The sequence below is a fragment of the Pseudophryne corroboree genome, chromosome 4, assembly GCF_028390025.1.
Source record: "Pseudophryne corroboree isolate aPseCor3 chromosome 4, aPseCor3.hap2, whole genome shotgun sequence".
In the NCBI taxonomy this organism is placed as follows: Eukaryota; Metazoa; Chordata; class Amphibia; order Anura; family Myobatrachidae; genus Pseudophryne; species Pseudophryne corroboree.
The window spans coordinates 302,468,992-302,541,080 of NC_086447.1; positions in this window are offsets into that span (position 1 = coordinate 302,468,992).

Below are 72,089 nucleotides of genomic sequence, written 5' to 3' on the forward strand. Positions count from 1 at the left end.
ACATCTGTGCCCGAAATAAGACTCCTAGAGGGGTTCCTGTTGGCCCATTACATCCACTCTCTATCCCATCTAAGCCATGGACCCACATTTCAATGGATTTTGTGGTGGACTTGCCCAAATCCTCGGGGATGACAGCCATCTGGGTTGTCGTTGACAGGTTTTCGAAGATGGCGCACTTCGTTCCACTGGTTGGGCTGCCATCAGCCAGACGCCTGTCTGAATTATTTATGCTGCATGTTGTGCGTCTCCACGGGTTGCCACTTGATGTGGTCTCTGACCGCGGATCCCAGTTTGTGGCCAAATTCTGGAGGGCATTTTGTTCCGATCTCCAGATTTCTGTCAGCTTGTCGTCAGGCTACCATCCGCAGTCTAATGGGCAGACTGAAAGGGTGAACCAGTCCTTGGAGCAGTTCCTCAGGTGTTATGTCTCCAAGTGTCAGACTGACTGGGTTGCTCATCTGTCCATGGCGGAGTTTGCCTATAACAACGCGGCTCACTCTGCTACAGGGATCTCTCCCTTCCTTTGTGTGTATGGGCATCATCCTAAGGCCAATTCTTTTGACCCCCTGGACTCCACGCCTGGTGGTTCCTCTGTGGTTTCGGTCCTTAGAGGTATTTGGCGGAAAGTGAAGAAAGCCCTTGTGTCTGTGTCATTAGTGACCAAAAGGGTTTTTGATAAGCGGAAAAGACCCTGCAGCTTCAAATTAGGAGACTTCGTCTGGTTGTCTACCAAGAATTTGAAGTTGAGACAGCCATCTCATAAGTTAGGGCCCCGGTTCATCGGCCCTTATAAGATCACCAGGGTTATCAATCCGGTGGCATTTCAGTTAGATCTGCCCCGTTCTTTGGGTATCAATAAAACATTTCATTGTTCCCTTTTAAAACGGGCGATTAGTAATCCTTCTTCCAGTGGAAGACCTTCCCCTCTTCTGATACGTGGCCAGAGGGAGTTTGTTGTTGAAAGGATTCTTGACTCCAAGGTGGTTCGGGGTCGGCTGTCATTTTTGGTGCACTGGAAGGGGTATGGCCCGGAGGAGCGGTCGTGGGTGCGCAGTTGTGATCTTCATGCCCCCAGACTGATACGCTCTTTCTTCTCGCAGTTCCCCGATAAACCCGGTGGTAGGGGTTCTTTGACCCCTCGTCAGAGGGGGGGTACTGTTAGGGTCTCCTGCCCTGTGCTGCCACGTCGTCATGGCAACCGGGAGACAAGTGCTAGTGGAGTAACCTGAGCGCAGCTGATACTCCGGTTCGGGTCTTTTGCTGTGCAGTGGTTATAGGCTCTGTGCACGGCAGGGGATCCGGTGCTGGTTTTTGTGCTCACAGTCTGTGAGGTCTGAGTGGGGCGTGGACAGCACCTGCTTTATAAGGCCTCTTTTCATGGTAAGCAGATGCTGCTGAATCTCTGTTGGTTAGTCAGTTCATGAAAGTTAGCCAGTACTGTGTAGCTTTGTATTTGTTTGTTGCTTACTGCAAATAGGCCTGGGGATTTGGTATTACACTCTGCCAATCCAGACCTAGCAGTAAGACTGGAGTCAGTCGTTTAGCTTGCTGGGGTTCTGTTATTACTCTGTGGACTTAGCAAGTTTGCGGCTGTATTCTAACACTTGCCTGTCTAATCCTGTCTCACTGTGCTAGGTGTCAGGGGTCAGTTTAGTGGCAGTAAGCTTAAACCTGTGCACTGCAAGTGAGAATCAGGATTGTGGAGGCTCTCCTTGTGTCTATCATTCCATCTCTGACCAAGGAGTTTACTGCCACACCCGTTGGTAACCCTTTAGGGTTTTGCTGTTGCCCTTAGCAACAGCATTTCGGGTTCTCTACGTATTAAAACACAACATCTTGCTTTTTACATCTGAGCAGTTCTAATACAAGGGAGATACCCAGTTCCTTAGCCTCTGGGCTTCTCTGTTCACTGTGTGTGTATTTTGTTACCCTATCACCTTCTGTGTACGTTATGTCATATTCCCCAGTTTGTCTGTGAGTCCATTTGTTTTGCATAACAGTTCAAACACCAGTACATTCCTGCAGACACTGGAGTGCATAACAGTTCTGACACTAGTACTTTCCTGCAGGCACTGGTGTGCATAACACCAAGTTCATAGTATGCCACACTGCAGTGTCCTCCATTCATAGTATGCCCCACAACCGGGCCCCCCATTTATAGTATAACACACAGCAATGTCCTCCATTAAAAGAATGTCAAACAGCAGTGTTCCCCATTCATAGTATGCCACAAAACAGGGATCCCTATTCAAAGTATGCCACATAGCAGGGCCCTTCATTCATATTATGCCACATAGCAGTGATCCCCATTCTCAGTATGCCTCACAACAGGGCTCCAAATTCATAGTGTGCCACACAGCAATGTACTTCATTCATCATTTGCCACACAACAGTGCCCCATTCATATTATGCCATGCAGCAGAGTCACCCATTCCCAGAATGCTGCACTGCAGGGCTCCCCATTCATTGCATGCCCCAAAGCAGTGATCCCCATTCATAGTGTGCCACACAGCAGTGTTCCCCATTCAAAGTATGCCACACAACAGTGTTCCCCATTCACAGTAAGCCACATAACAGGGCCCCCTATTCATAGTATGCCACATAGCAGTCTTCCCAAATCATAGTGTACCACAAAACAGGGTCCCCATTCATAGTATGCCACAGAGCAGTGTCCTCCATTTATATTATGCCACACAACAATGCCCAATTCATAGTATGCCACACAGCAGTGTCCCTTATTCATAGTATAGCACACTGCAGGGCCCCCAATTTATAGTATGCCACATAGCAGTGTCTTCCATTCATATTATGTCACACAACTGGGATCCCAATTCAAAGTATGCCATACAGCATAGCTCCCATTCATGGTATGCCACACAGCAGTGTCACCCATTTATTGTATGCCACACAGCAGTGTTCCCAATTCACAGATTACCACACAACACGGCCCCCATCACACAACAGTGTCCCCAATTCATAGTATGCCACATTAGAGGGGCTACAATTCATAGTATGCCACACAGCAGTGTCCTCCATTCATAGTATGCCACACAGAAGGTCTCCCAATTCATAGTGTGCCACTCAGCAGTGTCCTCCATTCATAGTATGCCGCACAGCAGTCCCCCATTCATAGTATGTCACACAGCAGTGTTCCCCATTCACAGTATGCCACGCTGCAGGGCTCCCAATTCATAATATGCCCCACAGCATTTTCCCCCATTCATAGTATGCCACACAACAGTGATCCAAATTCAAATTTTGTCACACAGCAAGACCCCAAATTCAAAGTATGCCACACAGCAGTGTCTTCCATTCAATGTATGCCACACAACAGGGCCCCTAATTCATAGTAAGCCACACTGCACACCCCTCAAAATTTTGAAGCTAATGACAAGAATCTGCCTAGATAATAGTGTAAGCCTGGGTACACTCCAGACATATATGTTTATGGACCCATTGTAGCAACAACTGAATGACCGATCCAGGTAAGTATACACATTTATTGACTGGCCACTCGATGTGTCAGTCCTCTCATGTAGCTGGGTGGGCATTTGAATTTGTCCCCCCAGCTGTGAAGTCAGCCCATGCAACAGGGACACTGGTGGTTGGCGGACTGCACGTATATACAGCCAGATGTGCAAATATATCTTTAGATATATAGGCCATTGACTTTCTGCACAGCCTACGCAATATGTCTATGAACGATGCAGTTCACAGCCCTATTGGTGGTAGCTCCATCCGCCCCATTGTTTATCTGGCCTTGGATATCTTCTGGTTGGTTGTGCTCCACGGTCAATCAGAAGATATCACTAATGATGCCATGCCACTAAATGGCACTTGGTATGTTACATTGTCTCTTTGCACCACTGCACCATGTATGCATGGTTTGATATGTCGGCACATTGTTCTGATGTGTACCAGGCATAAGTCCCGCATATCTACAAAAAGTCTGTCCTGTTCTATTAATGCCTACAGATATGAGCCTGCCCTTTTTTTATCCAATCAATGAGGCAGCAGGAGCAATAGGGAAAGCTGACTGAAAAAAAAGGGAGCCTTGGCTTACCAGACAGATAACACCCTGATGCCACATCCAGCAATCAGAGCTTGAGAGGGAAGTGTGGGAGAGGAACATCATGTATCCACTGCCAGTTTACCTACTGGTCAAGATCACTAAAACCTTTTCTCCATTCTGAAAATAAGGGCATGTTCTACTCCTAATTCAGAATTACTGGCTCTAAACAAAATCACCCTCTTGTCACTGACGGGCCATAATTGCACTCAACAAATTGTAATCAAAGTACAGCCACCCACTACTATATTACTTGCGAATGAGCTTATGAGGAAACGTCTAATCATTAGGCATTTACTGGGGCTGCTCTTCTTTCTCAGACCACTTAAAAGTCCAGTCGCCAGGCCTTAATAGTAATAATGATAATCTATACGGTGACCTGTACCGATTGAGCCCTGTTTTACTCTATGGCATTTTTCTTTATTGATGTATTGATTTTCCTCAGTGTTGTGATATAGAGCTCTATTTACTAAGCCTTGGATGGAGATAAAATGGATGGAGATAAAGTACCAGCTAATCAGCTCCTAACTGTCATGTCACAAACTGGGTTTGAAAAATTACACTTAAGAGCAGATTAGCTGGTACTTTATCTCTGTCTGATTTATCTTCATCCAAGGCTCAGTAAATAGACTCCTAGTCAATTAAAAGGATGCCAGTTCTCACTAGAGATGAGCGTGTTCAGTTCTCAGAGAACTGTACCCCCCCGAACTTCACTACCCGATCCCAGATCCTAGTCAGGTTTGGGTTTTCCCACCTGACTCGGAAACCAGAACGAGGCAAAACTTCATCATCCCGCTATCGGTTTCTCGCGGGGTTTGGATTCCATAGAGGGAGCCGCACGTCCCCGCAATTTTCACTCCGGCATTGGGGAGTGTAGAGAGAGGACATGTCTCCATCCTCAGTGTCCTGTATCAGTTCAGTGTTAGTGTCTTGTGCTGCATCAGTCCAGTCACAGTGGTTGTGTCCTCTGCTGCCATATGTCCAGTGCTGCTGTATAAGTCCAGTCCAGTGGTGCTGTGTTGTGCTGCATCAGTTCAGTGGTGGTGTATTGTGCTGCATCAGTCCAGTCACAGTGGTTGTGTCCTCTGCTGCCATATGTCCAGTGCTGTTGTATAATTCCAGTCCATTGCAGTGGTGCTGTATTATCCTGCATCAGTCCAGTGGTGGTGTCCCTGTGCTGCTGTATATGTCAAGTGGTACTGCTGTATATGTCCATTGATACTACTGTATATGTCCAGCTGTACTGCCGTATAATTCCAGTGATCCTGCCGTATAATTCCAGTGATCCTGCCGTATAATTCCAGTGATCCTGCCGTATAATTCCAGTGATCCTGCTGTATAATTCCAGTGGTACTGGCGTATAAGTCCAGTCCAGTGATACTGCCATATATGCCCAGTGATACTGACGTATATGTCCAGAGATACTGCCGTTTATGTCCATTGATACTGCCGTATATGTCCATTGATACTGCCGTATATGTCCAGCGGTACTGCCGTATAATTCCAGTGATCCTGCCGTATAATTCCAGTGATCCTGCAGTATAATTCCAGTGGTTCTGGCGTATAAGTCCAGTGATACTGCCATATATGTCCAGTGATACTGCCATATCTGTCCATTGATACTGCCGTATATGTCCAGCGGTACTACCGTATAATTCCAGTGATCCCGCCATATAATTCCAGTGATCCTGACGTATAATTCCAGTGGTACTGGTGTATAAATCCAGTCCAGTGATACTGCCGTATATATCCAGTGATACTACCGTATATGTCCAGCGGTTCTGCAGTATAATTCCAGTGATCCTGCCGTATAATTCCAGTGGTACTGACGTATAAGTCCAGTGATCCTGCCGTATACTTCCAGTGGTACTGGTGTATAAGTCCAGTCCAGTGATACTGCTATATATGTCTAGTGATACTGCTGTATATGTCCATTGATACTGCCGTTTATGTCCAGTGATCCTGCTGTATAATTCCAGTGATCCTGTCGTATAATTCCAGTGGTACTGGCATATAAATCCAGTCCAGTGATACTGCCGTAAATTGTCTAGTGATACTACAGTATATGTCCAGCGGTTCTGCCGTATAATTCCAGTGATCCTGATGTATAATTCCAGTGATCCTGCCATATAATTACATTGGTATTGGCATATAAGTCCAGTAATCCTGCCAAAAAATTCCAGTGATACTGCCGTATATGTCCAGTGGTACTGCCATATAATTCCAGTGATACTGCTATATATATATATATATATATATATATATATATATACAAACAAAGAACCCAGCACTCACCAAAGTAAACTCACTTATCCTCAACAATTCAATAAATAAATGATGGGGGTTTAGTTGGTGGATTGGCCAATGCACGGAAGCCTGCATACCGATTTTCAAGGTACCCCACCTTCATGCAGGTCCTACACTATCACAGAGTCTTAAAACCTGACTACTTCACTGCTGTTACACACATCATCTGCCTGCTAGATTTAATGTGTACCTGCCACAGACTTTATGGCTTTTAAAGGCACACTAGTCACCTATTGCACTGGCTCAAAGATGATTGCTAAGGAACAGCTGAGACAGGTTCAGGATAATAAAGTCCACACAGGGGTGCATGAGAAAGCTAGTGGCCACGGTTAATAAGAGCTAACCATAGATTAACCCCATCGTATACACACAGAAAAAACCACAGCACTCACCACACCAGAAGCGGGGCACAGCTATGCACTTACAACTCACAAGGTGGGGTGCATGTAACACAGCACTCTCCACCACAAAATCGGGGTACACAGCTGTACCTACCACTCACAGGGCGGGGTGCATGTAGCCCATGACCACATCGCTCTAATAAATACAAACAAAGAACCCAGCCCTCACCAAAGTAAACTCACTTATCCTCAACAATTCAATAAATAAATGATGGGGGTTTAGTTGGTGGATTGGCCAATGCACGGAAGCCTGCATACCGATTTTCAAGGTACCCCACCTTCATGCAGGTCCTACACTATCACAGAGTCTTAAAACCTGACTACTTCACTGCTGTTACACACATCATCTGCCTGCTAGATTTAATGTGTACCTGCCACAGACTTTATGGCTTTTAAAGGCACACTAGTCACCTATTGCACTTGCTCAAAGATGATTGCTAAGGAACAGCTGAGACAGGTTCAGGATAATAAAGTCCACACAGGGGTGCATGAGAAAGCTAGTGGCCACGGTTAATAAGAGCTAACCATAGATTAACCCCATCGTATACACACAGAAAAAACCACAGCACTCACCACACCAGAAGCGGGGCACAGCTATGCACTTACCACTCACAGGGTGGGGTGCATGTAACACAGCACTCTCCACCACAAAAGCGGGGTACACAGCTGTACCTACCATGGGTATACGATGGGTATACGATGGGCTTAATCTATGGTTAGCTCTTATTAACCGTGGCCACTAGCTTTCTCATGCACCCCTGTGTGGACTTTATTATCCTGAACCTGTCTCAGCTGTTCCTTAGCAATCATCTTTGAGCCAGTGCAATAGGTGACTAGTGTGCCTTTAAAAGCCATAAAGTCTGTGGCAGGTACACATTAAATCTAGCAGGCAGATGATGTGTGTAACAGCAGTGAAGTAGTCAGGTTTTAAGACTCTGTGATAGTGTAGGACCTGCATGAAGGTGGGGTACCTTGAAAATCGGTATGCAGGCTTCCGTGCATTGGCCAATCCACCAACTAAACCCCCATCATTTATTTATTGAATTGTTGAGGATAAGTGAGTTTACTTTGGTGAGTGCTGGGTTCTTTGTTTGTATTTATTAGAGCGATGTGGTCATGGGCCACATGCACCCCACCCTGTGAGTGGTAGGTACAGCTGTGTACCCCGCTTTTGTGGTGGAGAGTGCTGTGTTACATGCACCCCACCCTGTGAGTGGTAAGTGCATAGCTGTGCCCCGCTTCTGGTGTGGTGAGTGCTGTGGTTTTTTCTGTGTGTATACGATGGGGTTAATCTATGGTTAGCTCTTATTAACCGTGGCCACTAGCTTTCTCATGCACCCCTGTGTGGACTTTATTATCCTGAACCTGTCTCAGCTGTTCCTTAGCAATCATCTTTGAGCCAGTGCAATAGGTGACTAGTGTGCCTTTAAAAGCCATAAAGTCTGTGGCAGGTACACATTAAATCTAGCAGGCAGATGATGTGTGTAACAGCAGTGAAGTAGTCAGGTTTTAAGACTCTGTGATAGTGTAGGACCTGCATGAAGGTGGGGTACCTTGAAAATCGGTATGCAGGCTTCCGTGCATTGGCCAATCCACCAACTAAACCCCCATCATTTATTTATTGAATTGTTGAGGATAAGTGAGTTTACTTTGGTGAGTGCTGGGTTCTTTGTTTGTATTTATTAGAGCGATGTGGTCATGGGCTACATGCACCCCGCCCTGTGAGTGGTAGGTACAGCTGTGTACCCCGCTTTTGTGGTGGAGAGTGCTGTGTTACATGCACCCCACCCTGTGAGTGGTAAGTGCATAGCTGTGCCCCGCTTCTGGTGTGGTGAGTGCTGTGGTTTTTTCTGTGTGTATACGATGGGGTTAATCTATGGTTAGCTCTTATTAACCGTGGCCACTAGCTTTCTCATGCACCCCTGTGTGGACTTTATTATCCTGAACCCGTCTCAGCTGTTCCTTAGCAATCATCTTTGAGCCAGTGCAATAGGTGACTAGTGTGCCTTTAAAAGCCATAAAGTCTGTGGCAGGTATACATTAAATCTAGCAGGCAGATGATGTGTGTAACAGCAGTGAAGTAGTCAGGTTTTAAGACTCTGTGATAGTGTAGGACCTGCATGAAGGTGGGGTACCTTGAAAATCGGTATGCAGGCTTCCGTGCATTGGCCAATCCACCAACTAAACCCCCATCATTTATTTATTGAATTGTTGAGGATAAGTGAGTTTACTTTGGTGAGTGCTGGGTTCTTTGTTTGTATTTATTAGAGCGATGTGGTCATGGGCTACATGCACCCCACCCTGTGAGTGGTAGGTACAGCTGTGTACCCCGCTTTTGTGGTGGAGAGTGCTGTGTTACATGCACCCCACCCTGTGAGTGGTAAGTGCATAGCTGTGCCCCGCTTCTGGTGTGGTGAGTGCTGTGGTTTTTTCTGTGTGTATACGATGGGGTTAATCTATGGTTAGCTCTTATTAACCGTGGCCACTAGCTTTCTCGTGCACCCCTGTGTGGACTTTATTATCCTGAACCTGTCTCAGCTGTTCCTTAGCAATCATCTTTGAGCCAGTGCAATAGGTGACTAGTGTGCCTTTAAAAGCCATAAAGTCTGTGGCAGGTACACATTAAATCTAGCAGGCAGATGATGTGTGTAACAGCAGTGAAGTAGTCAGGTTTTAAGACTCTGTGATAGTGTAGGACCTGCATGAAGGTGGGGTACCTTGAAAATCGGTATGCAGGCTTCCGTGCATTGGCCAATCCACCAACTAAACCCCCATCATTTATTTATTGAATTGTTGAGGATAAGTGAGTTTACTTTGGTGAGTGCTGGGTTCTTTGTTTGTATTTATTAGAGCGATGTGGTCATGGGCCACATGCACCCCGCCCTGTGAGTGGTAGGTACAGCTGTGTACCCCGCTTTTGTGGTGGAGAGTGCTGTGTTACATGCACCCCACCCTGTGAGTGGTAAGTGCATAGCTGTGCCCCGCTTCTGGTGTGGTGAGTGCTGTGGTTTTTTCTGTGTGTATACGATGGGGTTAATCTATGGTTAGCTCTTATTAACCGTGGCCACTAGCTTTCTCATGCACCCCTGTGTGGACTTTATTATCCTGAACCTGTCTCAGCTGTTCCTTAGCAATCATCTTTGAGCCAGTGCAATAGGTGACTAGTGTGCCTTTAAAAGCCATAAAGTCTGTGGCAGGTACACATTAAATCTAGCAGGCAGATGATGTATGTAACAGCAGTGAAGTAGTCAGGTTTTAAGACTCTGTGATAGTGTAGGACCTGCATGAAGGTGGGGTACCTTGAAAATCGGTATGCAGGCTTCCGTGCATTGGCCAATCCACCAACTAAACCCCCATCATTTATTTATTGAATTGTTGAGGATAAGTGAGTTTACTTTGGTGAGTGCTGGGTTCTTTGTTTGTATTTATTAGAGCGATGTGGTCATGGGCCACATGCACCCCGCCCTGTGAGTGGTAGATACAGCTGTGTACCCCGCTTTTGTGGTGGAGAGTGCTGTGTTACATGCACCCCACCCTGTGAGTGGTAAGTGCATAGCTGTGCCCCGCTTCTGGTGTGGTGAGTGCTGTGGTTTTTTCTGTGTGTATACGATGGGGTTAATCTATGGTTAGCTCTTATTAACCGTGGCCACTAGCTTTCTCATGCACCCCTGTGTGGACTTTATTATCCTGAACCTGTCTCAGCTGTTCCTTAGCAATCATCTTTGAGCCAGTGCAATAGGTGACTAGTGTGCCTTTAAAAGCCATAAAGTCTGTGGCAGGTACACATTAAATCTAGCAGGCAGATGATGTGTGTAACAGCAGTGAAGTAGTCAGGTTTTAAGACTCTGTGATAGTGTAGGACCTGCATGAAGGTGGGGTACCTTGAAAATCGGTATGCAGGCTTCCGTGCATTGGCCAATCCACCAACTAAACCCCCATCATTTATTTATTGAATTGTTGAGGATAAGTGAGTTTACTTTGGTGAGTGCTGGGTTCTTTGTTTGTATTTATTAGAGCGATGTGGTCATGGGCTACATGCACCCCGCCCTGTGAGTGGTAGGTACAGCTGTGTACCCCGCTTTTGTGGTGGAGAGTGCTGTGTTACATGCACCCCACCCTGTGAGTGGTAAGTGCATAGCTGTGCCCCGCTTCTGGTGTGGTGAGTGCTGTGGTTTTTTCTGTGTGTATACGATGGGGTTAATCTATGGTTAGCTCTTATTAACCGTGGCCACTAGCTTTCTCGTGCACCCCTGTGTGGACTTTATTATCCTGAACCTGTCTCAGCTGTTCCTTAGCAATCATCTTTGAGCCAGTGCAATAGGTGACTAGTGTGCCTTTAAAAGCCATAAAGTCTGTGGCAGGTACACATTAAATCTAGCAGGCAGATGATGTGTGTAACAGCAGTGAAGTAGTCAGGTTTTAAGACTCTGTGATAGTGTAGGACCTGCATGAAGGTGGGGTACCTTGAAAATCGGTATGCAGGCTTCCGTGCATTGGCCAATCCACCAACTAAACCCCCATCATTTATTTATTGAATTGTTGAGGATAAGTGAGTTTACTTTGGTGAGTGCTGGGTTCTTTGTTTGTATTTATTAGAGCGATGTGGTCATGGGCCACATGCACCCCGCCCTGTGAGTGGTAGGTACAGCTGTGTACCCCGCTTTTGTGGTGGAGAGTGCTGTGTTACATGCACCCCACCCTGTGAGTGGTAAGTGCATAGCTGTGCCCCGCTTCTGGTGTGGTGAGTGCTGTGGTTTTTTCTGTGTGTATACGATGGGGTTAATCTATGGTTAGCTCTTATTAACCGTGGCCACTAGCTTTCTCATGCACCCCTGTGTGGACTTTATTATCCTGAACCTGTCTCAGCTGTTCCTTAGCAATCATCTTTGAGCCAGTGCAATAGGTGACTAGTGTGCCTTTAAAAGCCATAAAGTCTGTGGCAGGTACACATTAAATCTAGCAGGCAGATGATGTGTGTAACAGCAGTGAAGTAGTCAGGTTTTAAGACTCTGTGATAGTGTAGGACCTGCATGAAGGTGGGGTACCTTGAAAATCGGTATGCAGGCTTCCGTGCATTGGCCAATCCACCAACTAAACCCCCATCATTTATTTATTGAATTGTTGAGGATAAGTGAGTTTACTTTGGTGAGTGCTGGGTTCTTTGTTTGTATTTATTAGAGCGATGTGGTCATGGGCTACATGCACCCCGCCCTGTGAGTGGTAGGTACAGCTGTGTACCCCGCTTTTGTGGTGGAGAGTGCTGTGTTACATGCACCCCACCCTGTGAGTGGTAAGTGCATAGCTGTGCCCCGCTTCTGGTGTGGTGAGTGCTGTGGTTTTTTCTGTGTGTATACGATGGGGTTAATCTATGGTTAGCTCTTATTAACCGTGGCCACTAGCTTTCTCATGCACCCCTGTGTGGACTTTATTATCCTGAACCCGTCTCAGCTGTTCCTTAGCAATCATCTTTGAGCCAGTGCAATAGGTGACTAGTGTGCCTTTAAAAGCCATAAAGTCTGTGGCAGGTACACATTAAATCTAGCAGGCAGATGATGTGTGTAACAGCAGTGAAGTAGTCAGGTTTTAAGACTCTGTGATAGTGTAGGACCTGCATGAAGGTGGGGTACCTTGAAAATCGGTATGCAGGCTTCCGTGCATTGGCCAATCCACCAACTAAACCCCCATCATTTATTTATTGAATTGTTGAGGATAAGTGAGTTTACTTTGGTGAGTGCTGGGTTCTTTGTTTGTATTTATTAGAGCGATGTGGTCATGGGCTACATGCACCCCACCCTGTGAGTGGTAGGTACAGCTGTGTACCCCGCTTTTGTGGTGGAGAGTGCTGTGTTACATGCACCCCACCCTGTGAGTGGTAAGTGCATAGCTGTGCCCCGCTTCTGGTGTGGTGAGTGCTGTGGTTTTTTCTGTGTGTATACGATGGGGTTAATCTATGGTTAGCTCTTATTAACCGTGGCCACTAGCTTTCTCGTGCACCCCTGTGTGGACTTTATTATCCTGAACCTGTCTCAGCTGTTCCTTAGCAATTATCTTTGAGCCAGTGCAATAGGTGACTAGTGTGCCTTTAAAAGCCATAAAGTCTGTGGCAGGTACACATTAAATCTAGCAGGCAGATGATGTGTGTAACAGCAGTGAAGTAGTCAGGTTTTAAGACTCTGTGATAGTGTAGGACCTGCATGAAGGTGGGGTACCTTGAAAATCGGTATGCAGGCTTCCGTGCATTGGCCAATCCACCAACTAAACCCCCATCATTTATTTATTGAATTGTTGAGGATAAGTGAGTTTACTTTGGTGAGTGCTGGGTTCTTTGTATTTATTAGAGCGATGTGGTCATGGGCCACATGCACCCCGCCCTGTGAGTGGTAGGTACAGCTGTGTACCCCGCTTTTGTGGTGGAGAGTGCTGTGTTACATGCACCCCACCCTGTGAGTGGTAAGTGCATAGCTGTGCCCCGCTTCTGGTGTGGTGAGTGCTGTGGTTTTTTCTGTGTGTATACGATGGGGTTAATCTATGGTTAGCTCTTATTAACCGTGGCCACTAGCTTTCTCATGCACCCCTGTGTGGACTTTATTATCCTGAACCTGTCTCAGCTGTTCCTTAGCAATCATCTTTGAGCCAGTGCAATAGGTGACTAGTGTGCCTTTAAAAGCCATAAAGTCTGTGGCAGGTACACATTAAATCTAGCAGGCAGATGATGTATGTAACAGCAGTGAAGTAGTCAGGTTTTAAGACTCTGTGATAGTGTAGGACCTGCATGAAGGTGGGGTACCTTGAAAATCGGTATGCAGGCTTCCGTGCATTGGCCAATCCACCAACTAAACCCCCATCATTTATTTATTGAATTGTTGAGGATAAGTGAGTTTACTTTGGTGAGTGCTGGGTTCTTTGTTTGTATTTATTAGAGCGATGTGGTCATGGGCCACATGCACCCCGCCCTGTGAGTGGTAGATACAGCTGTGTACCCCGCTTTTGTGGTGGAGAGTGCTGTGTTACATGCACCCCACCCTGTGAGTGGTAAGTGCATAGCTGTGCCCCGCTTCTGGTGTGGTGAGTGCTGTGGTTTTTTCTGTGTGTATACGATGGGGTTAATCTATGGTTAGCTCTTATTAACCGTGGCCACTAGCTTTCTCATGCACCCCTGTGTGGACTTTATTATCCTGAACCTGTCTCAGCTGTTCCTTAGCAATCATCTTTGAGCCAGTGCAATAGGTGACTAGTGTGCCTTTAAAAGCCATAAAGTCTGTGGCAGGTACACATTAAATCTAGCAGGCAGATGATGTGTGTAACAGCAGTGAAGTAGTCAGGTTTTAAGACTCTGTGATAGTGTAGGACCTGCATGAAGGTGGGGTACCTTGAAAATCGGTATGCAGGCTTCCGTGCATTGGCCAATCCACCAACTAAACCCCCATCATTTATTTATTGAATTGTTGAGGATAAGTGAGTTTACTTTGGTGAGTGCTGGGTTCTTTGTTTGTATTTATTAGAGCGATGTGGTCATGGGCTACATGCACCCCGCCCTGTGAGTGGTAGGTACAGCTGTGTACCCCGCTTTTGTGGTGGAGAGTGCTGTGTTACATGCACCCCACCCTGTGAGTGGTAAGTGCATAGCTGTGCCCCGCTTCTGGTGTGGTGAGTGCTGTGGTTTTTTCTGTGTGTATACGATGGGGTTAATCTATGGTTAGCTCTTATTAACCGTGGCCACTAGCTTTCTCGTGCACCCCTGTGTGGACTTTATTATCCTGAACCTGTCTCAGCTGTTCCTTAGCAATCATCTTTGAGCCAGTGCAATAGGTGACTAGTGTGCCTTTAAAAGCCATAAAGTCTGTGGCAGGTACACATTAAATCTAGCAGGCAGATGATGTGTGTAACAGCAGTGAAGTAGTCAGGTTTTAAGACTCTGTGATAGTGTAGGACCTGCATGAAGGTGGGGTACCTTGAAAATCGGTATGCAGGCTTCCGTGCATTGGCCAATCCACCAACTAAACCCCCATCATTTATTTATTGAATTGTTGAGGATAAGTGAGTTTACTTTGGTGAGTGCTGGGTTCTTTGTTTGTATTTATTAGAGCGATGTGGTCATGGGCCACATGCACCCCGCCCTGTGAGTGGTAGGTACAGCTGTGTACCCCGCTTTTGTGGTGGAGAGTGCTGTGTTACATGCACCCCACCCTGTGAGTGGTAAGTGCATAGCTGTGCCCCGCTTCTGGTGTGGTGAGTGCTGTGGTTTTTTCTGTGTGTATACGATGGGGTTAATCTATGGTTAGCTCTTATTAACTGTGGCCACTAGCTTTCTCATGCACCCCTGTGTGGACTTTATTATCCTGAACCTGTCTCAGCTGTTCCTTAGCAATCATCTTTGAGCCAGTGCAATAGGTGACTAGTGTGCCTTTAAAAGCCATAAAGTCTGTGGCAGGTACACATTAAATCTAGCAGGCAGATGATGTATGTAACAGCAGTGAAGTAGTCAGGTTTTAAGACTCTGTGATAGTGTAGGACCTGCATGAAGGTGGGGTACCTTGAAAATCGGTATGCAGGCTTCCGTGCATTGGCCAATCCACCAACTAAACCCCCATCATTTATTTATTGAATTGTTGAGGATAAGTGAGTTTACTTTGGTGAGTGCTGGGTTCTTTGTTTGTATTTATTAGAGCGATGTGGTCATGGGCCACATGCACCCCGCCCTGTGAGTGGTAGATACAGCTGTGTACCCCGCTTTTGTGGTGGAGAGTGCTGTGTTACATGCACCCCACCCTGTGAGTGGTAAGTGCATAGCTGTGCCCCGCTTCTGGTGTGGTGAGTGCTGTGGTTTTTTCTGTGTGTATACGATGGGGTTAATCTATGGTTAGCTCTTATTAACCGTGGCCACTAGCTTTCTCATGCACCCCTGTGTGGACTTTATTATCCTGAACCTGTCTCAGCTGTTCCTTAGCAATCATCTTTGAGCCAGTGCAATAGGTGACTAGTGTGCCTTTAAAAGCCATAAAGTCTGTGGCAGGTACACATTAAATCTAGCAGGCAGATGATGTGTGTAACAGCAGTGAAGTAGTCAGGTTTTAAGACTCTGTGATAGTGTAGGACCTGCATGAAGGTGGGGTACCTTGAAAATCGGTATGCAGGCTTCCGTGCATTGGCCAATCCACCAACTAAACCCCCATCATTTATTTATTGAATTGTTGAGGATAAGTGAGTTTACTTTGGTGAGTGCTGGGTTCTTTGTTTGTATTTATTAGAGCGATGTGGTCATGGGCTACATGCACCCCGCCCTGTGAGTGGTAGGTACAGCTGTGTACCCCGCTTTTGTGGTGGAGAGTGCTGTGTTACATGCACCCCACCCTGTGAGTGGTAAGTGCATAGCTGTGCCCCGCTTCTGGTGTGGTGAGTGCTGTGGTTTTTTCTGTGTGTATACGATGGGGTTAATCTATGGTTAGCTCTTATTAACCGTGGCCACTAGCTTTCTCATGCACCCCTGTGTGGACTTTATTATCCTGAACCTGTCTCAGCTGTTCCTTAGCAATCATCTTTGAGCCAGTGCAATAGGTGACTAGTGTGCCTTTAAAAGCCATAAAGTCTGTGGCAGGTACACATTAAATCTAGCAGGCAGATGATGTGTGTAACAGCAGTGAAGTAGTCAGGTTTTAAGACTCTGTGATAGTGTAGGACCTGCATGAAGGTGGGGTACCTTGAAAATCGGTATGCAGGCTTCCGTGCATTGGCCAATCCACCAACTAAACCCCCATCATTTATTTATTGAATTGTTGAGGATAAGTGAGTTTACTTTGGTGAGTGCTGGGTTCTTTGTTTGTATTTATTAGAGCGATGTGGTCATGGGCCACATGCACCCCGCCCTGTGAGTGGTAGGTACAGCTGTGTACCCCGCTTTTGTGGTGGAGAGTGCTGTGTTACATGCACCCCACCCTGTGAGTGGTAAGTGCATAGCTGTGCCCCGCTTCTGGTGTGGTGAGTGCTGTGGTTTTTTCTGTGTGTATACGATGGGGTTAATCTATGGTTAGCTCTTATTAACCGTGGCCACTAGCTTTCTCATGCACCCCTGTGTGGACTTTATTATCCTGAACCTGTCTCAGCTGTTCCTTAGCAATCATCTTTGAGCCAGTGCAATAGGTGACTAGTGTGCCTTTAAAAGCCATAAAGTCTGTGGCAGGTACACATTAAATCTAGCAGGCAGATGATGTGTGTAACAGCAGTGAAGTAGTCAGGTTTTAAGACTCTGTGATAGTGTAGGACCTGCATGAAGGTGGGGTACCTTGAAAATCGGTATGCAGGCTTCCGTGCATTGGCCAATCCACCAACTAAACCCCCATCATTTATTTATTGAATTGTTGAGGATAAGTGAGTTTACTTTGGTGAGTGCTGGGTTCTTTGTTTGTATTTATTAGAGCGATGTGGTCATGGGCTACATGCACCCCGCCCTGTGAGTGGTAGGTACAGCTGTGTACCCCGCTTTTGTGGTGGAGAGTGCTGTGTTACATGCACCCCACCCTGTGAGTGGTAAGTGCATAGCTGTGCCCCGCTTCTGGTGTGGTGAGTGCTGTGGTTTTTTCTGTGTGTATACGATGGGGTTAATCTATGGTTAGCTCTTATTAACCGTGGCCACTAGCTTTCTCATGCACCCCTGTGTGGACTTTATTATCCTGAACCTGTCTCAGCTGTTCCTTAGCAATCATCTTTGAGCCAGTGCAATAGGTGACTAGTGTGCCTTTAAAAGCCATAAAGTCTGCGGCAGGTACACATTAAATCTAGCAGGCAGATGATGTGTGTAACAGCAGTGAAGTAGTCAGGTTTTAAGACTCTGTGATAGTGTAGGACCTGCATGAAGGTGGGGTACCTTGAAAATCGGTATGCAGGCTTCCGTGCATTGGCCAATCCACCAACTAAACCCCCATCATTTATTTATTGAATTGTTGAGGATAAGTGAGTTTACTTTGGTGAGTGCTGGGTTCTTTGTTTGTATTTATTAGAGCGATGTGGTCATGGGCTACATGCACCCCACCCTGTGAGTGGTAGGTACAGCTGTGTACCCCGCTTTTGTGGTGGAGAGTGCTGTGTTACATGCACCCCACCCTGTGAGTGGTAAGTGCATAGCTGTGCCCCGCTTCTGGTGTGTTGAGTGCTGTGGTTTTTTCTGTGTGTATACGATGGGGTTAATCTATGGTTAGCTCTTATTAACCGTGGCCACTAGCTTTCTCGTGCACCCCTGTGTGGACTTTATTATCCTGAACCTGTCTCAGCTGTTCCTTAGCAATCATCTTTGAGCCAGTGCAATAGGTGACTAGTGTGCCTTTAAAAGCCATAAAGTCTTTGGCAGGTACACATTAAATCTAGCAGGCAGATGATGTGTGTAACAGCAGTGAAGTAGTCAGGTTTTAAGACTCTGTGATAGTGTAGGACCTGCATGAAAGTGGGGTACCTTGAAAATCGGTATGCAGGCTTCCGTGCATTGGCCAATCCACCAACTAAACCCCCATCATTTATTTATTGAATTGTTGAGGATAAGTGAGTTTACTTTGGTGAGTGCTGGGTTCTTTGTTTGTATTTATTAGAGCGATGTGGTCATGGGCCACATGCACCCCGCCCTGTGAGTGGTAGGTACAGCTGTGTACCCCGCTTTTGTGGTGGAGAGTGCTGTGTTACATGCACCCCACCCTGTGAGTGGTAAGTGCATAGCTGTGCCCCGCTTCTGGTGTGGTGAGTGCTGTGGTTTTTTCTGTGTGTATACGATGGGGTTAATCTATGGTTAGCTCTTATTAACCGTGGCCACTAGCTTTCTCATGCACCCCTGTGTGGACTTTATTATCCTGAACCTGTCTCAGCTGTTCCTTAGCAATCATCTTTGAGCCAGTGCAATAGGTGACTAGTGTGCCTTTAAAAGCCATAAAGTCTGTGGCAGGTACACATTAAATCTAGCAGGCAGATGATGTATGTAACAGCAGTGAAGTAGTCAGGTTTTAAGACTCTGTGATAGTGTAGGACCTGCATGAAGGTGGGGTACCTTGAAAATCGGTATGCAGGCTTCCGTGCATTGGCCAATCCACCAACTAAACCCCCATCATTTATTTATTGAATTGTTGAGGATAAGTGAGTTTACTTTGGTGAGTGCTGGGTTCTTTGTTTGTATTTATTAGAGCGATGTGGTCATGGGCCACATGCACCCCGCCCTGTGAGTGGTAGATACAGCTGTGTACCCCGCTTTTGTGGTGGAGAGTGCTGTGTTACATGCACCCCACCCTGTGAGTGGTAAGTGCATAGCTGTGCCCCGCTTCTGGTGTGGTGAGTGCTGTGGTTTTTTCTGTGTGTATACGATGGGGTTAATCTATGGTTAGCTCTTATTAACCGTGGCCACTAGCTTTCTCATGCACCCCTGTGTGGACTTTATTATCCTGAACCTGTCTCAGCTGTTCCTTAGCAATCATCTTTGAGCCAGTGCAATAGGTGACTAGTGTGCCTTTAAAAGCCATAAAGTCTGTGGCAGGTACACATTAAATCTAGCAGGCAGATGATGTGTGTAACAGCAGTGAAGTAGTCAGGTTTTAAGACTCTGTGATAGTGTAGGACCTGCATGAAGGTGGGGTACCTTGAAAATCGGTATGCAGGCTTCCGTGCATTGGCCAATCCACCAACTAAACCCCCATCATTTATTTATTGAATTGTTGAGGATAAGTGAGTTTACTTTGGTGAGTGCTGGGTTCTTTGTTTGTATTTATTAGAGCGATGTGGTCATGGGCCACATGCACCCCGCCCTGTGAGTGGTAGATACAGCTGTGTACCCCGCTTTTGTGGTGGAGAGTGCTGTGTTACATGCACCCCACCCTGTGAGTGGTAAGTGCATAGCTGTGCCCCGCTTCTGGTGTGGTGAGTGCTGTGGTTTTTTCTGTGTGTATACGATGGGGTTAATCTATGGTTAGCTCTTATTAACCGTGGCCACTAGCTTTCTCATGCACCCCTGTGTGGACTTTATTATCCTGAACCTGTCTCAGCTGTTCCTTAGCAATCATCTTTGAGCCAGTGCAATAGGTGACTAGTGTGCCTTTAAAAGCCATAAAGTCTGTGGCAGGTACACATTAAATCTAGCAGGCAGATGATGTGTGTAACAGCAGTGAAGTAGTCAGGTTTTAAGACTCTGTGATAGTGTAGGACCTGCATGAAGGTGGGGTACCTTGAAAATCGGTATGCAGGCTTCCGTGCATTGGCCAATCCACCAACTAAACCCCATCATTTATTTATTGAATTGTTGAGGATAAGTGAGTTTACTTTGGTGAGTGCTGGGTTCTTTGTTTGTATTTATTAGAGCGATGTGGTCATGGGCTACATGCACCCCGCCCTGTGAGTGGTAGGTACAGCTGTGTACCCCGCTTTTGTGGTGGAGAGTGCTGTGTTACATGCACCCCACCCTGTGAGTGGTAAGTGCATAGCTGTGCCCCGCTTCTGGTGTGGTGAGTGCTGTGGTTTTTTCTGTGTGTATACGATGGGGTTAATCTATGGTTAGCTCTTATTAACCGTGGCCACTAGCTTTCTCATGCACCCCTGTGTGGACTTTATTATCCTGAACCTGTCTCAGCTGTTCCTTAGCAATCATCTTTGAGCCAGTGCAATAGGTGACTAGTGTGCCTTTAAAAGCCATAAAGTCTGTGGCAGGTACACATTAAATCTAGCAGGCAGATGATGTGTGTAACAGCAGTGAAGTAGTCAGGTTTTAAGACTCTGTGATAGTGTAGGACCTGCATGAAGGTAGGGTACCTTGAAAATCGGTATGCAGGCTTCCGTGCATTGGCCAATCCACCAACTAAACCCCCATCATTTATTTATTGAATTGTTGAGGATAAGTGAGTTTACTTTGGTGAGTGCTGGGTTCTTTGTTTGTATTTATTAGAGCGATGTGGTCATGGGCTACATGCACCCCGCCCTGTGAGTGGTAGGTACAGCTGTGTACCCCGCTTTTGTGGTGGAGAGTGCTGTGTTACATGCACCCCACCCTGTGAGTGGTAAGTGCATAGCTGTGCCCCGCTTCTGGTGTGGTGAGTGCTGTGGTTTTTTCTGTGTGTATACCATGGGGTTAATCTATGGTTAGCTCTTATTAACCGTGGCCACTAGCTTTCTCATGCACCCCTGTGTGGACTTTATTATCCTGAACCTGTCTCAGCTGTTCCTTAGCAATCATCTTTGAGCCAGTGCAATAGGTGACTAGTGTGCCTTTAAAAGCCATAAAGTCTGTGGCAGGTACACATTAAATCTAGCAGGCAGATGATGTGTGTAACAGCAGTGAAGTAGTCAGGTTTTAAGACTCTGTGATAGTGTAGGACCTGCATGAAGGTGGGGTACCTTGAAAATCGGTATGCAGGCTTCCGTGCATTGGCCAATCCACCAACTAAACCCCCATCATTTATTTATTGAATTGTTGAGGATAAGTGAGTTTACTTTGGTGAGTGCTGGGTTCTTTGTTTGTATTTATTAGAGCGATGTGGTCATGGGCTACATGCACCCCACCCTGTGAGTGGTAGGTACAGCTGTGTACCCCGCTTTTGTGGTGGAGAGTGCTGTGTTACATGCACCCCACCCTGTGAGTGGTAAGTGCATAGCTGTGCCCCGCTTCTGGTGTGGTGAGTGCTGTGGTTTTTTCTGTGTGTATACGATGGGGTTAATCTATGGTTAGCTCTTATTAACCGTGGCCACTAGCTTTCTCGTGCACCCCTGTGTGGACTTTATTATCCTGAACCTGTCTCAGCTGTTCCTTAGCAATCATCTTTGAGCCAGTGCAATAGGTGACTAGTGTGCCTTTAAAAGCCATAAAGTCTTTGGCAGGTACACATTAAATCTAGCAGGCAGATGATGTGTGTAACAGCAGTGAAGTAGTCAGGTTTTAAGACTCTGTGATAGTGTAGGACCTGCATGAAAGTGGGGTACCTTGAAAATCGGTATGCAGGCTTCCGTGCATTGGCCAATCCACCAACTAAACCCCCATCATTTATTTATTGAATTGTTGAGGATAAGTGAGTTTACTTTGGTGAGTGCTGGGTTCTTTGTTTGTATTTATTAGAGCGATGTGGTCATGGGCCACATGCACCCCGCCCTGTGAGTGGTAGATACAGCTGTGTACCCCGCTTTTGTGGTGGAGAGTGCTGTGTTACATGCACCCCACCCTGTGAGTGGTAAGTGCATAGCTGTGCCCCGCTTCTGGTGTGGTGAGTGCTGTGGTTTTTTCTGTGTGTATACGATGGGGTTAATCTATGGTTAGCTCTTATTAACCGTGGCCACTAGCTTTCTCATACACCCCTGTGTGGACTTTATTATCCTGAACCTGTCTCAGCTGTTCCTTAGCAATCATCTTTGAGCCAGTGCAATAGGTGACTAGTGTGCCTTTAAAAGCCATAAAGTCTGTGGCAGGTACACATTAAATCTAGCAGGCAGATGATGTGTGTAACAGCAGTGAAGTAGTCAGGTTTTAAGACTCTGTGATAGTGTAGGACCTGCATGAAGGTGGGGTACCTTGAAAATCGGTATGCAGGCTTCCGTGCATTGGCCAATCCACCAACTAAACCCCCATCATTTATTTATTGAATTGTTGAGGATAAGTGAGTTTACTTTGGTGAGTGCTGGGTTCTTTGTTTGTATTTATTAGAGCGATGTGGTCATGGGCTACATGCACCCCGCCCTGTGAGTGGTAGGTACAGCTGTGTACCCCGCTTTTGTGGTGGAGAGTGCTGTGTTACATGCACCCCACCCTGTGAGTGGTAAGTGCATAGCTGTGCCCCGCTTCTGGTGTGGTGAGTGCTGTGGTTTTTTCTGTGTGTATACGATGGGGTTAATCTATGGTTAGCTCTTATTAACCGTGGCCACTAGCTTTCTCATGCACCCCTGTGTGGACTTTATTATCCTGAACCTGTCTCAGCTGTTCCTTAGCAATCATCTTTGAGCCAGTGCAATAGGTGACTAGTGTGCCTTTAAAAGCCATAAAGTCTGTGGCAGGTACACATTAAATCTAGCAGGCAGATGATGTGTGTAACAGCAGTGAAGTAGTCAGGTTTTAAGACTCTGTGATAGTGTAGGACCTGCATGAAGGTGGGGTACCTTGAAAATCGGTATGCAGGCTTCCGTGCATTGGCCAATCCACCAACTAAACCCCCATCATTTATTTTTTGAATTGTTGAGGATAAGTGAGTTTACTTTGGTGAGTGCTGGGTTCTTTGTTTGTATTTATTAGAGCGATGTGGTCATGGGCCACATGCACCCCGCCCTGTGAGTGGTAGGTACAGCTGTGTACCCCGCTTTTGTGGTGGAGAGTGCTGTGTTACATGCACCCCACCCTGTGAGTGGTAAGTGCATAGCTGTGCCCCGCTTCTGGTGTGGTGAGTGCTGTGGTTTTTTCTGTGTGTATACGATGGGGTTAATCTATGGTTAGCTCTTATTAACCGTGGCCACTAGCTTTCTCATGCACCCCTGTGTGGACTTTATTATCCTGAACCTGTCTCAGCTGTTCCTTAGCAATCATCTTTGAGCCAGTGCAATAGGTGACTAGTGTGCCTTTAAAAGCCATAAAGTCTGTGGCAGGTACACATTAAATCTAGCAGGCAGATGATGTATGTAACAGCAGTGAAGTAGTCAGGTTTTAAGACTCTGTGATAGTGTAGGACCTGCATGAAGGTGGGGTACCTTGAAAATCGGTATGCAGGCTTCCGTGCATTGGCCAATCCACCAACTAAACCCCCATCATTTATTTATTGAATTGTTGAGGATAAGTGAGTTTACTTTGGTGAGTGCTGGGTTCTTTGTTTGTATTTATTAGAGCGATGTGGTCATGGGCCACATGCACCCCGCCCTGTGAGTGGTAGATACAGCTGTGTACCCCGCTTTTGTGGTGGAGAGTGCTGTATTACATGCACCCCACCCTGTGAGTGGTAAGTGCATAGCTGTGCCCCGCTTCTGGTGTGGTGAGTGCTGTGGTTTTTTCTGTGTGTATACGATGGGGTTAATCTATGGTTAGCTCTTATTAACCGTGGCCACTAGCTTTCTCATGCACCCCTGTGTGGACTTTATTATCCTGAACCTGTCTCAGCTGTTCCTTAGCAATCATCTTTGAGCCAGTGCAATAGGTGACTAGTGTGCCTTTAAAAGCCATAAAGTCTGTGGCAGGTACACATTAAATCTAGCAGGCAGATGATGTGTGTAACAGCAGTGAAGTAGTCAGGTTTTAAGACTCTGTGATAGTGTAGGACCTGCATGAAGGTGGGGTACCTTGAAAATCGGTATGCAGGCTTCCGTGCATTGGCCAATCCACCAACTAAACCCCCATCATTTATTTATTGAATTGTTGAGGATAAGTGAGTTTACTTTGGTGAGTGCTGGGTTCTTTGTTTGTATTTATTAGAGCGATGTGGTCATGGGCTACATGCACCCCGCCCTGTGAGTGGTAGGTACAGCTGTGTACCCCGCTTTTGTGGTGGAGAGTGCTGTGTTACATGCACCCCACCCTGTGAGTGGTAAGTGCATAGCTGTGCCCCGCTTCTGGTGTGGTGAGTGCTGTGGTTTTTTCTGTGTGTATACGATGGGGTTAATCTATGGTTAGCTCTTATTAACCGTGGCCACTAGCTTTCTCATGCACCCCTGTGTGGACTTTATTATCCTGAACCTGTCTCAGCTGTTCCTTAGCAATCATCTTTGAGCCAGTGCAATAGGTGACTAGTGTGCCTTTAAAAGCCATAAAGTCTGTGGCAGGTACACATTAAATCTAGCAGGCAGATGATGTGTGTAACAGCAGTGAAGTAGTCAGGTTTTAAGACTCTGTGATAGTGTAGGACCTGCATGAAGGTGGGGTACCTTGAAAATCGGTATGCAGGCTTCCGTGCATTGGCCAATCCACCAACTAAACCCCCATCATTTATTTATTGAATTGTTGAGGATAAGTGAGTTTACTTTGGTGAGTGCTGGGTTCTTTGTTTGTATTTATTAGAGCGATGTGGTCATGGGCCACATGCACCCCGCCCTGTGAGTGGTAGGTACAGCTGTGTACCCCGCTTTTGTGGTGGAGAGTGCTGTGTTACATGCACCCCACCCTGTGAGTGGTAAGTGCATAGCTGTGCCCCGCTTCTGGTGTGGTGAGTGCTGTGGTTTTTTCTGTGTGTATACGATGGGGTTAATCTATGGTTAGCTCTTATTAACCGTGGCCACTAGCTTTCTCATGCACCCCTGTGTGGACTTTATTATCCTGAACCTGTCTCAGCTGTTCCTTAGCAATCATCTTTGAGCCAGTGCAATAGGTGACTAGTGTGCCTTTAAAAGCCATAAAGTCTGTGGCAGGTACACATTAAATCTAGCAGGCAGATGATGTGTGTAACAGCAGTGAAGTAGTCAGGTTTTAAGACTCTGTGATAGTGTAGGACCTGCATGAAGGTGGGGTACCTTGAAAATCGGTATGCAGGCTTCCGTGCATTGGCCAATCCACCAACTAAACCCCCATCATTTATTTATTGAATTGTTGAGGATAAGTGAGTTTACTTTGGTGAGTGCTGGGTTCTTTGTTTGTATTTATTAGAGCGATGTGGTCATGGGCTACATGCACCCCGCCCTGTGAGTGGTAGGTACAGCTGTGTACCCCGCTTTTGTGGTGGAGAGTGCTGTGTTACATGCACCCCACCCTGTGAGTGGTAAGTGCATAGCTGTGCCCCGCTTCTGGTGTGGTGAGTGCTGTGGTTTTTTCTGTGTGTATACGATGGGGTTAATCTATGGTTAGCTCTTATTAACCGTGGCCACTAGCTTTCTCATGCACCCCTGTGTGGACTTTATTATCCTGAACCTGTCTCAGCTGTTCCTTAGCAATCATCTTTGAGCCAGTGCAATAGGTGACTAGTGTGCCTTTAAAAGCCATAAAGTCTGTGGCAGGTACACATTAAATCTAGCAGGCAGATGATGTGTGTAACAGCAGTGAAGTAGTCAGGTTTTAAGACTCTGTGATAGTGTAGGACCTGCATGAAGGTGGGGTACCTTGAAAATCGGTATGCAGGCTTCCGTGCATTGGCCAATCCACCAACTAAACCCCCATCATTTATTTATTGAATTGTTGAGGATAAGTGAGTTTACTTTGGTGAGTGCTGGGTTCTTTGTTTGTATTTATTAGAGCGATGTGGTCATGGGCCACATGCACCCCGCCCTGTGAGTGGTAGGTACAGCTGTGTACCCCGCTTTTGTGGTGGAGAGTGCTGTGTTACATGCACCCCACCCTGTGAGTGGTAAGTGCATAGCTGTGCCCCGCTTCTGGTGTGGTGAGTGCTGTGGTTTTTTCTGTGTGTATACGATGGGGTTAATCTATGGTTAGCTCTTATTAACCGTGGCCACTAGCTTTCTCATGCACCCCTGTGTGGACTTTATTATCCTGAACCTGTCTCAGCTGTTCCTTAGCAATCATCTTTGAGCCAGTGCAATAGGTGACTAGTGTGCCTTTAAAAGCCATAAAGTCTGTGGCAGGTACACATTAAATCTAGCAGGCAGATGATGTGTGTAACAGCAGTGAAGTAGTCAGGTTTTAAGACTCTGTGATAGTGTAGGACCTGCATGAAGGTGGGGTACCTTGAAAATCGGTATGCAGGCTTCCGTGCATTGGCCAATCCACCAACTAAACCCCCATCATTTATTTATTGAATTGTTGAGGATAAGTGAGTTTACTTTGGTGAGTGCTGGGTTCTTTGTTTGTATTTATTAGAGTGATGTGGTCATGGGCTACATGCACCCCGCCCTGTGAGTGGTAGGTACAGCTGTGTACCCCGCTTTTGTGGTGGAGAGTGCTGTGTTACATGCACCCCACCCTGTGAGTGGTAAGTGCATAGCTGTGCCCCGCTTCTGGTGTGGTGAGTGCTGTGGTTTTTTCTGTGTGTATACGATGGGGTTAATCTATGGTTAGCTCTTATTAACCGTGGCCACTAGCTTTCTCATGCACCCCTGTGTGGACTTTATTATCCTGAACCTGTCTCAGCTGTTCCTTAGCAATCATCTTTGAGCCAGTGCAATAGGTGACTAGTGTGCCTTTAAAAGCCATAAAGTCTGTGGCAGGTACACATTAAATCTAGCAGGCAGATGATGTGTGTAACAGCAGTGAAGTAGTCAGGTTTTAAGACTCTGTGATAGTGTAGGACCTGCATGAAGGTGGGGTACCTTGAAAATCGGTATGCAGGCTTCCGTGCATTGGCCAATCCACCAACTAAACCCCCATCATTTATTTATTGAATTGTTGAGGATAAGTGAGTTTATTTTGGTGAGTGCTGGGTTCTTTGTTTGTATTTATAGAGCGATGTGGTCATGGGCTACATGCACCCCACCCTGTGAGTGGTAGGTACAGCTGTGTACCCCGCTTTTGTGGTGGAGAGTGCTGTGTTACATGCACCCCACCCTGTGAGTGGTAAGTGCATAGCTGTGCCCCGCTTCTGGTGTGGTGAGTGCTGTGGTTTTTTCTGTGTGTATACGATGGGGTTAATCTATGGTTAGCTCTTATTAACCGTGGCCACTAGCTTTCTCGTGCACCCCTGTGTGGACTTTATTATCCTGAACCTGTCTCAGCTGTTCCTTAGCAATCATCTTTGAGCCAGTGCAATAGGTGACTAGTGTGCCTTTAAAAGCCATAAAGTCTTTGGCAGGTACACATTAAATCTAGCAGGCAGATGATGTGTGTAACAGCAGTGAAGTAGTCAGGTTTTAAGACTCTGTGATAGTGTAGGACCTGCATGAAAGTGGGGTACCTTGAAAATCGGTATGCAGGCTTCCGTGCATTGGCCAATCCACCAACTAAACCCCCATCATTTATTTATTGAATTGTTGAGGATAAGTGAGTTTACTTTGGTGAGTGCTGGGTTCTTTGTTTGTATTTATTAGAGCGATGTGGTCATGGGCCACATGCACCCCGCCCTGTGAGTGGTAGGTACAGCTGTGTACCCCGCTTTTGTGGTGGAGAGTGCTGTGTTACATGCACCCCACCCTGTGAGTGGTAAGTGCATAGCTGTGCCCCGCTTCTGGTGTGGTGAGTGCTGTGGTTTTTTCTGTGTGTATACGATGGGGTTAATCTATGGTTAGCTCTTATTAACCGTGGCCACTAGCTTTCTCATGCACCCCTGTGTGGACTTTATTATCCTGAACCTGTCTCAGCTGTTCCTTAGCAATCATCTTTGAGCCAGTGCAATAGGTGACTAGTGTGCCTTTAAAAGCCATAAAGTCTGTGGCAGGTACACATTAAATCTAGCAGGCAGATGATGTGTGTAACAGCAGTGAAGTAGTCAGGTTTTAAGACTCTGTGATAGTGTAGGACCTGCATGAAGGTGGGGTACCTTGAAAATCGGTATGCAGGCTTCCGTGCATTGGCCAATCCACCAACTAAACCCCCATCATTTATTTATTGAATTGTTGAGGATAAGTGAGTTTACTTTGGTGAGTGCTGGGTTCTTTGTTTGTATTTATTAGAGCGATGTGGTCATGGGCTACATGCACCCCGCCCTGTGAGTGGTAGGTACAGCTGTGTACCCCGCTTTTGTGGTGGAGAGTGCTGTGTTACATGCACCCCACCCTGTGAGTGGTAAGTGCATAGCTGTGCCCCGCTTCTGGTGTGGTGAGTGCTGTGGTTTTTTCTGTGTGTATACGATGGGGTTAATCTATGGTTAGCTCTTATTAACCGTGGCCACTAGCTTTCTCATGCACCCCTGTGTGGACTTTATTATCCTGAACCTGTCTCAGCTGTTCCTTAGCAATCATCTTTGAGCCAGTGCAATAGGTGACTAGTGTGCCTTTAAAAGCCATAAAGTCTGTGGCAGGTACACATTACATCTAGCAGGCAGATGATGTATGTAACAGCAGTGAAGTAGTCAGGTTTTAAGACTCTGTGATAGTGTAGGACCTGCATGAAGGTGGGGTACCTTGAAAATCGGTATGCAGGCTTCCGTGCATTGGCCAATCCACCAACTAAACCCCCATCATTTATTTATTGAATTGTTGAGGATAAGTGAGTTTACTTTGGTGAGTGCTGGGTTCTTTGTTTGTATTTATTAGAGCGATGTGGTCATGGGCCACATGCACCCCGCCCTGTGAGTGGTAGATACAGCTGTGTACCCCGCTTTTGTGGTGGAGAGTGCTGTGTTACATGCACCCCACCCTGTGAGTGGTAAGTGCATAGCTGTGCCCCGCTTCTGGTGTGGTGAGTGCTGTGGTTTTTTCTGTGTGTATACGATGGGGTTAATCTATGGTTAGCTCTTATTAACCGTGGCCACTAGCTTTCTCATGCACCCCTGTGTGGACTTTATTATCCTGAACCTGTCTCAGCTGTTCCTTAGCAATCATCTTTGAGCCAGTGCAATAGGTGACTAGTGTGCCTTTAAAAGCCATAAAGTCTGTGGCAGGTACACATTAAATCTAGCAGGCAGATGATGTGTGTAACAGCAGTGAAGTAGTCAGGTTTTAAGACTCTGTGATAGTGTAGGACCTGCATGAAGGTGGGGTACCTTGAAAATCGGTATGCAGGCTTCCGTGCATTGGCCAATCCACCAACTAAACCCCCATCATTTATTTATTGAATTGTTGAGGATAAGTGAGTTTACTTTGGTGAGTGCTGGGTTCTTTGTTTGTATTTATTAGAGTGATGTGGTCATGGGCTACATGCACCCCGCCCTGTGAGTGGTAGGTACAGCTGTGTACCCCGCTTTTGTGGTGGAGAGTGCTGTGTTACATGCACCCCACCCTGTGAGTGGTAAGTGCATAGCTGTGCCCCGCTTCTGGTGTGGTGAGTGCTGTGGTTTTTTCTGTGTGTATACGATGGGGTTAATCTATGGTTAGCTCTTATTAACCGTGGCCACTAGCTTTCTCATGCACCCCTGTGTGGACTTTATTATCCTGAACCTGTCTCAGCTGTTCCTTAGCAATCATCTTTGAGCCAGTGCAATAGGTGACTAGTGTGCCTTTAAAAGCCATAAAGTCTGTGGCAGGTACACATTAAATCTAGCAGGCAGATGATGTGTGTAACAGCAGTGAAGTAGTCAGGTTTTAAGACTCTGTGATAGTGTAGGACCTGCATGAAGGTGGGGTACCTTGAAAATCGGTATGCAGGCTTCCGTGCATTGGCCAATCCACCAACTAAACTCCCATCATTTATTTATTGAATTGTTGAGGATAAGTGAGTTTATTTTGGTGAGTGCTGGGTTCTTTGTTTGTATTTATTAGAGCGATGTGGTCATGGGCTACATGCACCCCACCCTGTGAGTGGTAGGTACAGCTGTGTACCCCGCTTTTGTGGTGGAGAGTGCTGTGTTACATGCACCCCACCCTGTGAGTGGTAAGTGCATAGCTGTGCCCCGCTTCTGGTGTGGTGAGTGCTGTGGTTTTTTCTGTGTGTATACGATGGGGTTAATCTATGGTTAGCTCTTATTAACCGTGGCCACTAGCTTTCTCGTGCACCCCTGTGTGGACTTTATTATCCTGAACCTGTCTCAGCTGTTCCTTAGCAATCATCTTTGAGCCAGTGCAATAGGTGACTAGTGTGCCTTTAAAAGCCATAAAGTCTTTGGCAGGTACACATTAAATCTAGCAGGCAGATGATGTGTGTAACAGCAGTGAAGTAGTCAGGTTTTAAGACTCTGTGATAGTGTAGGACCTGCATGAAAGTGGGGTACCTTGAAAATCGGTATGCAGGCTTCCGTGCATTGGCCAATCCACCAACTAAACCCCCATCATTTATTTATTGAATTGTTGAGGATAAGTGAGTTTACTTTGGTGAGTGCTGGGTTCTTTGTTTGTATTTATTAGAGCGATGTGGTCATGGGCCACATGCACCCCGCCCTGTGAGTGGTAGGTACAGCTGTGTACCCCGCTTTTGTGGTGGAGAGTGCTGTGTTACATGCACCCCACCCTGTGAGTGGTAAGTGCATAGCTGTGCCCCGCTTCTGGTGTGGTGAGTGCTGTGGTTTTTTCTGTGTGTATACGATGGGGTTAATCTATGGTTAGCTCTTATTAACCGTGGCCACTAGCTTTCTCATGCACCCCTGTGTGGACTTTATTATCCTGAACCTGTCTCAGCTGTTCCTTAGCAATCATCTTTGAGCCAGTGCAATAGGTGACTAGTGTGCCTTTAAAAGCCATAAAGTCTGTGGCAGGTACACATTAAATCTAGCAGGCAGATGATGTGTGTAACAGCAGTGAAGTAGTCAGGTTTTAAGACTCTGTGATAGTGTAGGACCTGCATGAAGGTGGGGTACCTTGAAAATCGGTATGCAGGCTTCCGTGCATTGGCCAATCCACCAACTAAACCCCCATCATTTATTTATTTAATTGTTGAGGATAAGTGAGTTTACTTTGGTGAGTGCTGGGTTCTTTGTTTGTATTTATTAGAGCGATGTGGTCATGGGCTACATGCACCCCGCCCTGTGAGTGGTAGGTACAGCTGTGTACCCCGCTTTTGTGGTGGAGAGTGCTGTGTTACATGCACCCCACCCTGTGAGTGGTAAGTGCATAGCTGTGCCCCGCTTCTGGTGTGGTGAGTGCTGTGGTTTTTTCTGTGTGTATACGATGGGGTTAATCTATGGTTAGCTCTTATTAACCGTGGCCACTAGCTTTCTCATGCACCCCTGTGTGGACTTTATTATCCTGAACCTGTCTCAGCTGTTCCTTAGCAATCATCTTTGAGCCAGTGCAATAGGTGACTAGTGTGCCTTTAAAAGCCATAAAGTCTGTGGCAGGTACACATTACATCTAGCAGGCAGATGATGTATGTAACAGCAGTGAAGTAGTCAGGTTTTAAGACTCTGTGATAGTGTAGGACCTGCATGAAGGTGGGGTACCTTGAAAATCGGTATGCAGGCTTCCGTGCATTGGCCAATCCACCAACTAAACCCCCATCATTTATTTATTGAATTGTTGAGGATAAGTGAGTTTACTTTGGTGAGTGCTGGGTTCTTTGTTTGTATTTATTAGAGCGATGTGGTCATGGGCCACATGCACCCCGCCCTGTGAGTGGTAGATACAGCTGTGTACCCCGCTTTTGTGGTGGAGAGTGCTGTGTTACATGCACCCCACCCTGTGAGTGGTAAGTGCATAGCTGTGCCCCGCTTCTGGTGTGGTGAGTGCTGTGGTTTTTTCTGTGTGTATACGATGGGGTTAATCTATGGTTAGCTCTTATTAACCGTGGCCACTAGCTTTCTCATGCACCCCTGTGTGGACTTTATTATCCTGAACCTGTCTCAGCTGTTCCTTAGCAATCATCTTTGAGCCAGTGCAATAGGTGACTAGTGTGCCTTTAAAAGCCATAAAGTCTGTGGCAGGTACACATTAAATCTAGCAGGCAGATGATGTGTGTAACAGCAGTGAAGTAGTCAGGTTTTAAGACTCTGTGATAGTGTAGGACCTGCATGAAGGTGGGGTACCTTGAAAATCGGTATGCAGGCTTCCGTGCATTGGCCAATCCACCAACTAAACCCCCATCATTTATTTATTGAATTGTTGAGGATAAGTGAGTTTACTTTGGTGAGTGCTGGGTTCTTTGTTTGTATTTATTAGAGCGATGTGGTCATGGGCTACATGCACCCCACCCTGTGAGTGGTAGGTACAGCTGTGTACCCCGCTTTTGTGGTGGAGAGTGCTGTGTTACATGCACCCCACCCTGTGAGTGGTAAGTGCATAGCTGTGCCCCGCTTTTGGTGTGGTGAGTGCTGTGGTTTTTTCTGTGTGTATACGATGGGGTTAATCTATGGTTAGCTCTTATTAACCGTGGCCACTAGCTTTCTCGTGCACCCCTGTGTGGACTTTATTATCCTGAACCTGTCTCAGCTGTTCCTTAGCAATCATCTTTGAGCCAGTGCAATAGGTGACTAGTGTGCCTTTAAAAGCCATAAAGTCTGTGGCAGGTACACATTAAATCTAGCAGGCAGATGATGTGTGTAACAGCAGTGAAGTAGTCAGGTTTTAAGACTCTGTGATAGTGTAGGACCTGCATGAAGGTGGGGTACCTTGAAAATCGGTATGCAGGCTTCCGTGCATTGGCCAATCCACCAACTAAACCCCCATCATTTATTTATTGAATTGTTGAGGATAAGTGAGTTTACTTTGGTGAGTGCTGGGTTCTTTGTTTGTATTTATTAGAGCGATGTGGTCATGGGCTACATGCACCCCGCCCTGTGAGTGGTAGGTACAGCTGTGTACCCCGCTTTTGTGGTGGAGAGTGCTGTGTTACATGCACCCCACCCTGTGAGTGGTAAGTGCATAGCTGTGCCCCGCTTCTGGTGTGGTGAGTGCTGTGGTTTTTTCTGTGTGTATACGATGGGGTTAATCTATGGTTAGCTCTTATTAACCGTGGCCACTAGCTTTCTCATGCACCCCTGTGTGGACTTTATTATCCTGAACCTGTCTCAGCTGTTCCTTAGCAATCATCTTTGAGCCAGTGCAATAGGTGACTAGTGTGCCTTTAAAAGCCATAAAGTCTGTGGCAGGTACACATTAAATCTAGCAGGCAGATGATGTATGTAACAGCAGTGAAGTAGTCAGGTTTTAAGACTCTGTGATAGTGTAGGACCTGCATGAAGGTGGGGTACCTTGAAAATCGGTATGCAGGCTTCCGTGCATTGGCCAATCCACCAACTAAACCCCCATCATTTATTTATTGAATTGTTGAGGATAAGTGAGTTTACTTTGGTGAGTGCTGGGTTCTTTGTTTGTATTTATTAGAGCGATGTGGTCATGGGCCACATGCACCCCGCCCTGTGAGTGGTAGATACAGCTGTGTACCCCGCTTTTGTGGTGGAGAGTGCTGTGTTACATGCACCCCACCCTGTGAGTGGTAAGTGCATAGCTGTGCCCCGCTTCTGGTGTGGTGAGTGCTGTGGTTTTTTCTGTGTGTATACGATGGGGTTAATCTATGGTTAGCTCTTATTAACCGTGGCCACTAGCTTTCTCATGCACCCCTGTGTGGACTTTATTATCCTGAACCTGTCTCAGCTGTTCCTTAGTAATCATCTTTGAGCCAGTGCAATAGGTGACTAGTGTGCCTTTAAAAGCCATAAAGTCTGTGGCAGGTACACATTAAATCTAGCAGGCAGATGATGTGTGTAACAGCAGTGAAGTAGTCAGGTTTTAAGACTCTGTGATAGTGTAGGACCTGCATGAAGGTGGGGTACCTTGAAAATCGGTATGCAGGCTTCCGTGCATTGGCCAATCCACCAACTAAACCCCCATCATTTATTTATTGAATTGTTGAGGATAAGTGAGTTTACTTTGGTGAGTGCTGGGTTCTTTGTTTGTATTTATTAGAGCGATGTGGTCATGGGCTACATGCACCCCACCCTGTGAGTGGTAGGTACAGCTGTGTACCCCGCTTTTGTGGTGGAGAGTGCTGTGTTACATGCACCCCACCCTGTGAGTGGTAAGTGCATAGCTGTGCCCCGCTTCTGGTGTGGTGAGTGCTGTGGTTTTTTCTGTGTGTATACGATGGGGTTAATCTATGGTTAGCTCTTATTAACCGTGGCCACTAGCTTTCTCATGCACCCCTGTGTGGACTTTATTATCCTGAACCTGTCTCAGCTGTTCCTTAGCAATCATCTTTGAGCCAGTGCAATAGGTGACTAGTGTGCCTTTAAAAGCCATAAAGTCTGTGGCAGGTACACATTAAATCTAGCAGGCAGATGATGTGTGTAACAGCAGTGAAGTAGTCAGGTTTTAAGACTCTGTGATAGTGTAGGACCTGCATGAAGGTGGGGTACCTTGAAAATCGGTATGCAGGCTTCCGTGCATTGGCCAATCCACCAACTAAACCCCCATCATTTATTTATTGAATTGTTGAGGATAAGTGAGTTTACTTTGGTGAGTGCTGGGTTCTTTGTTTGTATTTATTAGAGTGATGTGGTCATGGGCTACATGCACCCCGCCCTGTGAGTGGTAGGTACAGCTGTGTACCCCGCTTTTGTGGTGGAGAGTGCTGTGTTACATGCACCCCACCCTGTGAGTGGTAAGTGCATAGCTGTGCCCCGCTTCTGGTGTGGTGAGTGCTGTGGTTTTTTCTGTGTGTATACGATGGGGTTAATCTATGGTTAGCTCTTATTAACCGTGGCCACTAGCTTTCTCATGCACCCCTGTGTGGACTTTATTATCCTGAACCTGTCTCAGCTGTTCCTTAGCAATCATCTTTGAGCCAGTGCAATAGGTGACTAGTGTGCCTTTAAAAGCCATAAAGTCTGTGGCAGGTACACATTAAATCTAGCAGGCAGATGATGTGTGTAACAGCAGTGAAGTAGTCAGGTTTTAAGACTCTGTGATAGTGTAGGACCTGCATGAAGGTGGGGTACCTTGAAAATCGGTATGCAGGCTTCCGTGCATTGGCCAATCCACCAACTAAACCCCCATCATTTATTTATTGAATTGTTGAGGATAAGTGAGTTTATTTTGGTGAGTGCTGGGTTCTTTGTTTGTATTTATTAGAGCGATGTGGTCATGGGCTACATGCACCCCACCCTGTGAGTGGTAGGTACAGCTGTGTACCCCGCTTTTGTGGTGGAGAGTGCTGTGTTACATGCACCCCACCCTGTGAGTGGTAAGTGCATAGCTGTGCCCCGCTTCTGGTGTGGTGAGTGCTGTGGTTTTTTCTGTGTGTATACGATGGGGTTAATCTATGGTTAGCTCTTATTAACCGTGGCCACTAGCTTTCTCGTGCACCCCTGTGTGGACTTTATTATCCTGAACCTGTCTCAGCTGTTCCTTAGCAATCATCTTTGAGCCAGTGCAATAGGTGACTAGTGTGCCTTTAAAAGCCATAAAGTCTTTGGCAGGTACACATTAAATCTAGCAGGCAGATGATGTGTGTAACAGCAGTGAAGTAGTCAGGTTTTAAGACTCTGTGATAGTGTAGGACCTGCATGAAAGTGGGGTACCTTGAAAATCGGTATGCAGGCTTCCGTGCATTGGCCAATCCACCAACTAAACCCCCATCATTTATTTATTGAATTGTTGAGGATAAGTGAGTTTACTTTGGTGAGTGCTGGGTTCTTTGTTTGTATTTATTAGAGCGATGTGGTCATGGGCCACATGCACCCCGCCCTGTGAGTGGTAGGTACAGCTGTGTACCCCGCTTTTGTGGTGGAGAGTGCTGTGTTACATGCACCCCACCCTGTGAGTGGTAAGTGCATAGCTGTGCCCCGCTTCTGGTGTGGTGAGTGCTGTGGTTTTTTCTGTGTGTATACGATGGGGTTAATCTATGGTTAGCTCTTATTAACCGTGGCCACTAGCTTTCTCATGCACCCCTGTGTGGACTTTATTATCCTGAACCTGTCTCAGCTGTTCCTTAGCAATCATCTTTGAGCCAGTGCAATAGGTGACTAGTGTGCCTTTAAAAGCCATAAAGTCTGTGGCAGGTACACATTAAATCTAGCAGGCAGATGATGTGTGTAACAGCAGTGAAGTAGTCAGGTTTTAAGACTCTGTGATAGTGTAGGACCTGCATGAAGGTGGGGTACCTTGAAAATCGGTATGCAGGCTTCCGTGCATTGGCCAATCCACCAACTAAACCCCCATCATTTATTTATTGAATTGTTGAGGATAAGTGAGTTTACTTTGGTGAGTGCTGGGTTCTTTGTTTGTATTTATTAGAGCGATGTGGTCATGGGCTACATGCACCCCGCCCTGTGAGTGGTAGGTACAGCTGTGTACCCCGCTTTTGTGGTGGAGAGTGCTGTGTTACATGCACCCCACCCTGTGAGTGGTAAGTGCATAGCTGTGCCCCGCTTCTGGTGTGGTGAGTGCTGTGGTTTTTTCTGTGTGTATACGATGGGGTTAATCTATGGTTAGCTCTTATTAACCGTGGCCACTAGCTTTCTCATGCACCCCTGTGTGGACTTTATTATCCTGAACCTGTCTCAGCTGTTCCTTAGCAATCATCTTTGAGCCAGTGCAATAGGTGACTAGTGTGCCTTTAAAAGCCATAAAGTCTGTGGCAGGTACACATTACATCTAGCAGGCAGATGATGTATGTAACAGCAGTGAAGTAGTCAGGTTTTAAGACTCTGTGATAGTGTAGGACCTGCATGAAGGTGGGGTACCTTGAAAATCGGTATGCAGGCTTCCGTGCATTGGCCAATCCACCAACTAAACCCCCATCATTTATTTATTGAATTGTTGAGGATAAGTGAGTTTACTTTGGTGAGTGCTGGGTTCTTTGTTTGTATTTATTAGAGCGATGTGGTCATGGGCCACATGCACCCCGCCCTGTGAGTGGTAGATACAGCTGTGTACCCCGCTTTTGTGGTGGAGAGTGCTGTGTTACATGCACCCCACCCTGTGAGTGGTAAGTGCATAGCTGTGCCCCGCTTCTGGTGTGGTGAGTGCTGTGGTTTTTTCTGTGTGTATACGATGGGGTTAATCTATGGTTAGCTCTTATTAACCGTGGCCACTAGCTTTCTCATGCACCCCTGTGTGGACTTTATTATCCTGAACCTGTCTCAGCTGTTCCTTAGCAATCATCTTTGAGCCAGTGCAATAGGTGACTAGTGTGCCTTTAAAAGCCATAAAGTCTGTGGCAGGTACACATTAAATCTAGCAGGCAGATGATGTGTGTAACAGCAGTGAAGTAGTCAGGTTTTAAGACTCTGTGATAGTGTAGGACCTGCATGAAGGTGGGGTACCTTGAAAATCGGTATGCAGGCTTCCGTGCATTGGCCAATCCACCAACTAAACCCCCATCATTTATTTATTGAATTGTTGAGGATAAGTGAGTTTACTTTGGTGAGTGCTGGGTTCTTTGTTTGTATTTATTAGAGTGATGTGGTCATGGGCTACATGCACCCCGCCCTGTGAGTGGTAGGTACAGCTGTGTACCCCGCTTTTGTGGTGGAGAGTGCTGTGTTACATGCACCCCACCCTGTGAGTGGTAAGTGCATAGCTGTGCCCCGCTTCTGGTGTGGTGAGTGCTGTGGTTTTTTCTGTGTGTATACGATGGGGTTAATCTATGGTTAGCTCTTATTAACCGTGGCCACTAGCTTTCTCATGCACCCCTGTGTGGACTTTATTATCCTGAACCTGTCTCAGCTGTTCCTTAGCAATCATCTTTGAGCCAGTGCAATAGGTGACTAGTGTGCCTTTAAAAGCCATAAAGTCTGTGGCAGGTACACATTAAATCTAGCAGGCAGATGATGTGTGTAACAGCAGTGAAGTAGTCAGGTTTTAAGACTCTGTGATAGTGTAGGACCTGCATGAAGGTGGGGTACCTTGAAAATCGGTATGCAGGCTTCCGTGCATTGGCCAATCCACCAACTAAACTCCCATCATTTATTTATTGAATTGTTGAGGATAAGTGAGTTTATTTTGGTGAGTGCTGGGTTCTTTGTTTGTATTTATTAGAGCGATGTGGTCATGGGCTACATGCACCCCACCCTGTGAGTGGTAGGTACAGCTGTGTACCCCGCTTTTGTGGTGGAGAGTGCTGTGTTACATGCACCCCACCCTGTGAGTGGTAAGTGCATAGCTGTGCCCCGCTTCTGGTGTGGTGAGTGCTGTGGTTTTTTCTGTGTGTATACGATGGGGTTAATCTATGGTTAGCTCTTATTAACCGTGGCCACTAGCTTTCTCGTGCACCCCTGTGTGGACTTTATTATCCTGAACCTGTCTCAGCTGTTCCTTAGCAATCATCTTTGAGCCAGTGCAATAGGTGACTAGTGTGCCTTTAAAAGCCATAAAGTCTTTGGCAGGTACACATTAAATCTAGCAGGCAGATGATGTGTGTAACAGCAGTGAAGTAGTCAGGTTTTAAGACTCTGTGATAGTGTAGGACCTGCATGAAAGTGGGGTACCTTGAAAATCGGTATGCAGGCTTCCGTGCATTGGCCAATCCACCAACTAAACCCCCATCATTTATTTATTGAATTGTTGAGGATAAGTGAGTTTACTTTGGTGAGTGCTGGGTTCTTTGTTTGTATTTATTAGAGCGATGTGGTCATGGGCCACATGCACCCCGCCCTGTGAGTGGTAGGTACAGCTGTGTACCCCGCTTTTGTGGTGGAGAGTGCTGTGTTACATGCACCCCACCCTGTGAGTGGTAAGTGCATAGCTGTGCCCCGCTTCTGGTGTGGTGAGTGCTGTGGTTTTTTCTGTGTGTATACGATGGGGTTAATCTATGGTTAGCTCTTATTAACCGTGGCCACTAGCTTTCTCATGCACCCCTGTGTGGACTTTATTATCCTGAACCTGTCTCAGCTGTTCCTTAGCAATCATCTTTGAGCCAGTGCAATAGGTGACTAGTGTGCCTTTAAAAGCCATAAAGTCTGTGGCAGGTACACATTAAATCTAGCAGGCAGATGATGTGTGTAACAGCAGTGAAGTAGTCAGGTTTTAAGACTCTGTGATAGTGTAGGACCTGCATGAAGGTGGGGTACCTTGAAAATCGGTATGCAGGCTTCCGTGCATTGGCCAATCCACCAACTAAACCCCCATCATTTATTTATTGAATTGTTGAGGATAAGTGAGTTTACTTTGGTGAGTGCTGGGTTCTTTGTTTGTATTTATTAGAGCGATGTGGTCATGGGCTACATGCACCCCGCCCTGTGAGTGGTAGGTACAGCTGTGTACCCCGCTTTTGTGGTGGAGAGTGCTGTGTTACATGCACCCCACCCTGTGAGTGGTAAGTGCATAGCTGTGCCCCGCTTCTGGTGTGGTGAGTGCTGTGGTTTTTTCTGTGTGTATACGATGGGGTTAATCTATGGTTAGCTCTTATTAACCGTGGCCACTAGCTTTCTCATGCACCCCTGTGTGGACTTTATTATCCTGAACCTGTCTCAGCTGTTCCTTAGCAATCATCTTTGAGCCAGTGCAATAGGTGACTAGTGTGCCTTTAAAAGCCATAAAGTCTGTGGCAGGTACACATTACATCTAGCAGGCAGATGATGTATGTAACAGCAGTGAAGTAGTCAGGTTTTAAGACTCTGTGATAGTGTAGGACCTGCATGAAGGTGGGGTACCTTGAAAATCGGTATGCAGGCTTCCGTGCATTGGCCAATCCACCAACTAAACCCCCATCATTTATTTATTGAATTGTTGAGGATAAGTGAGTTTACTTTGGTGAGTGCTGGGTTCTTTGTTTGTATTTATTAGAGCGATGTGGTCATGGGCCACATGCACCCCGCCCTGTGAGTGGTAGATACAGCTGTGTACCCCGCTTTTGTGGTGGAGAGTGCTGTGTTACATGCACCCCACCCTGTGAGTGGTAAGTGCATAGCTGTGCCCCGCTTCTGGTGTGGTGAGTGCTGTGGTTTTTTCTGTGTGTATACGATGGGGTTAATCTATGGTTAGCTCTTATTAACCGTGGCCACTAGCTTTCTCATGCACCCCTGTGTGGACTTTATTATCCTGAACCTGTCTCAGCTGTTCCTTAGCAATCATCTTTGAGCCAGTGCAATAGGTGACTAGTGTGCCTTTAAAAGCCATAAAGTCTGTGGCAGGTACACATTAAATCTAGCAGGCAGATGATGTGTGTAACAGCAGTGAAGTAGTCAGGTTTTAAGACTCTGTGATAGTGTAGGACCTGCATGAAGGTGGGGTACCTTGAAAATCGGTATGCAGGCTTCCGTGCATTGGCCAATCCACCAACTAAACCCCCATCATTTATTTATTGAATTGTTGAGGATAAGTGAGTTTACTTTGGTGAGTGCTGGGTTCTTTGTTTGTATTTATTAGAGCGATGTGGTCATGGGCTACATGCACCCCACCCTGTGAGTGGTAGGTACAGCTGTGTACCCCGCTTTTGTGGTGGAGAGTGCTGTGTTACATGCACCCCACCCTGTGAGTGGTAAGTGCATAGCTGTGCCCCGCTTCTGGTGTGGTGAGTGCTGTGGTTTTTTCTGTGTGTATACGATGGGGTTAATCTATGGTTAGCTCTTATTAACCGTGGCCACTAGCTTTCTCGTGCACCCCTGTGTGGACTTTATTATCCTGAACCTGTCTCAGCTGTTCCTTAGCAATCATCTTTGAGCCAGTGCAATAGGTGACTAGTGTGCCTTTAAAAGCCATAAAGTCTGTGGCAGGTACACATTAAATCTAGCAGGCAGATGATGTGTGTAACAGCAGTGAAGTAGTCAGGTTTTAAGACTCTGTGATAGTGTAGGACCTGCATGAAGGTGGGGTACCTTGAAAATCGGTATGCAGGCTTCCGTGCATTGGCCAATCCACCAACTAAACCCCCATCATTTATTTATTGAATTGTTGAGGATAAGTGAGTTTACTTTGGTGAGTGCTGGGTTCTTTGTTTGTATTTATTAGAGCGATGTGGTCATGGGCTACATGCACCCCGCCCTGTGAGTGGTAGGTACAGCTGTGTACCCCGCTTTTGTGGTGGAGAGTGCTGTGTTACATGCACCCCACCCTGTGAGTGGTAAGTGCATAGCTGTGCCCCGCTTCTGGTGTGGTGAGTGCTGTGTTTTTTTCTGTGTGTATACGATGGGGTTAATCTATGGTTAGCTCTTATTAACCGTGGCCACTAGCTTTCTCATGCACCCCTGTGTGGACTTTATTATCCTGAACCTGTCTCAGCTGTTCCTTAGCAATCATCTTTGAGCCAGTGCAATAGGTGACTAGTGTGCCTTTAAAAGCCATAAAGTCTGTGGCAGGTACACATTAAATCTAGCAGGCAGATGATGTATGTAACAGCAGTGAAGTAGTCAGGTTTTAAGACTCTGTGATAGTGTAGGACCTGCATGAAGGTGGGGTACCTTGAAAATCGGTATGCAGGCTTCCGTGCATTGGCCAATCCACCAACTAAACCCCCATCATTTATTTATTGAATTGTTGAGGATAAGTGAGTTTACTTTGGTGAGTGCTGGGTTCTTTGTTTGTATTTATTAGAGCGATGTGGTCATGGGCCACATGCACCCCGCCCTGTGAGTGGTAGATACAGCTGTGTACCCCGCTTTTGTGGTGGAGAGTGCTGTGTTACATGCACCCCACCCTGTGAGTGGTAAGTGCATAGCTGTGCCCCGCTTCTGGTGTGGTGAGTGCTGTGGTTTTTTCTGTGTGTATACGATGGGGTTAATCTATGGTTAGCTCTTATTAACCGTGGCCACTAGCTTTCTCATGCACCCCTGTGTGGACTTTATTATCCTGAACCTGTCTCAGCTGTTCCTTAGTAATCATCTTTGAGCCAGTGCAATAGGTGACTAGTGTGCCTTTAAAAGCCATAAAGTCTGTGGCAGGTACACATTAAATCTAGCAGGCAGATGATGTGTGTAACAGCAGTGAAGTAGTCAGGTTTTAAGACTCTGTGATAGTGTAGGACCTGCATGAAGGTGGGGTACCTTGAAAATCGGTATGCAGGCTTCCGTGCATTGGCAAATCCACCAACTAAACCCCCATCATTTATTTATTGAATTGTTGAGGATAAGTGAGTTTACTTTGGTGAGTGCTGGGTTCTTTGTTTGTATTTATTAGAGCGATGTGGTCATGGGCTACATGCACCCCACCCTGTGAGTGGTAGGTACAGCTGTGTACCCCGCTTTTGTGGTGGAGAGTGCTGTGTTACATGCACCCCACCCTGTGAGTGGTAAGTGCATAGCTGTGCCCCGCTTCTGGTGTGGTGAGTGCTGTGGTTTTTTCTGTGTGTATACGATGGGGTTAATCTATGGTTAGCTCTTATTAACCGTGGCCACTAGCTTTCTCATGCACCCCTGTGTGGACTTTATTATCCTGAACCTGTCTCAGCTGTTCCTTAGCAATCATCTTTGAGCCAGTGCAATAGGTGACTAGTGTGCCTTTAAAAGCCATAAAGTCTGTGGCAGGTACACATTAAATCTAGCAGGCAGATGATGTGTGTAACAGCTGTGAAGTAGTCAGGTTTTAAGACTCTGTGATAGTGTAGGACCTGCATGAAGGTGGGGTACCTTGAAAATCGGTATGCAGGCTTCCGTGCATTGGCCAATCCACCAACTAAACCCCCATCATTTATTTATTGAATTGTTGAGGATAAGTGAGTTTACTTTGGTGAGTGCTGGGTTCTTTGTTTGTATTTATTAGAGCGATGTGGTCATGGGCCACATGCACCCCGCCCTGTGAGCGGTAGGTACAGCTGTGTACCCCGCTTTTGTGGTGGAGAGTGCTGTGTTACATGCACCCCACCCTGTGAGTGGTAAGTGCATAGCTGTGCCCCGCTTCTGGTGTGGTGAGTGCTGTGGTTTTTTCTGTGTGTATACGATGGGGTTAATCTATGGTTAGCTCTTATTAACCGTGGCCACTAGCTTTCTCATGCACCCCTGTGTGGACTTTATTATCCTGAACCTGTCTCAGCTGTTCCTTAGCAATCATCTTTGAGCCAGTGTAATAGGTGACTAGTGTGCCTTTAAAAGCCATAAAGTCTGTGGCAGGTACACATTAAATCTAGCAGGCAGATGATGTATGTAACAGCAGTGAAGTAGTCAGGTTTTAAGACTCTGTGATAGTGTAGGACCTGCATGAAGGTGGGGTACCTTGAAAATCAGTATGCAGGCTTCCGTGCATTGGCCAATCCACCAACTAAACCCCCATCATTTATTTATTGAATTATTGAGGATAAGTGAGTTTACTTTGGTGAGTGCTGGGTTCTTTGTTTGTATTTATTAGAGCGATGTGGTCATGGGCCACATGCACCCCGCCCTGTGAGTGGTAGATACAGCTGTGTACCCCGCTTTTGTGGTGGAGAGTGCTGTGTTACATGCACCCCACCCTGTGAGTGGTAAGTGCATAGCTGTGCCCCGCTTCTGGTGTGGTGAGTGCTGTGGTTTTTTCTGTGTGTATACGATGGGGTTAATCTATGGTTAGCTCTTATTAACCGTGGCCACTAGCTTTCTCATGCACCCCTGTGTGGACTTTATTATCCTGAACCTGTCTCAGCTGTTCCTTAGCAATCATCTTTGAGCCAGTGCAATAGGTGACTAGTGTGCCTTTAAAAGCCATAAAGTCTGTGGCAGGTACACATTAAATCTAGCAGGCAGATGATGTGTGTAACAGCAGTGAAGTAGTCAGGTTTTAAGACTCTGTGATAGTGTAGGACCTGCATGAAGGTGGGGTACCTTGAAAATCGGTATGCAGGCTTCCGTGCATTGGCCAATCCACCAACTAAACCCCCATCATTTATTTATTGAATTGTTGAGGATAAGTGAGTTTACTTTGGTGAGTGCTGGGTTCTTTGTTTGTATTTATTAGAGCGATGTGGTCATGGGCTACATGCACCCCGCCCTGTGAGTGGTAGGTACAGCTGTGTACCCCGCTTTTGTGGTGGAGAGTGCTGTGTTACATGCACCCCACCCTGTGAGTGGTAAGTGCATAGCTGTGCCCCGCTTCTGGTGTGGTGAGTGCTGTGGTTTTTTCTGTGTGTATACGATGGGGTTAATCTATGGTTAGCTCTTATTAACCGTGGCCACTAGCTTTCTCATGCACCCCTGTGTGGACTTTATTATCCTGAACCTGTCTCAGCTGTTCCTTAGCAATCATCTTTGAGCCAGTGCAATAGGTGACTAGTGTGCCTTTAAAAGCCATAAAGTCTGTGGCAGGTACACATTAAATCTAGCAGGCAGATGATGTGTGTAACAGCAGTGAAGTAGTCAGGTTTTAAGACTCTGTGATAGTGTAGGACCTGCATGAAGGTGGGGTACCTTGAAAATCGGTATGCAGGCTTCCGTGCATTGGCCAATCCACCAACTAAACCCCCATCATTTATTTATTGAATTGTTGAGGATAAGTGAGTTTACTTTGGTGAGTGCTGGGTTCTTTGTTTGTATTTATTAGAGCGATGTGGTCATGGGCTACATGCACCCCACCCTGTGAGTGGTAGGTACAGCTGTGTACCCCGCTTTTGTGGTGGAGAGTGCTGTGTTACATGCACCCCACCCTGTGAGTGGTAAGTGCATAGCTGTGCCCCGCTTCTGGTGTGGTGAGTGCTGTGGTTTTTTCTGTGTGTATACGATGGGGTTAATCTATGGTTAGCTCTTATTAACCGTGGCCACTAGCTTTCTCGTGCACCCCTGTGTGGACTTTATTATCCTGAACCTGTCTCAGCTGTTCCTTAGCAATCATCTTTGAGCCAGTGCAATAGGTGACTAGTGTGCCTTTAAAAGCCATAAAGTCTGTGGCAGGTACACATTAAATCTAGCAGGCAGATGATGTGTGTAACAGCAGTGAAGTAGTCAGGTTTTAAGACTCTGTGATAGTGTAGGACCTGCATGAAAGTGGGGTACCTTGAAAATCGGTATGCAGGCTTCCGTGCATTGGCCAATCCACCAACTAAACCCCCATCATTTATTTATTGAATTGTTGAGGATAAGTGAGTTTACTTTGGTGAGTGCTGGGTTCTTTGTTTGTATTTATTAGAGCGATGTGGTCATGGGCCACATGCACCCCGCCCTGTGAGTGGTAGGTATAGCTGTGTTACCCCGCTTTTGTGGTGGAGAGTGCTGTGTTACATGCACCCCACCCTGTGAGTGGTAAGTGCATAGCTGTGCCCCGCTTCTGGTGTGGTGAGTGCTGTGGTTTTTTCTGTGTGTATACGATGGGGTTAATCTATGGTTAGCTCTTATTAACCGTGGCCACTAGCTTTCTCATGCACCCCTGTGTGGACTTTATTATCCTGAACCTGTCTCAGCTGTTCCTTAGCAATCATCTTTGAGCCAGTGCAATAGGTGACTAGTGTGCCTTTAAAAGCCATAAAGTCTGTGGCAGGTACACATTAAATCTAGCAGGCAGATGATGTGTGTAACAGCAGTGAAGTAGTCAGGTTTTAAGACTCTGTGATAGTGTAGGACCTGCATGAAGGTGGGGTACCTTGAAAATCGGTATGCAGGCTTCCGTGCATTGGCCAATCCACCAACTAAACCCCCATCATTTATTTATTGAATTGTTGAGGATAAGTGAGTTTACTTTGGTGAGTGCTGGGTTCTTTGTTTGTATTTATTAGAGCGATGTGGTCATGGGCTACATGCACCCCGCCCTGTGAGTGGTAGGTACAGCTGTGTACCCCGCTTTTGTGGTGGAGAGTGCTGTGTTACATGCACCCCACCCTGTGAGTGGTAAGTGCATAGCTGTGCCCCGCTTCTGGTGTGGTGAGTGCTGTGGTTTTTTCTGTGTGTATACGATGGGGTTAATCTATGGTTAGCTCTTATTAACCGTGGCCACTAGCTTTCTCATGCACCCCTGTGTGGACTTTATTATCCTGAACCTGTCTCAGCTGTTCCTTAGCAATCATCTTTGAGCCAGTGCAATAGGTGACTAGTGTGCCTTTAAAAGCCATAAAGTCTGTGGCAGGTACACATTAAATCTAGCAGGCAGATGATGTATGTAACAGCAGTGAAGTAGTCAGGTTTTAAGACTCTGTGATAGTGTAGGACCTGCATGAAGGTGGGGTACCTTGAAAATCGGTATGCAGGCTTCCGTGCATTGGCCAATCCACCAACTAAACCCCCATCATTTATTTATTGAATTGTTGAGGATAAGTGAGTTTACTTTGGTGAGTGCTGGGTTCTTTGTTTGTATTTATTAGAGCGATGTGGTCATGGGCCACATGCACCCCGCCCTGTGAGTGGTAGATACAGCTGTGTACCCCGCTTTTGTGGTGGAGAGTGCTGTGTTACATGCACCCCACCCTGTGAGTGGTAAGTGCATAGCTGTGCCCCGCTTCTGGTGTGGTGAGTGCTGTGGTTTTTTCTGTGTGTATACGATGGGGTTAATCTATGGTTAGCTCTTATTAACCGTGGCCACTAGCTTTCTCATGCACCCCTGTGTGGACTTTATTATCCTGAACCTGTCTCAGCTGTTCCTTAGCAATCATCTTTGAGCCAGTGCAATAGGTGACTAGTGTGCCTTTAAAAGCCATAAAGTCTGTGGCAGGTACACATTAAATCTAGCAGGCAGATGATGTGTGTAACAGCAGTGAAGTAGTCAGGTTTTAAGACTCTGTGATAGTGTAGGACCTGCATGAAGGTGGGGTACCTTGAAAATCGGTATGCAGGCTTCCGTGCATTGGCCAATCCACCAACTAAACCCCCATCATTTATTTATTGAATTGTTGAGGATAAGTGAGTTTACTTTGGTGAGTGCTGGGTTCTTTGTTTGTATTTATTAGAGCGATGTGGTCATGGGCTACATGCACCCCACCCTGTGAGTGGTAGGTACAGCTGTGTACCCCGCTTTTGTGGTGGAGAGTGCTGTGTTACATGCACCCCACCCTGTGAGTGGTAAGTGCATAGCTGTGCCCCGCTTCTGGTGTGGTGAGTGCTGTGGTTTTTTCTGTGTGTATACGATGGGGTTAATCTATGGTTAGCTCTTATTAACCGTGGCCACTAGCTTTCTCGTGCACCCCTGTGTGGACTTTATTATCCTGAACCTGTCTCAGCTGTTCCTTAGCAATCATCTTTGAGCCAGTGCAATAGGTGACTAGTGTGCCTTTAAAAGCCATAAAGTCTGTGGCAGGTACACATTAAATCTAGCAGGCAGATGATGTGTGTAACAGCAGTGAAGTAGTCAGGTTTTAAGACTCTGTGATAGTGTAGGACCTGCATGAAGGTGGGGTACCTTGAAAATCGGTATGCAGGCTTCCGTGCATTGGCCAATCCACCAACTAAACCCCCATCATTTATTTATTGAATTGTTGAGGATAAGTGAGTTTACTTTGGTGAGTGCTGGGTTCTTTGTTTGTATTTATTAGAGCGATGTGGTCATGGGCCACATGCACCCCGCCCTGTGAGTGGTAGGTACAGCTGTGTACCCCGCTTTTGTGGTGGAGAGTGCTGTGTTACATGCACCCCACCCTGTGAGTGGTAAGTGCATAGCTGTGCCCCGCTTCTGGTGTGGTGAGTGCTGTGGTTTTTTCTGTGTGTATACGATGGGGTTAATCTATGGTTAGCTCTTATTAACCGTGGCCACTAGCTTTCTCATGCACCCCTGTGTGGACTTTATTATCCTGAACCTGTCTCAGCTGTTCCTTAGCAATCATCTTTGAGCCAGTGCAATAGGTGACTAGTGTGCCTTTAAAAGCCATAAAGTCTGTGGCAGGTACACATTAAATCTAGCAGGCAGATGATGTGTGTAACAGCAGTGAAGTAGTCAGGTTTTAAGACTCTGTGATAGTGTAGGACCTGCATGAAGGTGGGGTACCTTGAAAATCGGTATGCAGGCTTCCGTGCATTGGCCAATCCACCAACTAAACCCCCATCATTTATTTATTGAATTGTTGAGGATAAGTGAGTTTACTTTGGTGAGTGCTGGGTTCTTTGTTTGTATTTATTAGAGCGATGTGGTCATGGGCTACATGCACCCCGCCCTGTGAGTGGTAGGTACAGCTGTGTACCCCGCTTTTGTGGTGGAGAGTGCTGTGTTACATGCACCCCACCCTGTGAGTGGTAAGTGCATAGCTGTGCCCCGCTTCTGGTGTGGTGAGTGCTGTGGTTTTTTCTGTGTGTATACGATGGGGTTAATCTATGGTTAGCTCTTATTAACCGTGGCCACTAGCTTTCTCATGCACCCCTGTGTGGACTTTATTATCCTGAACCTGTCTCAGCTGTTCCTTAGCAATCATCTTTGAGCCAGTGCAATAGGTGACTAGTGTGCCTTTAAAAGCCATAAAGTCTGTGGCAGGTACACATTAAATCTAGCAGGCAGATGATGTATGTAACAGCAGTGAAGTAGTCAGGTTTTAAGACTCTGTGATAGTGTAGGACCTGCATGAAGGTGGGGTACCTTGAAAATCGGTATGCAGGCTTCCGTGCATTGGCCAATCCACCAACTAAACCCCCATCATTTATTTATTGAATTGTTGAGGATAAGTGAGTTAACTTTGGTGAGTGCTGGGTTCTTTGTTTGTATTTATTAGAGCGATGTGGTCATGGGCCACATGCACCCCGCCCTGTGAGTGGTAGATACAGCTGTGTACCCCGCTTTTGTGGTGGAGAGTGCTGTGTTACATGCACCCCACCCTGTGAGTGGTAAGTGCATAGCTGTGCCCCGCTTCTGGTGTGGTGAGTGCTGTGGTTTTTTCTGTGTGTATACGATGGGGTTAATCTATGGTTAGCTCTTATTAACCGTGGCCACTAGCTTTCTCATGCACCCCTGTGTGGACTTTATTATCCTGAACCTGTCTCAGCTGTTCCTTAGTAATCATCTTTGAGCCAGTGCAATAGGTGACTAGTGTGCCTTTAAAAGCCATAAAGTCTGTGGCAGGTACACATTAAATCTAGCAGGCAGATGATGTGTGTAACAGCAGTGAAGTAGTCAGGTTTTAAGACTCTGTGATAGTGTAGGACCTGCATGAAGGTGGGGTACCTTGAAAATCGGTATGCAGGCTTCCGTGCATTGGCCAATCCACCAACTAAACCCCCATCATTTATTTATTGAATTGTTGAGGATAAGTGAGTTTACTTTGGTGAGTGCTGGGTTCTTTGTTTGTATTTATTAGAGCGATGTGGTCATGGGCTACATGCACCCCGCCCTGTGAGTGGTAGGTACAGCTGTGTACCCCGCTTTTGTGGTGGAGAGTGCTGTGTTACATGCACCCCACCCTGTGAGTGGTAAGTGCATAGCTGTGCCCCGCTTCTGGTGTGGTGAGTGCTGTGGTTTTTTCTGTGTGTATACGATGGGGTTAATCTATGGTTAGCTCTTATTAACCGTGGCCACTAGCTTTCTCATGCACCCCTGTGTGGACTTTATTATCCTGAACCTGTCTCAGCTGTTCCTTAGCAATCATCTTTGAGCCAGTGCAATAGGTGACTAGTGTGCCTTTAAAAGCCATAAAGTCTGTGGCAGGTACACATTAAATCTAGCAGGCAGATGATGTGTGTAACAGCTGTGAAGTAGTCAGGTTTTAAGACTCTGTGATAGTGTAGGACCTGCATGAAGGTGGGGTACCTTGAAAATCGGTATGCAGGCTTCCGTGCATTGGCCAATCCACCAACTAAACCCCCATCATTTATTTATTGAATTGTTGAGGATAAGTGAGTTTACTTTGGTGAGTGCTGGGTTCTTTGTTTGTATTTATTAGAGCGATGTGGTCATGGGCTACATGCACCCCGCCCTGTGAGTGGTAGGTACAGCTGTGTACCCCGCTTTTGTGGTGGAGAGTGCTGTGTTACATGCACCCCACCCTGTGAGTGGTAAGTGCATAGCTGTGCCCCGCTTCTGGTGTGGTGAGTGCTGTGGTTTTTTCTGTGTATATATATATATATATATATATATACTCCATTGCAAAGTGGATTACTGAGGCCATAACAACTATGCTGGTGCTAGACATGCATCCGGTATCCGCCATTAGTGCAGTGGGATTGCAATGCCAACCCTAGATGGGCCAGGTGTTTGTGCCGCACACTTGTTTCGCTTAGCTTAGTCATACAGCTACCTCATTGCCCTCTTTTACTTCTTGGCATGATGTGCTGTTTGGGTACTATTTTTTTAAGTGCCATCCTTTCTGACACTGCAATGCCACTCCTAGATGCGCCCATTTTTTGTGTCACTTAGCGACTTAGCGATTTTGTGTCACAGCTACCTCTTTGCAACTCTTTTACATCTTTGCATGATGTGCTGTTTGAGGCCTTTTTTTTTATATCTGCCCTCCTGTCTGACATTGCAGTGCCACTCCTAGATGGACCAATTGTTTGTGTTGCTTAGCTTAGTCATACAGCTACCTAATTGCACCTCTTTTAAATATTTGCATGATGTGCTGTTTGGGGCCTTTTTTTTATATCTGCCCTCCTGTCCGACACTGCAGTGCCACTCCTAGATGGGCCAGGTGTTTGTGCCGCACACTTGTGTCGCTTAGCTTAGTCATACAGCAACCTTGGTGCATCTCTTTTTCATATTTGCATCATGTGCTGTTTGGTGCATGATGTTTTAAAGTGCCATCCTGTCTGACACTGCCGTATAAGTCCAGGGGTACTGCTGTATTAGTCCAGGGGTACTGCCGTATAAGTCCACCAATTGCAACATTTTTGAAAAATGCCAGGGGCGTGCAGGAGTTGCTGTCAGTGGACTGAAAAATTGTGGGCCACTTTCGACATTCAGCCACTGCATGCAACTACTAGATGGGCCAATTGTTTGTGTCACTTAGCTCAGTCATACAGCTACCTCATTTCACCTCTTTTACATCTTTATTTCATGTGCTGTTTGGGGCCTATTTTTTAAATCTGCCATCCTGTCTGACACTGCAGTGCCAATCCTAGATGGGCCAGGTGTTTGTGTCGCACACTTATGTCGCTTAGCTTAGTCATACAGCAACCACGGTGCACCTCTTTTTCTTCTTTGCATCATGTGCTGTTTGGGGCCTATTTTTTAAATCTGCCATCCTGTCTGCCACTGCAGTGCCACTCCTAGATGGGCCAGGTGTTTGTACCGCACACTTGTGTCGCTTAGCTTAGTCATACAGCCACCTCAGTGCAACCTTTTGGCCTAAAAACAGTATTGTCAGGTTTGAGGTGTTAAGAATAGACTGGAAATGAGTGGAAATTAATGTTATTGAGGTTAATAATACTGTAGGATCAAAATTACCCTGAAATTCTGTGATTTTAGCCATTTTTATGGTTTTTTTCAAAAATCATCCAGATCCAAAACAAAAAAAACGGAAGGGTGGTTTTGGCAAAACCAATCCAAATCCAAAACATGAGCGGAGAATTAGAACCAAAATCAAAACACAAAAAGTGCCCGTCGCACATCTCTAGTTCTCACAGAGTATTTTAGGTGTTGAAAATAATTGTGGCAGCAAATGGACATGTTCGAAGTGTACTTAACAACGTCTCACTCTTGTTTTTGTTTTACCCTGGACTCAGAGGCTGGAAAGGTATGGTTATCATCTCTTCTCTTGCAAATCCTCTTCTTGCCGGGGAGGAGAACGTGAGGTCACAATGTCTCATTTCCCTGGTAACAGAAGAGGAGGAGGTCATCAACCCTGTGGCCAGCTGTACATCACTGCGCACTGAGCCAGATTAAGCTTTCAGAGGGCCTGGGGCACTTAAGAGAGGAGAGGCCCTATGGTCTAATTAATTTATTTTATTTAGATAGATAGATAGATAGATAGATAGATAGATAGATGTATAGGCTTTAGATAGACAGACAGTGTAAGATCTAAAAGAAAAATGTCAACTAACTGTATATAGTTATGTAACAGGCCTGGACGATGATGTGTGCCTGCTGCCGTGCAGGTGTCGTCACTCTACCCACCTGTGGCAACTCCCGTCACCGACGGTACTCTGACGCGTCAGGGAACTCCGCCTTCCGGATCAATCGTCAGCACGAACACCTCCCCGCAGTGGTCGATGAAGGACCTAGGAGGAAAGAGTGTACCGGTTGAGACGTGCGTGCCGACCTCCGTCCGAGGTACAGGGCGCGTCAGGGGTAGCAGTGACCTTTACCAGCTGGGCGGAAGGTCATCACTGGCCGAAAGGCCTCAGCTACCCAGTTCTCACACACTCGCACTCTCGCACGTTATGTGGTGAGAGGGATCCTCACGTCCGTGAGCGAACCCCCGACCGGTATACGGGGACGATGACAAAACAGACAGAGTAATACTCACTCCCAACTTGCTGGTCACCTTGATAGTCGCACTTCTCTGCTCCTGTTGGGGCAAGAAGAGCAGCCTCCCTAACTGCAGGCTACACTAACGGCTAACAACAACTACAGCCAACTACGCCTGCCTGAACAAACTGTCTCCAACAACTGAGGCTACTGGTTCTATTCCGAACTAGCAGAGACCGGACTAACTAAACACATTCGCTAACCAACAAGTCAGTAGAACAATTCCTCGGCCTAACAGGTTAACCCCGAATAACCAATTGCACTTACCGGGTGCTGATCACAGACTACTCCTCTCTGCTCTGGGTAGGGGACGTGAACGGGGTGTCCAGGGCGGATGGCCGTCCACTCCCGACTATCGGGGAATAGTGACGTGTGGGACGGGAACGTTACTCCACACTCTCCAATCCCCTGTAGTATACACCGCGTGGGGCCAGTTGGTGAACACAGGCCGAGGCCTGAACTGGGCACAGGCCGAGAGGCCTGGACTGGACACAGGCCGAGAGGCCTGGACTGGGCACAGGCCTGAGGCCTGGATATGGGCACAGGCCGAGAGGCCGGGATATGGGCACAGGCCGAGAGGCCTGGATATGGGCACAGGCCGAGAGGCCTGGATATGGGCACAGGCCGAGAGGCCTGGATATGGGCACAGGCCGAGAGGCCTGGATATGGGCACAGGCCTGAGGCCTGGATATGGGCACAGCCCTGAGGCCTGGATATGGGCACAGGCCTGAGGCCTGGATATGGGCACAGGCCTGAGGCCTGGATATGGGCACAGGCCGGAGGCCTGAATTGGGCACAGGCCGGAGCCTGGACTGGGGCACAGGCCGAAGGCCTGCCTACTGTGGCCACAGGCCGAGAGGGCCTGGTTATCCCCGCAGGCCTAGTTCCAGTCCCTGGTGCTCTAGGGTGGACTATAGGTATGTATAGGTGGCCCAAGGCCGCCTACCTGTCTCGGTGGGAGAGGCTGCAGCGGGGAGCTTCGTTAGCTCTTTTGCTCTCCACACGCTGCAGCACTCTCCGCCGGACTTCCGCTGCTGGGCGCCTTCCTCCGCCGATGTCTTCCTCCTCGCCGCCGGTTCCATGGACTCCGCTTCCTCCGCCGCCCGGTCTTCAGCCTTCTGCAAGGAGTCTTCTTTCTTCTTCAGGAGCTCCTCTTCTGTCTTCGTCCGGCGCCCGACTGACCGCTCCCGCTCCGCAGCGTCTCTTATATGACGCTGGGAGCGGGCGGAGCTATGACGCGGCGAGCTCCGATTGGCTCGCCGCACCGTCTTCCCATTGGCGGCCAAGGCGCGAGCTCTGATTGGCTCGCGCTTGGCGCGCCATTCAAAATGTGGCGACGTGATTGGAGGGGCTTGAATACTTACGCGCCGAGGCCCGCCGTGTTGCCACCTGCCGCGATGCACGAGGGAAGGGGACAACCCCCTTCACAGTTACATAGACACACACTAACTGCAAAACAGTTGGCTGCACAGGTTTCAGTGCTGTCAGCTGTACCAATTCCTTATTTTCCTGCTGAACTTGGGCTGCAGTTCCGCTCCTTATGCTCTTCTGGAACACCTGAGAGCCTGTGGCTGCACATTCTTCATCCAAGACTCCACCTCCCACATGTGGTATCTCCTCCAGCCTTCTATACTCTCCTCTCCCATATATCCCTCTTTTTGCCACTCCACCTCCCACATGTCTCTCCTCCATCCTTCTGTTCTCTCCTCTCCCAGATATCCATCTTTTTGCCCCCCCCCCCCCCCCCAGCTATTCCTCTGTTCTCCTGTAAACCCCCTTCCCATCCCTAAGCCTAAGACCTCCTTTCCTGTGCTTTTAAACAAAGTGACAGAGCTGCTCAGGCTAATCAGAGCAGTCACAGCTCAAGGACAGCCAGTCAGTCATCAGATCCTGAAGAAGAGCACTTGTCAAGATGACCAATCTCATTGGCTGCTGTGTCTGCTGCCTTCTATGTTTAGTCCAGCCTCTGACAGTCAAAATGTGGCTGCTGTAATTGGGCTATATAGCTGAATGGGGCATCTGTGGCTTAGGATACCTCTGGAGGCTTCTGCTGTTGCTACAACTTGCTGCTACAGCAAAGTCACTGAGGAGTCCCTACTGCTTGTCCCACCCACCTGCCAGCCTCATTACGCTTCTAAACTGCTGCCTGCTTTACTATTCAGTGGATTCTCCCCATTTCTTTCCATCCTGCCCCTAATCCTCGTTGGCCCACCCCCACTACTCAATAGACCACCCCCACTCCTATTACAGCCCGTCCCCATCCTAGTACAGTCCACCCCCACTCGTCCTGATCGGACTGTAAATCCCTTGCTCTGCAGTTGATGGATGGTCAGTGAGACTCATCTATATGGAAGATAAAGTGGTACATCATACCATTCCATGCCACCTTAGTTGCACCTGTAGGGAGCCATACTGCAGATCACTTTGGTGATCTAATTGGTGACAGACACATCCTTCTCTGTGAGAGAGGGGCATCTGTGGCACCTCTGAGCCGGCCAAACGGGAATTGCCCTGACTTTCTCGCGGTCCAATATGCACCTGCACAGAAGCAATACAAACTATTTTTTGCTGTTTGAAAAAGTTATTTTTTGTATGTTGTTCATAATTCACATACTGATAATGTACTGGTTTGGATTATGTTGGAATAAAAATATTGCTACAAAAAATGCTAAAGTCAAAGCTGTATTTTTTAAAGAAAACACATAGCTACTATATGTTTGATCAAGGTGAATTATTTACAGCTATTCTATATATCGAAGTCTTGTTTCTTTAGAGATGGTTTTGACCCTTTCTACAGGTACAGTTTACATGCCACTTTCTGTTCTGTAAAGTCTCTAGCCAATGTATAGAGTATCTAATCTTCCTGTGGGAGGAACAGAGGAGGTGCAGAGGACTTGCCGAAAAGGGAGGAATAATGGGCATACCTGCTAATATTATTAATCTGGACACCTAATTATAACTGGCATTGTTTTTTTTTTGGAAATTACCTCCTGGGTAAAAGGGCACTAATTAAAGCAGCATTAGGGATGCTTTTATAAGCTAGCATGTGGCGGGACGACAGTAATTTCATTGTTCAGCTTTTCAGGGTGTTGTCCAGAGAGGTTACATATCTATAATGAGTTTAGGGTGTGTAAAGCACATGGGCCCTTGCCTCCAGAAGTGAACTACACAACCTAGAAACATATAATTTGACAGCAGATAAGAACTACTTGGCCCATCTATTCTGCCCTTTTTTTATCCTTTAGGTAATCTCATCCCTTTTTGAACCTTAGTTCTTTGTTAGGAATCGATATTCATATGCCTATCCCAAGCATGTTTAAATTGCTCTACTGTCTTTGCCTCTAACACCTGTGATGGGAGGCTATTCCAGTTATCCACTACCCTTTCTGTGAAGCAATTTTCCTTTACATTTCCTGTGAACCTACCTCTCTCCAGTTTCAGTGTACGTCCTCGAGTTCTAATACTTCTATTCCTTTGAAAAATGTTTCCCTGCTGTACTTCATTAAAACCCTTGGTATATTTGAATGTTTTTATAATACCCCCCTTTCCCTTCTCTGCTCCAAACTATAGATGTTAAGATCCTTTAGTCTTACCTGGAAAGTATTCTGATGTAAGCCATACACCATTTTGGTTGCCGTTTTTTTTTTTTTTGTATTCTCTCTAATGTATTTATATCCTTCCAGAGATATGGGCCGGGATGCAATGAAGTCTGCTTATGGGACTTTTTTTTAAAGGGGCAATCAGTAACAAGGCATGGTTAAGCCTTGTAAATGATTGCCCCTTTAAAAAAAACAACTGAGTTCGGCTGGCATCCCACACGGCCGCTGATCTCGGACTTCATTACATCCCGCCCATGGGCTCCAGAACTAGACACAGTATTCCAGATGGGGCCGTACCAATGACCTATATAGTAGCATTATACTTGTTTTTTCCTACTACTGATTCCTCTCCATATGCAACCAAGCACTTACCTTTCTCATTGCTTTGTCATGTTGCTTTCCTGTCTTTAAGTCACTCGAAATAGTGACTCCTAAATCCCTTCCTCCTTAGTAGTTTCCATTATAGTACCCTTGATACTACACTGCTCAAAAAAATAAAGGGAACATTAAAATAACACATCCTAGATCTGAATGAATGAAATATTCTTATTAAATACTTTGTTCTTTACATAGTTGAATGTGCTGACAACAAAATCACACAAAAATGATCAATGGAAATCAAATCTATTAACCCATGGAGGTCTGGATTTGGAGTCACACTCAAAATTAAAGTGGAAAAACACACTACTGGCTGATCCAACTTTGATGTAATGTCCTTAAAACAAGTCAAAATGAGGCTCAGCAGTGTGTGTGGCCTCCACGTGCCTGTATGACCTCCCTACAACGCCTGGGCATGCTCCTGATGAGGTGGCGGATGGTCTTCTGAGGGATCTCCTCCCAGACCTGGACTAAAGCATCCGCCAACTCCTGGACAGTCTGTGGTGGATGGAGTGAGACATGATGTCCTAGATGTGCTCAATTGGATTCAGGTCTGGGGAACGGGCGGGCCAGTCCATAGCATCAATGCCTTTGTCTTGCAGGAACTGCTGACACACTCCAGCCACATGAGGTCTAGCATTGTCTTGCATTAGGAGGAACCCAGGGCCAACCGCACCAGCATATGGTCTCACAAGGGGTCTTAGGATCTCATCTCAGTACCTAATGGCAGTCAGGCTACCTCTGGCGAGTACATGGAGGGCTGTGCGACCCCCCAAAGAAATGCCACCCCACACCATTACTGACCCACTGCCAAACCGGTCATGCTGGAGGATGTTGCAGGCAGCAGAACATTCTCCTTGGCGTCTCCAGACTCTGTCATGTCTGTCACATGTGCTCAGTGAGAACCTGCTTTCATCTGTGAAGAGCACAGGGCACCAGTGGCGAATTTGCCAATCTTGGTGGTCTCTGGCAAATGCAAAACGTCCTGCACGGTGTTGGGCTCTAAGCACAACCCCCACCTGTGGACATCGGGCCCTCATACCACCCTCATGGAGTCTGTTCCGGATTGTTTGAGTAGACACATGCACATTTGTGGCTTGCTGGAGGTCATTTTGCAGGGCTCGGGCAGTGCTCCTCCTGGTCCTCCTTGCACAAAGGCAGAGGTAGCGGTCCTGCTGCTGGGTTGTTGCCCTCCTACGGCCTCCTCCACGTCTCCTGATGTACTGGCCTGTCTCCTGGTAGTGCCTCCATGTTCTGGACACTACGCTGACAGATACAGCAAACCTTCTTGCCACAGCTCGCATTGATGTGCCATCCTGGATGAGCTGCACTACCTGAGCCACTTGTGTGGGTTGTAGACTCCGTCTCATGCTACCACTAGAGTGAAAGCACCACCAGCTTTCAAAAGTGACCAAAACATCAGCCAGAAAGCATAGGAGCTGAGAAGTGGTCTGTGGTCACCACCTGCAGAACAGCTCGTTTATTGGGGGTGTCTTGCTAATTGCCTATAATTCCCACATGTTGTCGATTCCATTTGCACAACATCATGTGAAATTGATTGTTAATCAGTGTTGCTTCCTAAGTTGACAGTTTGATTTCACAGAAGTGTGATTGACTTGGAGTTACATTGTGTTGTTTAAGTGTTCCCTTTATTTTTTTGAGAAGTGTATATTTAGCCTTTGGGTTTTTTGGGACCCAGGTTCATGATTTAGCATTTTTTTTTTGCATTAAACTAAAGTTGTTACGTTCTTGACCATTCTTCAACTCTACCGAGATCATCAATCATTTGTTTTACCACTCCTGTTGTGTTTACTCTATTGCATATCTTTGTGTCATCTGCAAAGACATACTTTCCCTTCAATACTATTTACAGTTCACCAACAAAGATATTAAAGAACACTGGTCCAAGTACAGATCCCTTGGGTACTCCACTGTTAACATTTCCCTCCTGTAAATGCACTCCATTTACTACAACTGTCAGTTTCCCATCTCGCATCCAGGTTTTTATCCATTTAACTGTAAACCAATCCCACACTTTCAAGTTTATTTAGCAGTCTGCGACATGGAATATTGTCAAATGTCTTACTAAGTCTAGATATGCTACTTCTATGGCCCTCCCCTTGATCTATTATTTTAGTCATGGAGTTACAAAAGTCAATAGGTTTTGTTTGGCATGATCTCCCCTAATAAATCCATACTGTTTGGGATCCAGTAAATTGTTTGATTTAAGATATTGCAAAACTTTTTCTTGTAATATTGCAATTACTTTCCCTACTACTGATGTAAGACTTATTAGTCTGTAGTTACTCGCTTCTTCCTTGCTTACACTTTTGTGCAGTGGTACTACATTTGCACTTTTCCAGTCCTCTGGAATTGCACCTGTCACTAGTGACTGGTTGAGTAATGCTGTTATTGATGCTTCCAGCACATCTGTAATCTCTTTTAGTATCCTTGGTTTTATTGCACCTGGCCCCATTGATTTATTCACTTTCAGTTCTGAGAATTCTGTTAGGACTTTCTCCTCTGTAAATGTACTTTTATCTAATTTTTTTTATGAATGTCCTTGCAACGTAACTGTCCCCTGTCCTGTTGTAGTGAATACTGAGTAAACATATTACATAGAAACATAGAAACATAGAATTTGACGGCAGATAAGAACCACTTGGTCCATCTAGTCTGACCCTTTTTTTTTTATCCTTTATGTAATCTCAACCCTTTTTGAACCCTAATTCTTTGTAAGGATATTCATATGCCTACCCCAAGCATGTTTAAATTGCTCTACAGTCTTAGCCTCTACCACCTCTGATGGGAGACTATTCCACTTATCCACTACCCTTTCTGTAAAGTAATTTTTCCTTAAATTTCCCCTGAACCTCCCCCCCTCCAGTCTCAGTGTATGTCCTCGAGTTTTAACATTTCTCTTCTTTTGAAGAATGTTTCCTTCCTGAACTTTGTTAAGACCCTTGATATATTTGAAAGTTTCAATCATGTCCCCCTTTTCTCTTCTCTCCTCCAAAATATTAATCTATTGCCTTGTCTCCCGCCACCAAATTCTCACTCTCTGTTTTATTATTCCTCCTTTTTAGTTTCTACTTTTACTTATATACTTAAAAAAGATTTACGGGGGGCGTGGCCTGGCACCGGGGGTAAGCAGTTGTAGCATCCATCAGCTCCTGCTTTTCATCCACATAATATGCCCTCCTGGCCTGTTTTTCCCTTATCCTGCACTTGATTCACCCTCCCCACTCCTTCCTCTACCCCCTACTACTGCCCATTTCCATCAGAGACGCCCGGGAAGCTTCTGCAGGACAAGGCCTACTCGCCAGTCTGAAGCCGGGGCCTAAATTTCTATTGCTGGCCCGTGAGACCCCCCTGACGCTCCATGCAAGCTGAAGATGGACCTGTCTTGCCTACACCTCAGTGCCTCGGCATTATATCCACCCGAGGGGGCCCTGGAGGATCCGTGACTAAAGGTCCTACATCCGTAGCCCGGAAGACTGGGCTTCGTTCTGCAGCCCACAACCACCGGCGGCCATCTTACCGCACCACTGCTGATGGAGGCCTGGAACTTGGGACAGAGGGAGATGGGAGCCGCACTGATCGGGCGGCTGCTCCACAGTGCAGTGAGGAACTCTCCCCTTCCTCCCACCGGCCGGATCGCTGCCTCCCCCTGCACCCGGACCCGTACAGCTACCCGCAACGCGGCCCGCAGCGGCTACAGTCACCACGGCTCTGATTTCCCGCCCGCCCCCGCCGCAGCTGTTATAAAGGCACAGAAGCCAGGGCTGGCAGATAGGCTGCTGCAGACCCTTCTCTCACCCCACAGGCGGCTGGAATTGTGTGCTGCAGCACCCATACCCTGCTCATACCCCTAACTGATTTCCTCTCAGGGTAGCTTGCCAGCATCTACCGTCCTCACTGCTTTTTACTGCCAGCTGGCCAGATATGGGAGACTCTCCCACGGTGTAGTGTTCTGTGCTAATCTACAGGCACCTCACTCTGCTCCTGCCTTCACAGCACACATTGGATCTGATATTTTCCCTTTGTGCCTCCTGTGCTGGATTTTTCTGTTCCTACACCCTATTGTCTCTTTTTGTTTATAATTCCTCGGGCCAGAGAGCAGCACTCTGTGACCCCCCACTATATGGAGGCCTGTTCTCCCTCCGGCTGCACACTCTGCTGTTAGCCGTGATGTGAAGTCTCTGATGCTTCATATGTGAGACCTGACACATCTTCAACCTCTCTTACTCTCTACACACTTCAGTTGTTGTCGACGTTTCTGCATGGAAAAGTTCCTTATACCCACATCAATGGCTTCGACGGGAGCCCCGCTGCCGCCTCGAGATGACACTCCTTGTGGCAACTCCTCTGACTCTGATCGCTCAGCCTCCCGCTCCGCTTGTCAGCGCTCACGTAGGTCCAGACCGCCTGTTAAGCAGCCGAAAACGAAGCATAATTATCTGGTGGCGATCCTTGGTCCTCTTCTGGACGAAAAATTGGCTGGCATTAAGGAAGCTATTGAGTCCACCCTCACCCAACTCAGCCACCACTCTACTCATTTAGATGAAGCGGAGCAGCGAATTTCATCCCTGGAGGACGACCTGACAACGGCCCAACAAACCATACAGGCCAAACAATTGGAGATCTCTGACCTTTCAGAGAAGATCAATGACCTTGAAAATCGCAGCCCACGTAACAATCTGAGGGTCATTGGCATTCCGGAATCGGTTAAAGGCTGCGAACTTATGGATCTCCTCTCCACCGGCATTCCAGAGCAATTGGCTATGGATCTCAAAGGAGTCCCACTTGTCATCGAAAGAGCACATAGAATCGGCCCTGAACAGAAAAATTCTCCTGGACGCCCTCGTCCTGTCATAATGAGGATCCTGAACTATGCAGATAAGATGAAACTTCTTGAGCACTACCGCAAAATGGCTAGTCTGTCCTACAACGGTGATCGACTCCTCATCTTTCAGGACTTCTCTGCCCTTGTGGCCACCAAATGTAGAGAGTTTGCTCCCATCTGCAAGCACCTATTTGAAACTAAGATCAAGTTCTCCTTGCTCTATCCGGCCCGCCTCAGGGTGTTCGAGAATGGCAAACCGCTGTTTTTTGACGACCCTGAGGAGGCAAAGCTTAATTTTTCTCACCCGGATACTTGAAAGCTGACTGTATCTCTTAGCTTGTAGTTAATTTTTGTTCCGACTCCATGTTCAGGTCTCGCATGCGGAGTGTTCTATGTATAATATATGTATACTCCTGGTTCACTCCCTAAGTATTTACTATTTTCACTGTTCTTGGTATTGTTTTTTTGTTTACTAAGTTGTATCTGCCTGAGCCGAGACCCCCTCCTGGGATATTCTCCCCCCGCTTGCTGGAATGTGGTGAGGCCCTACTTTACCTTATTCATGTTTACCTTACACTTCCCAATTGTGGGCGTAGGCTAATATGGCCTCGGTTGCCTCCCCACACCCTCATGTAGATGGAGACTCATGTGCTCAATTATTACGCTTAGTCTCTTGGAATGTAGAAGGTCTTAATCACCCTGTTAAAAGAAAGAAGGCGGTATCCCACTTGAAACGTATGTCCCCTCATGTTATATTTCTTCAGGAAACACATTGGCTGGACGACCCTAGAAATTCCTTAGGTGCCCCTTGGATAGGAGAATGTATTTCAGCCCCATATCATTCTAAGTCGCGAGGAGTGGCTATCCTCTTCCACACTAACCTACAATACTCAATCCGTAAAAAGTTTCTTGATCTCGAAGGCCGATTCATGTTACTTGATGTATTAATTGATGGCACTGTTTATACTCTTCTTAATGTATATGCGCCTAATGTCTCCCCTGAACCTTTTTTGCAGCTCTTTTGACAACTCTCCTTACCTGGGGTGGCCACAATCTGATTGTGGGTGGAGACTATAACCTGGTGGTCGACCCATCCATGGACAGTTCCCGAGTAAGTACTCATACTGCTACTTCTCTATGTCACTTGTTGTCTTCTTTCTGCTCACAACTTGACTTGCTTGACCCATGGCGTATTTTTCATCCTACTCATAAGGAAGCTTACCTCTCTACAAAACTCTTGTATGACACTTTCCTCACTGAACGTGCCCAATTATCTTATGACTACCAGCTGAATGAGTTTCAATGATGGGGCAAAATATCAGGTAAACTGTTGGCTAATTTGATCAGGTGACCTAAGTCCCGCACGTGGGTCAATACCATCAATAGCTCAGGAAAATTGGTCTCAGACCCCGACTCTATCTGTACTGAATTCATGCGCTTTTACCGCTCCCTCTATACTAAAGGCCCTGATGATGCTGAAGCCAGCCATTCTTTCCTTGAAATAGCTGATCTCCTTGTCCTCTCTCAGGAGGAGAGGGACACCTTGGAAAGGCCGATCACTACCAAAGAGGTTATTGACACTATCAAAAGTCTGCCGAATAATAAAAGCCCAGGACCCGATGGCTTCGGTGCGGAGTTATATAAAATGCTTCAGGAAGACTTAGCTCCCACTCTCACATCACTCTACAACCATATTCTTACTTCCAAACAAACCCCAATTAGGTTCAATGAAGCTAAAATATTGGTATTGCGAAACCTGGTAAGGATCCTTCCCTTACTAGCTCCTATCACCCAATATCTCTCCTTAATCAGGACTTCAAGGTTTTGACTAAGTTGATGGCTAATCGTCTGCAACTATGTCTTTCCCGCATTATATCGCCTGCACAACTGGGCTTTATCAAACATAGACAGTCAGTTCGGGGATTTAGGGCCGCTTTGGCCGCCATCACTCACTCTCGTTCCCACAATCTTGTTCAGAACATTTTGATTAATCTCGACGCGGAAAAGGCTTTTGATAAAGTCGCCTGGCCCCATCTTGATAGGGTCCTACACCATCAGCACTTTGGAGACAAGTTTTGTGGCCTTGTTCACTCCCTTTACACTGCCCCTACTGCACAGGTGCTGGTTAATAATATCTCTTCAGCTCCCTTCACTCTAGAAAGGGGGACTAGGCAGGGTTGTCCTCTTTCCCCTCTTCTATTCAATCTAGCTTTGGAACCCTTCATACGCTATATTCTTAACTTGTCTATCTTTCGAGGTATTAAAATCGGTACTCAGACACTGAAAATCATAGCATTTGCAGATGACATTCTTCTTCACACTTCCAATCCTAGACAATCTGTTCCAGCATTGCAAAAAGCCATCACATGCTTCTCTTCCTTTGTGGGTTTCTCCATTAATTATGACAAATCAGATGCCCTGGCCTTATTTCGTCAAGCCACTATGGGATGGGGCACTTCCATCCCGTTCCGTTGGACTCTCACTCATCTTACTTACCTTGGTGTACTACTACCGTCTGATCCTGCTCTACTTTACTCCTATAACATTCGTCCTATTCTCACTAAAATCCAAACTGAACTTGGTCTCTGGCGGGACTTCCTTCTTAATCTTCTTGGTCGCTGTAACCTTGTTAAGATGGCCAGCTTCCCGAAATTGCTCTATGTCCTTCAGATGGTCCCTGTCCTGCTCACGAAATCTGATCTATCCCTCCTTAACTCATGCATTTCTAAATTCATATGGTCCCATAAGAGGCCTCGGATAAGTCTCCTCAAATTGTCTCAGACGGTTTGGAGCGGGGGTCTAAATTTGCCTGACATAGAGCAATACAATAGAGCCTGCCTTCTTCGCTTTGCCATGTACTGGATTAGAGAAACAAACGCCTTCACTGACTCTTTATTGGACTCCCAACTATGTACTCCTTTATCCCTCAGCTACCTCCTACATGCCAATAACACCACTCTGAAACTCCCACATCTCGACAATGTGCTTCTGACACCAACTGTTCAAGCTTGGAGAAGATCTAGGAAATCGTTGAATTTACACTATTTTCATTCAATGTTTCTTCCTCTTACGGGTAATTTAGATTTCCAAAATGGTCAGACCTCCTTTCCTTTCACTGCATGGCGCACCGTAGGGATCACACATGTTCGCAATCTTCTCAACTCCCGGAATGAACTATGGCCCTCATTCCGAGTTGACTGGTCGGTATTTTTCATCGCATCGCAATGAAAATCCGCTTAGTACGCATGCGCAATATTCGCACTGCGACTGCGCCAAGTAATTTAACAATGAAGATAGTGGCCCTCATTCCGAGTTGATCGGTCGCAAGGCGAATTTAGCAGAGTTACACACGCTAAGCCGCCGCCTACTGGGAGTGAATCTTAGCTTCTTAAAATTGCGACCAATGTATTTGCAATATTGCGATTACTAACTACTTAGCAGTTTCAGAGTAGCTTCAGACTTACTCTGCCTGTGCGATCAGTTCAGTGCTTGTCGTTCCTGGTTGACGTCACAAACACACCCAGCGTTCGCCCAGGCACTCCCACCGTTTCTCCGGCCACTCCTGCGTTTTTTCCGGAAACGGTAGCGTTTTCAGCCACACGCCCCTGAAACGCCGTGTTTCCGCCCAGTAACACCCATTTCCTGTCAATCACATTACGATCGCCGGAGCGATGAAAAAGCTGTGAGTAAAATTACTTTCTACATAGCAAAGTTACTTGGCGCAGTCGCAGTGCGAACATTGCGCATGCGTACTAAGCGGATTTTCATTGCGATGCGATGAAAAATACCGAGCGAACAACTCGGAATGAGGGCCAGTATTTTTACTGACGGCTTTTTCATCGCTCCGGCGATCGTAATGTGATTGACAGGAAATGGGTGTTACTGGGCGGAAACACGGCGTTTTATGGGCGTGTGGATGAAAACGCTACCGTTTCCGGAAAAAACGCAGGAGTGGCTGGAGAAACGTGGGAGTGTCTGAGCGAACGCTGGGTGTGTTTGTGACGTCAAACCAGGAGCGACAAGCACTGAACTGATCGCACAGGCAGAGTAAGGTTGAAGTTACTCAGAAACTGCAAAGTAGTTTGTAATCGCAATATTGCGAATACATCGGTCGCAATTTTAAGAAGCTAAGATACACTCCCAGTAGGCGTAGGCTTAGCGTGTGTAACTCTGCTAAATTCGCCTTGCGACCAATCAACTCGGAATGAGGGCCTATTTACTTTCACTGAAGCCGTGGCTAAATACAACATCAATCCCCTTCATGGTTTTTATTATTTTCAAGCTTCCCATTATCTCTATTCAGTTCTATCGAAGTTACATAAACCGGACTTTCTTAATCCTTTAGACACGTTCTTACATTCTGGCACATACTCTATCTCATCAATTTACGACCGCATACGTACTGAAATTATACCCGCTTCTGATCTTGTCCAACTACAAAAATGGTCCTCTCAGATACCTTCCATGACCCCTGATACAGTGATGGACGCTTTCACCAAATCTCTGAAGCTTATTCCAGCAAGTATCTATCAAGAAATGTCATACAAGATTTTGCACAGGGACTCCGAAACGGAGTCATTTAATGGGCCTCTCCGACTCGGCGGCATGCATCAAGTGCTCTGCACCTGTAGCTGATATAATGCACTGCTTTTGGCACTGCCCCTACATACAAACATTTTGGGGTGAATTACAGGCATATAGCTCTTCTGAATTGGGTATACCTTTCCAATGTACTGCCTTTTGGGCCCTCTTTGGACATCTCCTTGATCAACCACACATCCCTTCTCAAGATAAAAAACTAGTGATATTCCTCTCGGCCGTGGGACGAAAGGCCATACTCCAACAATGGATATATGACACCCCTCCCACCTTACCCATGTCAACCTCCAGGCTCTTGTTTCTGTTTACAATGGACTGGCTAGAGACGTCTCTTAATAAGGAAATTTTGACCCCTGCGTTATTTCAATGCTGGGGGAAATTTATTCACAAGTTACCCACTTCTACAAAATCAGCTATCCAACAATGCTTTCATTGCACTACATGGTACTGTCACCAACTTTTAGATCATAGACCTCCTGTCTCCTTCCCATAAATCTTCATTGCCCTTTACCTCCTCCTCTCTTTATCCCTCTCTTTTCCTATTACTCTTCTACATTTCCACCTTGCTTCTTTTTCGGTCTCCATCTTCCATATTTCCTCTGGTCTTGATGGTTTCTCTATGGATGGGTCGATGGTCTCTTGGTCTCTGCAGGTACTATTTTTATTTTTTATTATATGTTCTTTGTTTTTTGTTTTTGTTCTTTTTCTTAACTACTGTTTTCTCGGTTCATTTATTGTCTAGGTTGTGCGTCCCCCACGTAGGAGGATGCCTTTAAATGTATATGTGTTCTGGTTGTCTCGGACCTATGACCACCCTCTTGAAGTTTCCTTTTTTCTTCAATACTCATTGTATTTATCGTACTCTACGTAGGTCTACTGTTCCGATTTTTATGTTGGGGTTTTTTGTTCTGTATTGGAAAAAGGAAAATTGTGGGGTATATTGTGGGACCCTGCCGTTACTGTATTATATATATTTTACAGTGTGCTTACTGTCCTTTTTTTATACGGCTGTGTCCTCTCTGTCTTTTTGTGATATGTTACTGTTTGTTCAAAAACTCAATAAAATATATTTTGGAAAAAAAATAAAAGTTTTACACCCTTTATCTACTAACTGAGCCATTTTCTCCTCAGCCTTTGCATGCCTGATCACCTTTTTAGTATCCTTGCATCTGGCAAGATACACCTCTTTGTCGTTATTATTTTGAGTCTGCTTATATTTCCTTAAGGCCATCTTTTTTTGCTTTCACACTAGTTGATACCACTTTTGTGAACCACACTAGCTTCATTTTCATGGTGATGATCCTAACCCTTTTGATAGAAAGGTATGTTGCTTTTAGTATTGCACTTTTAAGTTTTTGCCACCTCTCCTGCACTACTTTCAAGTTTCTCCAATCTGCCAATGAATCGCTTAAACATCTCCCGATTTATGCCAAGTCAGCCTTTCTAAAATCCAACATATTTCTTTTTATGTGACAGTAGTTGGACCCTGTCTTTATACTAAACCATACTGCTTGATCGTCACTGGATCTTAGATTCTCACCCACATATATGTCTGATATCCTGTCACCATTTGTGAGAATTAAATTTAACATTGTGGGTTGGAAGCAGTGTGGTGCGAGACGGTTGGCGCTCCGAGATTCAGGCCAAAGTCATACTTTTTTAAGCAGCAAACATTTAGAAGGCAAAACCAACCTATTTTTGCCTTGTAAATGTTTGTTGCTGTAAAAAAACATACGAGTTTGGCCAGTATCTTGGAGCTTTGGCTGAATCGCACTTCATTACATCTGGCACTGCAAGTGAGCTCCCTCACTAATTGCTTAAGTATGCTCCCTGTATGGAATCTAGAAATTTTCCACTTTTATTTGAACTTGCAAAAGACCCCTTCCAATTTACATCAGGTAAAGTCTCCCATGATTATAACCTCTCCCTTCAAAGCCATTTAGTGATATTCAGCAATAAGTTCCTTTCCAATTCCTGCCCCTGGCCTGGCTATCTATAGATCACCCCAATGTGAATAGTTTCCACCCCTGTTTCTATAGTCACCCAAAGGGCCTTAGTTTTTTTCTTCAATATTTAGTATTGAAGTAGCATTTATGCTTTTTTTAACATACATTGCTACGCCTCCTTCAATTCTTCTGATTCTGTTCTTCCTAAATAAATTGTATCCTGGTATAACTATGTCCCAGTCATGATTCTCATTGCAACATTTCTCTGTAATGGCTATAATATTCAAATAATCCCTTGTCAGTATCGCAAATAGCTCTGGAATTTTGTCTCCTAAACTTATAGCATTTGCACACATACCTTTAAGAATTTTGTTTGTACATCTGTTATTCCTAGCTACAGCATGTGCAGACACTACATAAAAAAATGTCAAGTCTGAAGTTGAAATTACCTGTTTGGTGCTGTTGTTCAATGTTTGGACACTTTATTATACTGTTCATAAATCAAACTTTGAGCCTAAGTCAGACCTGATCATAGCTGCAAATTTGTTAGCAGATGGGCAAAACCATGTGCTCTGCAGGAAGGAGGGTAGATATAACATGTGCAGAGAGAGTTAGATTTGGGTGGGGTGTGTTAATACTGAAATCTAAATTGCAGTGAAAAAAATAAAGCAGCCAGTATTTTCCCTGCACAGAAACAATATATCCCACCCAAATCTAACTCTCTCTGCACATCTGCACATGTTATATCTGCACCCCCCCCTGCAGTGCACATGGTTTTGCCCATCTGCTAACAAAGTTGCTGCTATGATTAGGTCTGAATTAGGCCCTTTGTCCATTACAACAAGGCTGTACCTCACTAAATCTAAAAATGATAAGTCTGTTTAAGACAGGCTACCTGACCACAAATAGCCAAATGATCAAAGGAGATAATTAGCACTGTGTTTGAGTAAACACCAGGCAGCATGCTACAATAAACTATGATCCACTGAAAAATATCCCCACATAGGCAATACCAACTACAAGCAAGCCATTACTGTACATAAAGGGGGTCATTCCGAGTTGTTCGCTCGGTATTTTTTTCTCGCAATGGAGCGATTAGTCGCTAATGCGCATGCGCAATGTCCGCAGTGCGACTGCGCCAAGTAAATTTGCTATGCAGTTAGGTTTTTTACTCACGGCATTACGAGGTTTTTTCTTCGTTCTGGTGATCGTAATGTGATTGACAGGAAGTGGGTGTTTCTGGGCGGAAACTGGCCGTTTTATAGGTGTGTGCGAAAAATCACTACCGTTTCTGTGAAAAACGCGGGAGTGGCTGGAGAAACGGAGGAGTGTCTGGGCGAACGCTGGGTGTGTTTGTGACGTCAAACCAGGAACGAAACTGACTGAACTGATCGCAGATGCCGAGTAAGTCTGGAGCTACTCAGAAACTGCTAAGAAGTGTCTATTCGCAATTCTGCTAATCTTTCGTTCGCAATTTTGATAAGCTAAGATTCACTCCCAGTAGGCGGCGGCTTAGCGTGTGCAAAGCTGCTAAAAGCAGCTTGCGAGCGAACAACTCGGAATGACCCCCAAAAAAACGTTAAAGATATACACGTGTTTGCATAATAGAGAACTGTAGTGAACAGAATGGAGATCACTTTTCATAGCTCAAAAACACAGATGATATGTTAAGAAGCAGAGTAGATTTTGCAGCATGAAAAATGTATTTATATTATGTGGCAGTAATGCGGTCCATCTATAGTAGTGTTAACTTGTAGTATGTTCTCTTGAGTTTACTTTCAGTTTAAAGATGTTTTAATGCTAATATTATAATTATGATAACACTTTTATGTTTGCACTTATATGTAAGCACTAACAGCATAAGATCTAACAGTCTTACATTGAACTTGAGACAGTGAAATATACCATGTGAATGCAATGGCACACCCATTTCAGTAACTTATATTTTGCCCATCCTGTGCTGATATTACTTTAATATCTGTTAGGAAACACCTGTATTTTAGAAGTAGACACAAGGAAGTTGGTGCGACTCAGAATAGGGGCGCAGAGTCTAACACATCGGGAGATACTCAACAGGGAACCCTGCAAGGGGATTTGGGCTTCACTAACCATGATGTGCAGGACGTGGCCCCCTGCCTGGGTCATCTGGTATCTGCACAGGAGTCCATAAGGTATTAACAGAATAATTTAACTAGAGAAATGCAGCTGGTAAGGTAGGGGTTAATTGTAGAGTGACTGACACAGCAGGGCTAATGGCAGGCAAGTTTGATGAGAGCTGAGCTGGATTACAGAGGGAAACTTAAATTTGCAGGCTGTATATTCTGGATATCAAGCTTGAATTTGGCAGGATTCAAAAGAATTTGTTTGGAGGCTGGATACAAAGTTGTAGGTTCTGAATGGAAATTAACTCGCAGAAAGGTCTGTGTGATTAGACTGCCATTTGCAAAACTGGACAGGGGCTGGATGACTGAGGCAAGGTGCAAGACTGGCTGGAATGGTGCACTGATGACTTGAAGCAGGGATTCCAAGGCAGAAGAACACACTGGATACAGGATTGCAGATACAGGTCCAGGATGAACTGGGTGCAGGACTGGTAGGAATACTGGGACCAGTTAACAAGACACAGGAGACTGGGAACTTGCACAGTGTGCCACGGCCACGTGCTGAGCTCGCAGAAACAGGCTGACACTGGTTCTGACTCTCTGATACTGAAACTCTATCATTGACACGGTGGTATGTGGATACTCCCTGTTAAAAGGGAGACAGACCAATCACATGATAGTCAGGCTGGAGTTTCAGGTAAATGAGGTCCAAGTGATCAGTTGCTAGGAAACGAGAACAACGGTAGGGAGAAGCCGGGTCCAGGTGCTAATCAATGCTGAAAACAGAATATACAACAGAATGGGTGCTCAGTCCCATTTCATACGGATACCAATTTAGAGATGAATTTCACCAAGTCTCTTAAGTGTGTCCTTAGAAAGCCTTTGAGAGTTCATGGGTGATGGTGATTGATGCTTGATCCCCTCTGGAGATCTTGTTATTGCTGTATCCTCAGAGAAGGAGGACATAGAAAAAACAGGACCAAACCATATTGTAGTATTTCCAGATAGGGTTGTCCAATATATTCAAATATAGAAAACCACCACGCACCAAAACTCACTTGAAGGCAGATGAGAACAATCACATAAAGGTATCTTTTAACTCAAAAAAAGGCACCAGGACAGATGTGTTGAAATATAGACATACTGTACTTACACAGCCTAAAATAAAATGACCTCTATAAAGGTATCTTTATATAGCACCTTAGATGGATAGATCATCTAGGAGAGAATTCACCTTATAAAGCTTCATACAGGTACATGACTTACCATACTCACACTATCAAGTGCGATACAACTCCCGTAGTGTATCTTTGGGTCCCCCACTCTTAGCGAGACCTTTGACTTCCAAGCAGAAGAGTGTCATAAAAACCAGAAATGGTTAAGTTAAAATGGATTCTTTGATATATACTAAAAACACCAATACATGCTTAGATGGAAACACTTATTATCTAAGTGGCACCAGTGGCCATCTGGTGATTCACTGAAAATAACAGGATACCTTAACATGCAGGTGTGGTGTAGAAAACTTCAGGCTCCCCGGTCCAACGCAATTCATCTGCCAAAGCAGTCTTTATCAAGGCAGGGGAGACATAAATCACTAACTTCCTTTTAAACCCTCAGTGATATCCGTTCCCGGATACCATGCCGTCACCACTTCCGGTGGCGGCACGCTGCGCTGACCAGAACCGGAAACTGATGATACAGTTCCCTAGGCTACTATACCCACTGGCTGGATACTTGTATAGCTCCGATCTGTTCTGGTCTCTTCTGCCAACCACAAAGGCGGGCGCCAACCATCTTAGTCTGATGCATGCTCTGATGGCCGGAACAGGAAGTTGACTGCATTAGCATCACGGACTGTCGGAGCCACTTCCGCCAACTGGCAGAATGAGCGCCAACCACCGTGATCACTTCCGCCACACAGAGCCAGGCCCTCGCCCAACTGATGGCAGATAGAAGCCCCAACTTCCGTCAGCCACAATATGTAAAACTATTTCACAATATGTAAAACAGTTTCTTACATACAAAATATAAGTGGGTTTCTGGACTACAATGTTTATAAAACATATAAATCTAAATTTCTGAACTGCTTCCATCCGCAAGTGGGCTCCAGCTGGCGTAGCCACTTCTGCCAACCGGCGCCAAACTCTTGCCCGGCAAGCGACAAAAAGCAGTCCCGACTTCAGCCAACCACATTTGCTAACCATGCAACAATAAATCTATAAACCTTATAAACAATAAAAAATAATTACACTGAATCTCAATATAAAATAAAAGTGAAACTATAAGACATTATTGATCTGAATTTTTAAAAAAA